Genomic DNA, 72089 nt, shown 5'->3' on the forward strand with positions numbered 1-72089 from the left:
GTGAGGTGGAAAGAGCAAACAAAAGCATCGTCGACGGCATAAAGAAAAGACTCTTGGAGCATAGATCCGGCTGGGTGGACGAAGTTCCACATGTCCTTTGGGCGAATATAACGCTAAAAAAGGCAAGCACAGGCGAAACCCCGTTCAGCCTCACCTATGGCACTGAAGCCATGGTCCCGGTCGAAATTGGCCTACCCTCACCAAGAGTCATAACTCAACCAGAAGACAATGATGCGGAAAGACGGTTAGACCTTATGCTAACCGAAGAACGCAGAGACTTAGCCGCAACGCATGAAGAGAACTACAAGCGACAAATGCAAAAGTACTACAACACGCGGGTAAAACTCTGCAACTTCAATGTCGGAGACTACATACTGCGTAACAACGAGGCTTCGAACCAAGATCGCCCAGGAAAGTTGGCCCCGGTCTGGGAAGGGCCATACATCATTAAAGAAGTTTTGGGAAAAGGCGCATACCGGCTCGAAAGGCTCGATGGCACCCCCATCCCAAGAACATGGAATGGAGCTCAATTACGCAAATGTTACATGTAGATCAATTCCAAACTTGTAAAGAAAAGGCCTAGAGCCACTTCTAATGGAAATGATTCTCCTTTCACACATTGTGTTGATAGCCTTACCTTTATACTTATGAACTGACCACACTGATATGCCGGTATTCACCGCATAAATAAGTGTGGGAGGAAGTAAGTCGTTGCGTGTGAAAAGCGGCACAACCCGCATAAACACAAAAACAGTAAATATTTATAAGGAGATGAGGAAAACCTTCACGCAGGTCAGATATAGGTAAAGTTTGATCATCATACTAAGTGAAAGTGACGGTTCTACCCGCACAATCATGATAGAGGAAACAGATTATTAACCTATTATCAAACACGCGTCGAAAGGTTAACTTATTCAAAACACTTAGAAAATTGCTAAGTTAAACTAAAATATGCATGAGCAAATCATATAATGTTTACAAGGCAAGGCGTTAACAAAATATTTATATTCACAATAAAAATTCAAACATTACAAGAAGGGCTAGGTATCTACCCGCCTACAAAAATACAAATCTATCCTAACGGTTGGAAGGGATCTCAAGGTTCAAGCTTCGGGACCACTCCCTCCAAACCCACTTGAACCCGCACCATCAGTTGGTTGTGGCGGTTCAAGGAAAGCTTTAAGAACAGCTAGCCCATCATCAGCAGCCGCAATTTCGTTCACCTTCTCCACAACCGGATGTGGGAAGGCAGCATACTGGTTCACAGCTTGGTCGTAGGCAGCTTCAGTGTCTGCATCGTGTAAAGGAAAGTTGGAAGGCGGGATGCCCTTCTCTGCAAATCCTAGACCAAGCAGGAAACCAGCCTTCTCCCCGTCCTCATGAGAAGCGTTGAGGGCTGCACTCATGGCATCGTCATAAGATGTGTTCGCAAAAATCCGATGCACAACCTACAAAAAAAAATATATATATAAAAAACTTTTCTAAGTATAAAGAAAAGCGTAAAGAAAAAAAAATTAATTAGGGAGCTATGCATACCTGAGGCAATGCTTCTCGCAGAAGCCACTCCTTATTTGTCAGAGCCTATTGAAGGGTAGCTTGAGCTTGATCGCGGGCGCGTTCGGCTTCATTCTTGTTTAGGTTGGCAAGCAACACATCCTTAGCAGCAGCCTCTTCAACGCCCTTAAGCTTGCGCTCAGTGCGATCAAGCATACCCTTCTGATCCAGGAGCTCTTGGAGCTTCTTGGCATCTTCTAAAGCCAAAGCATCATGAGCCTGCTGAAGCTTCTCTAGTTTGGCTTTGAGCTCTTCGTTCTCAGTGCGCAGAGGCTCAGCAACGGCTTCAGCTTTGGTGGTGTAACACCCCGTAACCGCAGCGGAAAAGTAAACGGGATGCAACAGACACCTCTGATATCAACCACATTGTTTATAAAGAAAACTGAATACATTAATATACTTCAAATTACATTATCTCATATTTCATTATCGTCTAGGTGATACACACATCATACAATACGATACATAATTCTATTTATTATAATGTAACCTAACATCCCGCACGCAAATCTTACACACATCAAGCACTTAGCACGTAAGCAATCACTTCATCTTAATTGTACCTGAAAAGCCGGGGTGATAACGGATGTCACAGTCATAATCTCTTAACAACTCGACCCATCTTCGATTAATATGAGACTGCGGTCTCTTATCATTTATAAAATTTGTACATTTGCGTCGTACAAAGGATTATGAGTTGGGTAATGCTAAAAATTCTTTAATAAACCGCTAATAGTCTCCGGTTAGTTCTAAAAATTGGCGCATTTCCTTTGGCGCCTTGGGTGACTGCCAATTTTAATGGTTTCTATCTTATTTGGATCTATGTGAAATCCTTGTTGCTTTACAACATGACCAAGGGATTATGCTTTCTGTATTCAAAAATCACATTTCGAAAACTTCGCGTACAACTCCTCTTGCTTTAACACTTCCATAATTTTCCTTAAACTTCGTTCGTGCTCTTCTTTACGTTGCAAATATATCAAAATATCATCAATGAATGCTATGACAAATTTGTCAAAGTAAGGTTTACAGACTCGGTTCATGAGTTCCATGAATACTGCCTGCACATTTGTTAACCCGAACGGTATGAATAAGAATTCATAATGGCCGTAGCGAGTCCGAAACGCTGTTGTTGCAACGTCCTCCTCTTGGATTTTTCATTTGGTGATAACTATATCTAAGATCAATTTTCTAAAAATAAATCGCCCCTTGCAGTTGGTTAAACAGATCATTTACTTCGAAGAAGTGAATATCTATTCTTGATCGTCACTTTATTCAATTCTCCCTAATCAATACATATCCTAACACTTCCGTCCTTCATTTCCCAAATAACACTGGTGCACCCCATGGTGACTAACTAGGTCGTATAAAACATTATCCAATAATTCTTGCATTTCAGTTGGTGTAAGTCGGTAGGGTGCTTTAGCAACAGGGTCAGCTTGAGGCATTATATCGATTCTGAATTCGACCCGTCGGGTCGGCGGTAACCCAGGAAGTTCTTCTGGGAAAAATTCTGGATATTTTCGTATCACCGAAACATCTTCTATATGTTTTCTTTTAAATACTTTTCTCTGTATCTAATCGCTTCATCGTCCGAAAGAGAGCTTCTAATCATCTTCTTTTCATATTTGATTTCAGTTTCATGTTGAGTTAGCCAATCCATGTTAACTATTACGTCAAAACTTCTTAACTTTACTGGTCGTAGGTCAATAAGGAAAGGTTAATCGTTCAGAATAATAGGACAATTCCGAACAATTTAGTTAACCATCAGGGATTTACCGTTAGCGATTCTACAGTATAGGGTTCTGTAGTTCCACTATTCGGTATCTTTCCAAATGATAGGAGGTTAACAGGAACTAACTTCTATCGACGTCCGTAAAAATATCACTGAAGCCTATTGATTTAAAACTACAACGTACTTAATACCACCTTTGAATCATGAGGTGCTTTATTCGAATTACTCACAAAAGCACGGCTCCTTGCTTGATCAGAGGTTGATGCTTGTCATGAGGTTCGTCTTCCAACGACACTTTGGTTCAACTTTGGGCAATTTCTCTTGAAACGTTCTGTACTGCCACCTTCATAGCAAGTACAACTGTTTGGCATAATTTGATTTCTTTGGATGGATGGTTATTGAAGCTGTTGGGTTCGGAGTGGTTGTACACGAATGGGTTGGGGTTGCCGGTTCCCATGGCTTCAATTGGTTCTACAATTAGGGCATTACGTCCATCTTTACCACACCTGTGGCCTACTATCACTTGACATTCTTCTTCCTGCCGATAACCATATTTTCCACATTTAGGGGAGGACCCTTCATGCGGTTCATGTTTTCACACCAGAACTAGTCTTAGTATAATTCTGGGTTGTAGGACTTACCTACTTATTCAAAGGCCTATCTTGCACTATATCTTTATCATTTCTCTTCTTTAACACTCGACGTCTCATCTAACGTCCTTCCAGTCCGCTTCCCATAGCGTCAGATATATTAATGCTGGCTTGTGACACAACCCTTCCAAAGGTTGTGTATTTTACAGGATTGACTATACTCCTTATCGATGGAGTTAGTCCCCAATATAGTGCTCACTTCGCTTAGTTTCAGGAGTAATTAGCCATGTTACCAGACATGACAATTCCTTTAAACGATTAGCGCGTTCTAAGTGATCAGCACACAACATTTCTATCTTCCATAGCTCAATTTCCAGTCTCTAAACTTAATTATTCGAATAAAAGTGCTCTAGCACAAGAATTTTAAATTCTGACCATATCATCTGAGTAATAATTTTTCTAACTATAATTTTGTACCATCGTGTTCCATCACGATACAACATAATCTACCAACATATCTGTAGCATATTTCACTACACAATGTTCTAGACTCTTACCAATATCCTTAACCATTTCGATCTTTTCTATCCACTCACTAATCTATCCCTCCCTTTACCATCAGTAACTATTAATAATTTCCTGAACACAACCAACAAACATATCCTTCATATCGGATCTAATTCATTACGACTACTATTCATGTTTAGTTTATAACTAATACTTGTAGTCATAATAGTATTCGGTGGGACATTATCACTCTTAGTAATACCACTAAGAATTGAAATATTCATATTCATGTGATTGCTCGATCTATAAATTATGCGATCACATTTGCATCAACACTAGCAGTGATCTGTGATACGACATTCGGTATCATCATCTGCTATCTTTGAGCAATCAACTAAATCATATCAATCTCCATCATTGGAGTTACTCTTTTTATGTCATTCTGCCGTACTTATCCCGTACGCAGTAATCAATATTAATTTCACCGTTTAACTCGTTACCAGCTCAATCATAACAACAGGTACACATACACACCAAATATTATCATACATATTACACATACCAGTATCTAGTATATATATGTCCCACAAATATAATATCACATGGACTTAACCTGACGTCGGTTAACGTTCAAATATGTTTCATAATCCTTGTCACCAACTGACATATAGATCTTTCTCAACAAAGATTAATGTTTAATATGCTTGATTTCAATATCCTTCTGCATGTCAGTATAACCGATACATGCTCACCGTGAGCACCAAACGATTACGTACCACGGAGTTACAATATCCGTGTCTATTTGTATATCCGGCATACACGGTATACCACCTACGAACGAACAACCAACCATGCTATAATGATTCCAACACCTCTTTGTGTATGGGTAATCTAGCTATTCGAGTATACATGGGTATAGGCATCTAACGGATGTAAGGATAACATAGGGAGTTGCACGGTTCAAGGTAATCGCGCAACATGGGTTGCCTTCAAATATTATCAATTACTATTATGGGAAACTCTATCGCTTGCTCAGTCAATGTCCTCCGGCGTTCTAGGTTCGCTAAAATCGGTAATTCTCGATCTGGATGTGATATGTCTCATATGTTTGAGAGTGAGAAATACACATATATATTTTTACATATTATTTTTATCTGCTCATTTATTAAATTTTTTTTTTTAACGGAATAAGAATGGGTTCACGTACAGGTCCGTCCGTACGTGAGGGTCGGCGGTTCTGGTGATCATAGGGGGTTATTAAGATATACGGTACCGGTGTTGGTAGGGTAAGGGATTTATTAATTCCGGTTGGGAGTGACGGTTACTAGATATTTCTGGTTAATGTCAAACGGGAGATCTAACTTGGTACTATCATAACCATGGCCCGATAAGTCAGACTTATCATCAACCGATGCTCTAGAAATTTCAGCATCCTCGGTACTTTTTATTATTTCATCCCCCGGTTCCTTATCCGGGTCCTATTTCTCAGTACATGTACCCACAAGATATGTACACATATATATACACATTAGCACGTATAAATAATATTATATACTTTACACATATGTTGCCATTTTTACCTATTAATGTACCCAGTGACTTCCCCTGAATTCCCTCGTGCGGACAAGTCTGTTATTATGTTCCGGACCATAATAACTCACTTGTCAATCCAAGTTCATCCAGATCCCGTCACTATATATTATTAGTTGATATTCAGATCCAATAATACTTGAGCTACTGGTTATATTTTAGGTATCTTTTAAAGACATCCTAAATCTTTATAACCAATGGCTCTGATACCAACTTCTGTAACACCCCGTAACCGCAGCGGAAACGTAAACGGGATGCAACAGACACCTCTGATATCAACCACATTGTTTATAAAGAAAACTGAATACACTAATATACTTCAAATTACATTATCTCATATTTCATTATCGTCTAGGTGATACACACATCATACAATACGATACATAATTCTATTTATTATAATGTAACCTAACATCCCGCACGCAAATCTTACACACATCAAGCACTTAGCACGTAAGCAATCACTTCATCTTAATTGTACCTGAAAAGCATGTGAGAAAACGGGTCAACTACGAATAGTTGGTGAGTTTCACAATTCGGGTAAACCATGATAAATCATTATCAAAATATAATATTATCGATGTAATTATGCTGAGCCCACAAGTGAAACCTCTGACTATCACACACAACCCCCGTGGCATATCCCCCGCCCACGGACCTGCCCCAAACCGCCATGTCTAACATTACATAGCAAAATAAATAACAACAAAATAGACATGTGCAACTGGCTGGGAAACATCAGCAAATCCATGCCGGACCAGTTGGGTTTGTCAGACCAATAGTACTATCCACACTCTACCGGCTTTCAGTTAATCACTCGTGTTCCGGGGCCTTAGAATGTTAGCAACTCAGACAATTACCATCTTAGTACATTTCCGTACGATTCCCGTACAATAAAATATATATATAAATCCACGCAAATCCATGCGTTCAGTATGTACTTAAACATTTCAGTAGTAACATGCTTCCGCCCCGAGAAAATATTTAAAAACAATTCAGAAAAAAGGGCTCGTGAAACTCACCTTAGCACATGCAAGCAGGTACAACAGTCATTATTAGTTAACACGTCCAATCTGTAATATGATCCATACGATCGTTATTATACAATTATAGTTTATATAATCTTTAACCGTATCAACCGGTACATCTGGGAACACTGATAACCCAGTACTGTACCCATTCCGGGGGCAATGTTAACCCAGAAACACTTCTAGGGACATCTGGGGACACTGTTAACCCAGTACTGTACCCATTCCGGGGGCAATGTTAACCCAGAAACACTTCTAGGGACATCTGGGGACACTGTTAACCCAGTACTGTACCCATTCCGGGGGCAATGTTAACCCAGAAACACTTCTACGGACTCAGATTGTGATATCGTTTAGAGTTCTATAGTCAATTTACTATTAGTTTGTTTTCCCCGTTTTGCGTGCCTACCAGGGTTATCCGTTTTTACGTTTCAAAAATGAGTTTGGTCACACACGTCCCGAAAATAGTGGTTGACTGATAATTTAATTAAAGATGTGAAATTAGAGCTCGGTTTAGTCGCCCCGATTGGCCGCGGGACCCGTTTCCGTCTTTAGTGCACCGGAAACTGTTTTATTGGATAAAATTACTCAAATCATCCGAATTATTTTCGGATGATTTATTTTTACTTGTTTAACTTAATTATATGAAAATAGTCCATTTTCAGGGTTTTTATACACCAGTCAGCTCGCTTAGGCGAACTTTACCGGTTTACGCGTTTTAAGCTTTAAAAGTTTGTTTTTGCACAAATAATTATCCGTTTAATCTCGGATCTTGAAATTTTGAACAAATCACTTTTTGACAGTGGGGAATTTTATAAAAATATTTCCAGAATTAATTTTTATATTTAAAATTTATTTATCTATTTTTAAACACCATTTAAACACTAAATATGTCGTAAATACCAAACGACCTTATAAAAATCCCAAATTTTTCCTGGATGTCCCCTGCCATCCACATAGTCCCCTGTAATTTTTCCAAAACCAAAATATCTCTTTACATGCCATTTTCACTAAAACCGAGCTAGAAAACACTAGAACTCGTTTAACCGAAAAGCCTACTTAGACTTCTCCAACTGACCTAAAATTTTGTGTGTAACTTATAAATGTTATAAAAAGCTTATCTGGAATTTTACAGAATTTTTCATGATATTTAACTATTTTTCACCATTTTTAGCCAAAACCGAGCATTAAATTCACCAAATATTCATCCTTTGTCCAAAAATTACCAAAAATTCACAGAACTCATATTTTCATGTATTTAACACCTCTGTAAAATTTCATGACCTAACTCTAAACCATCAACAATCTGTCCAAAAACTCCAAAACCGAACATAAACCGAATATACCTTTTGTTTTCCGCCACTACAAGCTACACACTCGTCTTTCCGCCTTATTTACCACTAAATACAGAACCTACAACCAACATACCACAATACCAAGCAAGTTACACTCACGATCAAGCCTCTTACACTATAGTTTCGGTTATTGTTTCAAAACTAAAGTTTTAACCGTAAAAATTCGTTTTTGCTTCGTTTAACTCCCTTCTTGGACCAAGATCACTTGTATAACCCGTATACATCACTTGATCATGCAAGAATCGGTTTTCATCTTTGAAACCTCATTTTCTTGCAAATAAACTCAAGAAACGAAGATGGAAACGTAAATAACTCGATTTTTACCTCGGTTTTCTTGCTAAAAACTCGGGTTTTTAGATCATGGAGTGGAAGAGAAGGAGGATTGTTGAGTTGTTTGTGTAAAAAAATAAGAAAGCAATGGGGTAACACCCCCTTAATTCCGATCGGACTCCAAGGGGGTGGGGTGGGACCCACCTCTCCATTCTTAGCCACATGTTTGGATTCTCGAAATCCGGATAATGTTTTAGATAATCTGGTTCAGTTCGTTTTTCGGTTAAATGTTTAATTCGGCTTAAAACGAGGCCAAAACGGTCGTTTTCGGCCTAAAAAATGAAATTTATATAAAACCGATTTAAAACTTTAAAAACTTAAACCATGACATTTATTAACTTAAAACATCATATTATTAATAATTGCGCATCTTTTTCGGCTTGATCGATCGTCTCTTGCTTGGTTTGGTATTAAAGGTTTCGTTTAATGTACCGACGTACCATTAAATCGAAAATTCTTTTTCTGAGCTTTAATTCACTTATCCCGAAGCTTTAATACTTCGTAAACATCACTAAATATCATATATATTGTCTATAATTGAACCCTCGATTCGTTCGGGTTTCAATAACTATCGATCGATTGATCGCATATTCAATACGATGAATTATATATTCACGTACAATCAATACAGTGAACCATGTATTCTCGTATAATTACTATGGTAATTCATGTATCCGACATTAAATATGACGTAACTATTGTCTACCGGTTAGGGTATACCGGGTTTCGTCGGAATCGTTACATTCTCCCCCCGTTAAGAAATTTCATCCTCGAAATTTTATACGCCCACTATCCCCTTTCGAGAGAAAGGTGGGGGTTTTTCCTTCATAATTCACCCTCGCGTTACCAGGTATAATCTGGTCCTCGCTGTGAATTCCACTTAATCTTTATCAATAAAGCTTGGTGTGTCCAAACTGTCTAGTTTTCCCGTCTACTATCTCTACGGAATAATTTATGATACTAGGCATGTCTTCTATGAGTACCTCCATTACTGGTACTTTCGTTGCCTCGTCGCTTAGGTACTTTTCAATCCGTATACATGACAAAACATCATGTATAGTACTTAGCCCCTGGAGTACTTTAATCGATAAACTAAATGACCAATCATGGAGATAGCCTCATGAGGTCCAATATATTAAGGAGCTACTTTCGGTTTTGCCAAACCTCATATCACCTCTCTAAAGTGATGCCTTAAAAATACCTTGTCACCTCTTTCCAGCGACAATGGTTTCCTTTGAATGTTGGCATAAATCCTTTGCCAATCTCGCGCTGCTTTCAACTTATCTTAAATATTATAAATCCGATTGGTTGTTTCTCGAATCAATTCAAATCTTATGGCTTGCTTGACGCCCATTTTCAATTTAACAAATTGGTGATAATTACTTCACCCATAGAAAGCTTCAAGCTCTCGATGCTTCCTTCCCCGCCTTCCAATAATGGAAGTAGGATGACTATTTCGATCTGAGATAATTGAAAATGGTACTCCACGACGAGATACCCTTTCACCATCATGAATTTGGGCGAGAATTCATTGTGGTAATCGTCATGGATTGGGATGAAATGCGAGGATTGGTTAATCGATCCGCGATTACCCAATTTACATCATGCCTTTGATATATCTTGGGAATTTGCCTCCCGAAATCCATTGTAATTTATTCCCACTATCATTGGCGAATTTTTCTGTCGTTGTGGCGTTTCCCAGGGTTTTCGGTGTGCAGCCTTATCTCTTGCATAACTTACATATTCACCAACATACGTAACCATATCTTTCTCCAAACTCGGCCATTAATAAAATCCTTTCAGATATTCGTATCATCAATAGTCTATTCTGATCCCGGATGTATGGAATATTTCGATCTATGCGCTTCGCCCATGATTAATTCACGAAGGTCATGGAGGGTCGGGATCCAAACCCGATTTTTGAAATAGAGAATTACGTCCACGCGCTGTTCGAAATTCTTCTCATCGCCGCAAAGTCCCTCCTTTCCAATTATTCCTCTTTCAACGCTTCACGTTGAGCGACTCGAATCAGGTCCGAAAGGTTCGACTGGACTATCATCCCCAGCGCTCGCACTCGCAATGGCTTAACCCGATCTTTCCTACTCAAGGCATCGGCTATGACGTTAGCCTTGCCGGGGTGATAACGGATGTCACAGTCATAATCTCTTAACAACTCGACCCATCTTCGATTAATATGAGACTGCGGTCTCTTATCATTTATAAAATTTGTACATTTGCGTCGTACAAAGGATTATGAGTTGGGTAATGCTAAAAATTCTTTAATAAACCGCTAATAGTCTCCGGTTAGTTCTAAAAATTGGCGCATTTCCCTTGGCGCCTTGGGTGACTGCCAATTTTAATGGTTTCTATCTTATTTGGATCTATGTGAAATCCTTGTTGCTTTACAACATGACCAAGGGATTATGCTTTCTGTATTCAAAAATCACATTTCGAAAACTTCGCGTACAACTCCTCTTGCTTTAACACTTCCATAATTTTCCTTAAACTTCGTTCGTGCTCTTCTTTACGTTGCAAATATATCAAAATATCATCAATGAATGCTATGACAAATTTGTCAAAGTAAGGTTTACAGACTCGGTTCATGAGTTCCATGAATACTGCCTGCACATTTGTTAACCCGAACGGTATGAATAAGAATTCATAATGGCCGTAGCGAGTCCGAAACGCTGTTGTTGCAACGTCCTCCTCTTGGATTTTTCATTTGGTGATAACTATATCTAAGATCAATTTTCTAAAAATAAATCGCCCCTTGCAGTTGGTTAAACAGATCATTTACTTCGAAGAAGTGAATATCTATTCTTGATCGTCACTTTATTCAATTCTCCCTAATCAATACATATCCTAACACTTCCGTCCTTCATTTCCCAAATAACACTGGTGCACCCCATGGTGACTAACTAGGTCGTATAAAACATTATCCAATAATTCTTGCATTTCAGTTGGTGTAAGTCGGTAGGGTGCTTTAGCAACAGGGTCAGCTTGAGGCATTATATCGATTCTGAATTCGACCCGTCGGGTCGGCGGTAACCCAGGAAGTTCTTCTGGGAAAAATTCTGGATATTTTCGTATCACCGAAACATCTTCTATATGTTTTCTTTTAAATACTTTTCTCTGTATCTAATCGCTTCATCGTCCGAAAGAGAGCTTCTAATCATCTTCTTTTCATATTTGATTTCAGTTTCATGTTGAGTTAGCCAATCCATGTTAACTATTACGTCAAAACTTCTTAACTTTACTGGTCGTAGGTCAATAAGGAAAGGTTAATCGTTCAGAATAATAGGACAATTCCGAACAATTTAGTTAACCATCAGGGATTTACCGTTAGCGATTCTACAGTATAGGGTTCTGTAGTTCCACTATTCGGTATCTTTCCAAATGATAGGAGGTTAACAGGAACTAACTTCTATCGACGACCGTAAAAATATCACTGAAGCCTATTGATTTAAAACTACAACGTACTTAATACCACCTTTGAATCATGAGGTGCTTTATTCGAATTACTCACAAAAGCACGGCTCCTTGCTTGATCAGAGGTTGATGCTTGTCATGAGGTTCGTCTTCCAACGACACTTTGGTTCAACTTTGGGCAATTTCTCTTGAAACGTTCTGTACTGCCACCTTCATAGCAAGTACAACTGTTTGGCATAATTTGATTTCTTTGGATGGATGGTTATTGAAGCTGTTGGGTTCGGAGTGGTTGTACACGAATGGGTTGGGGTTGCCGGTTCCCATGGCTTCAATTGGTTCTACAATTAGGGCATTACGTCCATCTTTACCACACCTGTGGCCTACTATCACTTGACATTCTTCTTCCTGCCGATAACCATATTTTCCACATTTAGGGGAGGACCCTTCATGCGGTTCATGTTTTCACACCAGAACTAGTCTTAGTATAATTCTGGGTTGTAGGACTTACCTACTTATTCAAAGGCCTATCTTGCACTATATCTTTATCATTTCTCTTCTTTAACACTCGACGTCTCATCTAACGTCCTTCCAGTCCGCTTCCCATAGCGTCAGATATATTAATGCTGGCTTGTGACACAACCCTTCCAAAGGTTGTGTATTTTACAGGATTGACTATACTCCTTATCGATGGAGTTAGTCCCCAATATAGTGCTCACTTCGCTTAGTTTCAGGAGTAATTAGCCATGTTACCAGACATGACAATTCCTTTAAACGATTAGCGCGTTCTAAGTGATCAGCACACAACATTTCTATCTTCCATAGCTCAATTTCCAGTCTCTAAACTTAATTATTCGAATAAAAGTGCTCTAGCACAAGAATTTTAAATTCTGACCATATCATCTGAGTAATAATTTTTCTAACTATAATTTTGTACCATCGTGTTCCATCACGATACAACATAATCTACCAACATATCTGTAGCATATTTCACTACACAATGTTCTAGACTCTTACCAATATCCTTAACCATTTCGATCTTTTCTATCCACTCACTAATCTATCCCTCCCTTTACCATCAGTAACTATTAATAATTTCCTGAACACAACCAACAAACATATCCTTCATATCGGATCTAATTCATTACGACTACTATTCATGTTTAGTTTATAACTAATACTTGTAGTCATAATAGTATTCGGTGGGACATTATCACTCTTAGTAATACCACTAAGAATTGAAATATTCATATTCATGTGATTGCTCGATCTATAAATTATGCGATCACATTTGCATCAACACTAGCAGTGATCTGTGATACGACATTCGGTATCATCATCTGCTATCTTTGAGCAATCAACTAAATCATATCAATCTCCATCATTGGAGTTACTCTTTTTATGTCATTCTGCCGTACTTATCCCGTACGCAGTAATCAATATTAATTTCACCGTTTAACTCGTTACCAGCTCAATCATAACAACAGGTACACATACACACCAAATATTATCATACATATTACACATACCAGTATCTAGTATATATATGTCCCACAAATATAATATCACATGGACTTAACCTGACGTCGGTTAACGTTCAAATATGTTTCATAATCCTTGTCACCAACTGACATATAGATCTTTCTCAACAAAGATTAATGTTTAATATGCTTGATTTCAATATCCTTCTGCATGTCAGTATAACCGATACATGCTCACCGTGAGCACCAAACGATTACGTACCACGGAGTTACAATATCCGTGTCTATTTGTATATCCGGCATACACGGTATACCACCTACGAACGAACAACCAACCATGCTATAATGATTCCAACACCTCTTTGTGTATGGGTAATCTAGCTATTCGAGTATACATGGGTATAGGCATCTAACGGATGTAAGGATAACATAGGGAGTTGCACGGTTCAAGGTAATCGCGCAACATGGGTTGCCTTCAAATATTATCAATTACTATTATGGGAAACTCTATCGCTTGCTCAGTCAATGTCCTCCGGCGTTCTAGGTTCGCTAAAATCGGTAATTCTCGATCTGGAGGTGATATGTCTCATATGTTTGAGAGTGAGAAATACACATATATATTTTTACATATTATTTTTATCTGCTCATTTGTTAAATTTTTTTTTTTAACGGAATAAGAATGGGTTCACGTACAGGTCCGTCCGTACGTGAGGGTCGGCGGTTCTGGTGATCATAGGGGGTTATTAAGATATACGGTACCGGTGTTGGTAGGGTAAGGGATTTATTAATTCCGGTTGGGAGTGACGGTTACTAGATATTTCTGGTTAATGTCAAACGGGAGATCTAACTTGGTACTATCATAACCATGGCCCGATAAGTCAGACTTATCATCAACCGATGCTCTAGAAATTTCAGCATCCTCGGTACTTTTTATTATTTCATCCCCCGGTTCCTTATCCGGGTCCTATTTCTCAGTACATGTACCCACAAGATATGTACACATATATATACACATTAGCACGTATAAATAATATTATATACTTTACACATATGTTGCCATTTTTACCTATTAATGTACCCAGTGACTTCCCCTGAATTCCCTCGTGCGGACAAGTCTGTTATTATGTTCCGGACCATAATAACTCACTTGTCAATCCAAGTTCATCCAGATCCCGTCACTATATATTATTAGTTGATATTCAGATCCAATAATACTTGAGCTACTGGTTATATTTTAGGTATCTTTTAAAGACATCCTAAATCTTTATAACCAATGGCTCTGATACCAACTTCTGTAACACCCCGTAACCGCAGCGGAAACGTAAACGGGATGCAACAGACACCTCTGATATCAACCACATTGTTTATAAAGAAAACTGAATACACTAATATACTTCAAATTACATTATCTCATATTTCATTATCGTCTAGGTGATACACACATCATACAATACGATACATAATTCTATTTATTATAATGTAACCTAACATCCCGCACGCAAATCTTACACACATCAAGCACTTAGCACGTAAGCAATCACTTCATCTTAATTGTACCTGAAAAGCATGTGAGAAAACGGGTCAACTACGAATAGTTGGTGAGTTTCACAATTCGGGTAAACCATGATAAATCATTATCAAAATATAATATTATCGATGTAATTATGCTGAGCCCACAAGTGAAACCTCTGACTATCACACACAACCCCCGTGGCATATCCCCCGCCCACGGACCTGCCCCAAACCGCCATGTCTAACATTACATAGCAAAATAAATAACAACAAAATAGACATGTGCAACTGGCTGGGAAACATCAGCAAATCCATGCCGGACCAGTTGGGTTTGTCAGACCAATAGTACTATCCACACTCTACCGGCTTTCAGTTAATCACTCGTGTTCCGGGGCCTTAGAATGTTAGCAACTCAGACAATTACCATCTTAGTACATTTCCGTACGATTCCCGTACAATAAAATATATATATAAATCCACGCAAATCCATGCGTTCAGTATGTACTTAAACATTTCAGTAGTAACATGCTTCCGCCCCGAGAAAATATTTAAAAACAATTCAGAAAAAAGGGCTCGTGAAACTCACCTTAGCACATGCAAGCAGGTACAACAGTCATTATTAGTTAACACGTCCAATCTGTAATATGATCCATACGATCGTTATTATACAATTATAGTTTATATAATCTTTAACCGTATCAACCGGTACATCTGGGAACACTGATAACCCAGTACTGTACCCATTCCGGGGGCAATGTTAACCCAGAAACACTTCTAGGGACATCTGGGGACACTGTTAACCCAGTACTGTACCCATTCCGGGGGCAATGTTAACCCAGAAACACTTCTAGGGACATCTGGGGACACTGTTAACCCAGTACTGTACCCATTCCGGGGGCAATGTTAACCCAGAAACACTTCTACGGACTCAGATTGTGATATCGTTTAGAGTTCTATAGTCAATTTACTATTAGTTTGTTTTCCCCGTTTTGCGTGCCTACCAGGGTTATCCGTTTTTACGTTTCAAAAATGAGTTTGGTCACACACGTCCCGAAAATAGTGGTTGACTGATAATTTAATTAAAGATGTGAAATTAGAGCTCGGTTTAGTCGCCCCGATTGGCCGCGGGACCCGTTTCCGTCTTTAGTGCACCGGAAACTGTTTTATTGGATAAAATTACTCAAATCATCCGAATTATTTTCGGATGATTTATTTTTACTTGTTTAACTTAATTATATGAAAATAGTCCATTTTCAGGGTTTTTATACACCAGTCAGCTCGCTTAGGCGAACTTTACCGGTTTACGCGTTTTAAGCTTTAAAAGTTTGTTTTTGCACAAATAATTATCCGTTTAATCTCGGATCTTGAAATTTTGAACAAATCACTTTTTGACAGTGGGGAATTTTATAAAAATATTTCCAGAATTAATTTTTATATTTAAAATTTATTTATCTATTTTTAAACACCATTTAAACACTAAATATGTCGTAAATACCAAACGACCTTATAAAAATCCCAAATTTTTCCTGGATGTCCCCTGCCATCCACATAGTCCCCTGTAATTTTTCCAAAACCAAAATATCTCTTTACATGCCATTTTCACTAAAACCGAGCTAGAAAACACTAGAACTCGTTTAACCGAAAAGCCTACTTAGACTTCTCCAACTGACCTAAAATTTTGTGTGTAACTTATAAATGTTATAAAAAGCTTATCTGGAATTTTACAGAATTTTTCATGATATTTAACTATTTTTCACCATTTTTAGCCAAAACCGAGCATTAAATTCACCAAATATTCATCCTTTGTCCAAAAATTACCAAAAATTCACAGAACTCATATTTTCATGTATTTAACACCTCTGTAAAATTTCATGACCTAACTCTAAACCATCAACAATCTGTCCAAAAACTCCAAAACCGAACATAAACCGAATATACCTTTTGTTTTCCGCCACTACAAGCTACACACTCGTCTTTCCGCCTTATTCACCACTAAATACAGAACCTACAACCAACATACCACAATACCAAGCAAGTTACACTCACGATCAAGCCTCTTACACTATAGTTTCGGTTATTGTTTCAAAACTAAAGTTTTAACCGTAAAAATTCGTTTTTGCTTCGTTTAACTCCCTTCTTGGACCAAGATCACTTGTATAACCCGTATACATCACTTGATCATGCAAGAATCGGTTTTCATCTTTGAAACCTCATTTTCTTGCAAATAAACTCAAGAAACGAAGATGGAAACGTAAATAACTCGATTTTTACCTCGGTTTTCTTGCTAAAAACTCGGGTTTTTAGATCATGGAGTGGAAGAGAAGGAGGATTGTTGAGTTGTTTGTGTAAAAAAAATAAGAAAGCAATGGGGTAACACCCCCTTAATTCCGATCGGACTCCAAGGGGGTGGGGTGGGACCCACCTCTCCATTCTTAGCCACATGTTTGGATTCTCGAAATCCGGATAATGTTTTAGATAATCTGGTTCAGTTCGTTTTTCGGTTAAATGTTTAATTCGGCTTAAAACGAGGCCAAAACGGTCGTTTTCGGCCTAAAAAATGAAATTTATATAAAACCGATTTAAAACTTTAAAAACTTAAACCATGACATTTATTAACTTAAAACATCATATTATTAATAATTGCGCATCTTTTTCGGCTTGATCGATCGTCTCTTGCTTGGTTTGGTATTAAAGGTTTCGTTTAATGTACCGACGTACCATTAAATCGAAAATTCTTTTTCTGAGCTTTAATTCACTTATCCCGAAGCTTTAATACTTCGTAAACATCACTAAATATCATATATATTGTCTATAATTGAACCCTCGATTCGTTCGGGTTTCAATAACTATCGATCGATTGATCGCATATTCAATACGATGAATTATATATTCACGTACAATCAATACAGTGAACCATGTATTCTCGTATAATTACTATGGTAATTCATGTATCCGACATTAAATATGACGTAACTATTGTCTACCGGTTAGGGTATACCGGGTTTCGTCGGAATCGTTACATTCTCCCCCCGTTAAGAAATTTCGTCCTCGAAATTTTATACGCCCACTATCCCCTTTCGAGAGAAAGGTGGGGGTTTTTCCTTCATAATTCACCCTCGCGTTACCAGGTATAATCTGGTCCTCGCTGTGAATTCCACTTAATCTTTATCAATAAAGCTTGGTGTGTCCAAACTGTCTAGTTTTCCCGTCTACTATCTCTACGGAATAATTTATGATACTAGGCATGTCTTCTATGAGTACCTCCATTACTGGTACTTTCGTTGCCTCGTCGCTTAGGTACTTTTCAATCCGTATACATGACAAAACATCATGTATAGTACTTAGCCCCTGGAGTACTTTAATCGATAAACTAAATGACCAATCATGGAGATAGCCTCATGAGGTCCAATATATTAAGGAGCTACTTTCGGTTTTGCCAAACCTCATATCACCTCTCTAAAGTGATGCCTTAAAAATACCTTGTCACCTCTTTCCAGCGACAATGGTTTCCTTTGAATGTTGGCATAAATCCTTTGCCAATCTCGCGCTGCTTTCAACTTATCTTAAATATTATAAATCCGATTGGTTGTTTCTCGAATCAATTCAAATCTTATGGCTTGCTTGACGCCCATTTTCAATTTAACAAATTGGTGATAATTACTTCACCCATAGAAAGCTTCAAGCTCTCGATGCTTCCTTCCCCGCCTTCCAATAATGGAAGTAGGATGACTATTTCGATCTGAGATAATTGAAAATGGTACTCCACGACGAGATACCCTTTCACCATCATGAATTTGGGCGAGAATTCATTGTGGTAATCGTCATGGATTGGGATGAAATGCGAGGATTGGTTAATCGATCCGCGATTACCCAATTTACATCATGCCTTTGATATATCTTGGGAATTTGCCTCCCGAAATCCATTGTAATTTATTCCCACTATCATTGGCGAATTTTTCTGTCGTTGTGGCGTTTCCCAGGGTTTTCGGTGTGCAGCCTTATCTCTTGCATAACTTACATATTCACCAACATACGTAACCATATCTTTCTCCAAACTCGGCCATTAATAAAATCCTTTCAGATATTCGTATCATCAATAGTCTATTCTGATCCCGGATGTATGGAATATTTCGATCTATGCGCTTCGCCCATGATTAATTCACGAAGGTCATGGAGGGTCGGGATCCAAACCCGATTTTTGAAATAGAGAATTACGTCCACGCGCTGTTCGAAATTCTTCTCATCGCCGCAAAGTCCCTCCTTTCCAATTATTCCTCTTTCAACGCTTCACGTTGAGCGACTCGAATCAGGTCCGAAAGGTTCGACTGGACTATCATCCCCAGCGCTCGCACTCGCAATGGCTTAACCCGATCTTTCCTACTCAAGGCATCGGCTATGACGTTAGCCTTGCCGGGGTGATAACGGATGTCACAGTCATAATCTCTTAACAACTCGACCCATCTTCGATTAATATGAGACTGCGGTCTCTTATCATTTATAAAATTTGTACATTTGCGTCAGTTCGTTTTTCGGATTCTCGAAATCCGGATAATGTTTTGGATAATCTGGTTCAGTTCGTTTTTCGGTTAAATGTTTAATTCGGCTTAAAACGAGGCCAAAACGGTCGTTTTCGGCCTAAAAAATGAAATTTATATAAAACCGATTTAAAACTTTAAAAACTTAAACCATGACATTTATTAACTTAAAACATCATATTATTAATAATTGCGCATCTTTTTCGGCTTGATCGATCGTCTCTTGCTTGGTTTGGTATTAAAGGTTTCGTTTAATGTACCGACGTACCATTAAATCGAAAATTCTTTTTCTGAGCTTTAATTCACTTATCCCGAAGCTTTAATACTTCGTAAACATCACTAAATATTATATATATCGTCTATAATTGAACCCTCGATTCGTTCGGGTTTCAATAACTATCGATCGATTGATCGCATATTCAATACGATGAATTATATATTCACGTACAATCAATACAGTGAACCATGTATTCTCGTATAATTACTATGGTAATTCATGTATCCGACATTAAATATGACGTAACTATTGTCTACCGGTTAGGGTATACCGGGTTTCGTCGGAATCGTTACAGGTGGCCCTCCCGGTCGCATTACGCGCAGTTTCCTTGGCCAACCTAAGCTGTTCGTTAACAGCTTGGGTAGCCTTGGAACGGGCCTCATGCCTGGCCTGAATCTCGACCTCAAGGTCCTTGAAGGCCTTCTCTTTCTCCGCAGCAATGGCGGCGAGCCTCTTGTTATCCTCCCGCAGCGAACGCGCCTGAGCCACCTTCAGGCTACGCGCCGTCTTTAACTTGTCGTTTTCACGACAAAGCAACTCGACGCGCGGCTGCATCCGGGCAAGAAGGATTCGTAGCTCATTGGACAGCCTACCCTCCTGGTAGCTAGCCATTGCCTCCCCCAACGCACCGCTTGGAGCAGCATGGCGCGCCCAGTCGACACAATCCGCAGCCGTCCTTAGGGTTGTTCCTCGGCGGATATTCCACCTTGGAGAATACATCTCATTGGAATACGAAACTGCAAAAAACAAACAGTTAGGAAAAAATGATAAGAATAAATAATATGCCAAAGTAACCCCACGCACCTGTAGGGTCTATATCAGGCCGGTAGCCGCCAAACCCCTCACCCAAACCTAAGGGATATCCATCCAAGAGGTCAAGGAGATGGGAAGGAGGCAAAGATTGGCTAGAGTTCCCAACCCCAAACATACCTGAAGAACCGGCCATGGACGAGGTAGTCGCTGACACCGGAGGGGGCATAGTAGAAGCCACCGTGGTAGAGACCATCGGAGGTGAACTCATTGGAGATGAACTCACAACCGTGGTCGCCGCTGCGGATGAGCTCGCAGGAAAAGTCACCGCCGGTCCAGTGAAAGATGTAGTAAAGATAGCACTGACAACCGGCGGAGATGACATCATAACTGGAACACTTGCTTCAACAGTGTGAGCAACTGAACCAGCACTAGAAACAGGCGCAGCCGCCTGGGTCATCGCCTCGGATAGGTTGACCAAACCTACCGTCGTGGGTACTGAACTGCTCCCTCCCGCACCGCTCTCAAAAGCGGATAAGTCCACTCCTGCATGAAGAGAAGATATTAAAACAAAGACGGAAGGAAATGCGGAAAAGATGAACAAAAAATTATACTTACGGGTTTTCTTAATCTTGAAAGACCTGACAGGCGGAGACGAACCCGATGGAACTGGCCTCTTCACGCCAGTCACCGTCGCAACGCTTGGTTGCTCGAAGGTGACAGCCGTCTCAACCTCCGAAACAATGGTCTCGCCACCACCAAGGTTCCCCGCCGCCTCCTCACTTTCAGTCTCGCAATCAGACTGATATCCCAGGTCGACGACGGAAGTAACCTTCGCCTTGCCCTTCCCGCCAGCAGCCTTCTTCTTCCTCACAAAGAAAGGCCCATCTGCGGATTCCTCATCAGAAGATGACAAAATCAGAGGAATTCCAGCAGAAGTTTGAGCATGAAGAGGACGAGGATTAAAAAACTCCTTACCTGGCCGGGTGGCACTCAAAATTTCGTGGCCGGTGGGTAGACTTCTACGAATCTATCCGCCGTTTGCTCCAGAATGGGCAACTCGTTCTCATCGAGATCACGAGTACCCAACCGTTCGGGACCACTAGTCTCTCGCGGATGCAAGAGCGATTTGCAGGTCGTTCCCCTCTGAAATAAAAAAAGACAACGTTAGAAGAAAAACCCTAAACCAACACAAAAAATAGAGCATACCGTAAGGAATAGAGCTCAAACCGTATTCAAGGACGATGGGTATTTGCGGCGTCCCGGACCCGGCATCCTTCCATACGCGGCTCATCCCGAGCATCACCATCCCAGACTCCGCGAAGCGATAAACCGGAGTCTGGATCTGGGAGATCTTAGCGAACCATTCCATCTCCTGGTAATTGGAGGCGTGAAGATTGGGGAGTGCCCTCCCGTTCTTGAACGTCATCGCGATGGGGACGACGCGAGCGGAGATATAGAAAAACTCCCGCTTCCAAGAACGAAGACTGCGCTCAGTAGCGCAGATCTTCAACCCCTTGATCCGAGTAACCAAGGTATACCAGCCCTGGATGCACCTCCAGGAGTAGAAGGTCATCAGGCGGTCGACGCGGGGCTCGATGCCCGGAATGCAGCACACCCATTCAAAATGGCGAACCTTAGCAATCGCCATCGGGTGCACCTCCGTCAAGTGTACACCGTGTTTCTCCAAAACACGGTATACGAACTTCGTTAATGGGAATCTGAGATTCCCATATATGAAGAACGAGGCGTAAACCCCTATCTTGCCCTTAGAGGTATCATACACCGTCTGGTGGGGCTCCGGAAACTCAGGCTCATAAGGCTCGAGCATGAACTTCTTGACGATATAGTGGTATAAATCGACAGAAAGAGTACACTGGCACTCGCCAGCAGTACTCTTATCGTCCTTATCAGACGTGGACGTCGGGTTCTCGAGGTATACATCGGACTCCTCGACGTTTACCTCGGGATCATGAGTAGAAGAAGACATTGTGTAAGTGTTAAAGAAAGCGGTTTCAGAAGAATGCTCGCCGGAAAAGATGAGTATTCGCCGGAAATCGCTTAAAAGGGAAAGAAGAGTGAAGTGAAGGTATGGGATGAGATGCACCATCTACCCCCTTATAAACTCATCGCAATGAATGCGATGAATTTAATGCGGAGGAGAGAGAGAGCGCAGGTGCAATGAAACGGCGACACGTGTGGATAAAGCAAGCTGGCAACAGGTGTCAGAATGGCGCGTGACATGATACTCGCGCCCACGCGCCTGAAAAAGTGTCCTGATTGACCACATGCTGTCACGTCGTCATAACTTCCTGCACGTCCTGAAACCGTCAGAAGACGCCAACGTCCCTTCAGCCGTTTGGACTGTCCTTATCCTTTCATCAACTCTTCGAATTTCAGATATTCAAAAAGATTCAAAAATAAGAGGGAATATACCCCCTTACCTTGGAGAACAACAAACCATAAGACAAGTGCGGGTACAGTGTCAAGGCGAAACCCTTCACATACTTAGAACTTGTAGGGAATTGAAGCCAAGATACCTTGGAAAACAAGGAACCGTAAGACAAGTGCGGGTACAGTGTCAAGGCGAAACCCTTCACATACTCAGCACTTGCAGGGAATTGAACCCAAGAAGGATCTTATGGGCCATGCTTGCGGAAAGAGAAATAACACCTCCGCAGGGCGGGAACGTTGAGAACTAGATTGTTTGAAGCTTCAAGGTGGAATTGGTGGTTTAACATAACTGATCACCATGTCCAAAACTACCAAAATCTCGTGAAGAATCTATACAAGTGAAACTCAACGCTCCCGACTTGCGAAGAGGTTAAACACCTACCCGCATCATAACCAAAGATCAGGCAGAAAAGTCGGGAATTTCTTCAAGTGACATTAGGAAAACTGCAGGAAGAATCCCCGCGGAAAACCTTAAAAAACAAAAACCCCTCTTTAAAACCCCTTGCTTAAAGTCCAAAAGTTCACCTCATTAACAATTCATGAGAAGAACAATGGACTGGGGGAACTTGAAGAGGTAGGTCCCCGCAAAGCCCAGTTGGACCCGCAAGACACACCTTAAAGAGGTACGTCTGCGCAAAGATCAAATGGTTCCGCAGGACCCACTAGGCTCAGAGAAGACCTTACACGCAGTAAGCCAGCTGTTCCCGCAGGAAAGCCTCCCTTGGTACAGTACCCTGCCTGTTCCCGCAGCTGTGGGTACAAACCAAGAAGGAAGGCTACCCGCACTAACAGTAAAGCTACACGCATAAGGCACTAACTCTTATACTTCAGCAATGTCACCTGAAGGAATGAGCAGGGCGGGAATATTCCCGCCCAAAAGAGCCAGTCCGTACGCTTCCAGAAGATCTTTTGTACTATACCTACCAAGGTATGGACAAAAAAACAAGGTCTGGTAAAAGCGACCCATGAACCAATCACAGGGTGACAGCTCACCGACAATAGTACGAGGAGGAGCACGCTCCAGTACAAAACGTCGCCATCAGCCGCTGCCTACCCACCAACTCTTATCGTGGCACGAACAAAGCCCGTAGTTGGTGGAAAATGAATATTATACAGCTGGCCGTACCTGCTTGGAAACCTACCTTCGGCTATAAATACTCCAACACCTTGGAACGGTATGATCATCTCATATTATCTTATCTTCTCTAGCTACGTCTCTCAATATACACTTATATTCAGAGCAATCTAGTCTGATTCTCACGCCGGAGGGTGGTCACAAGGAGGAACCCCCCCATTCTCAGTGACGAGCTCACGGTGTCTGTTTTGCAGGTCGAGAAGAACAACCATCTTTGCCGGACCTAACCCTCGTGGGAAACATTTACTTAACCCTAAGATTATCCTTAATCTGCCGGAGACTTTTAGTGTTTCTTCAGCCGGCCAACTATTTTTGAACGGGGTTCTATTCTAAATTTTATTGGACTTAGTTTTTATGTGTGTGCATATGTAGTATTTGTTTTTTTTTTAGTTTAGTTGGCGGTTGCATAACTGCTTACTTGCTTACCAAGTCATTCTGGCAAGTTTCTGTAGTTCGATTATGATTCTTAAAGGAGAATCCTTGGACCAGCCCCATCATCTGTTTCACTTTGCAAAACATGTCCAGACTTGTATATGCTAAACAAAGAGTAAACTATCAATATATAATAATATGATGGATTACGTCTATGGTTTTAATAAAAATTAGTCCAAACGGGTTTCACTTGAACAATCTTGTTTGGATTTCGGTTGATAACAAAACAATGGTAAATAATCAACACATTCATGTAAGAGGAAAAAAGATAACTACATTGTTTTGATCACAAATTGAGTAGGCTGAGAACAACCTTCCAATGTCTAAATAAAATTTGGTTTTAATTGGTTTGAGCCTGGCTCTTAGGCTTGGAGTTTTGAAGGGTGACATTTGGAGTTAAACAAGAAGATTAGGGTATAAATACATTAAAAATATAAGCGGAAGTTGGACTGGACAGTGGACCTTGGCCCTATTTAGGGGGTGTTTGGCCTAGCCTTTTTTTTAAGCTTATGTTTATATATAAAATTAGCTTGTAGCTTTTTTTCTAATATTTGATAAGTTTTTTTTAAGTGTTTGAATTAGCTTATATTTTACAAGTTAATTATGTGCCTTAATAAATTGTTAAATCTAACATTCTTTAATTTGCTAGAGTAATAATTACTAATCCACCACCATTTGAGAACAAATGAGTAATTTACACCCTTAAACAAATAAGCTTCTATCGAATAAGCTAAAAAAACCATCTTCATATAAGCTTATTTAAATGAGCTTATATAAGCTAATAAGTATAAGCTTAAAAAGGCTAAGCCAAACACCAAGTTAAGCTTATTTTGTAAAAAAAAAGCTAAAATAACTATAAGCTTGGTTAAAAAAGCTAGGCCAAACACCCCCTTAATAGGTTAAATCCTCCTACGTTAAAATGTGATATGCTAATTTGAATCTTCCAATTCTAGAATAGAAGGGAGACAAGTTAATAATATTGAGTAACTAATTATCATCATACATGTTCAATACGTTTTTTGAAGCTGAAATAACTATTAGAATTACATATTCGAAAAACTTAGTACAACTTGATGTCTTGATATAACGCCGAGCAGGACCGTCTCTAAACTTTGAAGTAGACATCATCTACACTATATAATTTTAAGTGGCCTAATCTTTTTATTTTTTATTTTTTATGTTTTAGTTGTGTCGTCATTTATATTTCAATGTAATAGAAGTTGATTATAAAATATAACTATATCGTTTCTATATAAAATGAAGTCAAATATGCTGCAAGGATGTAAAATATACCATTTAGAATCAGGCTTTCTTGAACATAGTTACCTAGATGGGCTAACAATGGTAAGTGGGCTTTTCGTTTGAATTGCATGGCAATTGGCTACATGTATACTCTATACTTGCCGGTTTAGGCTCATACAGTCAGCAGTCAAAATTTAGTGGTGTACAAAGAAAACCGGTTTGGAAATCCAAACCAGTTCGCAACTCGACCTGATGTTGTTTTTAAATCGCTTTGCGCCAACCCGACTCAAACTGCCAATTTGTATACATGTTCTTCCTCTCTTCATCAACACCTGTTTGTAACCCAGCTTAATTCTCTTCAAACTGGTTTCGAGCTACATTATTTATTAAGCAACATATATGAAACTACAAATAATAAAATAATTGAGCCAATACCCTACTTAGGGGCTGTTTGACAAGTGTTTAACCATTATGTACTGAACCATTAAGAGGTTTGTCTGGTTATGTGACTCTGAGCTAGTTGTGCTGAACCAGTAAGTGTTGTTTGGTTGGACCTCTGAATAACTTTATGCTGAATAAACTGAATTTTGACGAAATAAAATCAAAACCGATAATAACCCAACATATGCCCTAAAGAGTGGAAAATATCTATAAAGTAAAAATACATCTAAAAAGCTAACTGGATATTATCAATAACCAAAAAAAAATTCACATCAGCAATACTTTTAAACTAAAATATGATCAAGACTAACAAAAAGAAAGCAAAACAGTGCCCCCATCAAACATATTATATATATTTCCAATCCAAAAAGAATTCCCTTGATCAACTATAGAGCTGCAATAATCGCACTTCACTGCCATGCTCGCCTGATCAAGCTTTCATAGAGCTACATTTAATATCACCTTAGCTTGGAAGTAAGTATAATTGCAAAAATTTCCCTACATTACATCTGTGATCAAAATTATCACATAACCAAAACCAAACTGGACCAAAACCGATTGATGGGTAAAATCATACATGTGAACCGGACAATTAGTGATGGATCAATTCCGGGTCTAGACGGGTTAGATAGAAGCATATAGCATGTTGTGCCGTTTAGCAATTTCCACGGTTTAACTCAATGAAAGAAATGACATGCACATTGTTAAAAATTTACTTACTATGTGTTATACATTGATGTAAACACAACAGATCGGAAAACACCCACACATATCAACATATACATAAACCAAACACAATAGCCCACTAATAAAGAATTAAGTTATTTGGGTCATTTTAATTTTTAAACATTTTAGCCCAAAATACCACCATTTTATTTTTTAATTTTAGAAACAATTTACAATTAAATAAACCTAATAAAAATTAATATATTTTAACATCCAATCTTTCGATTTGGCCAATTCCTGCTTAATTTTGACTCCAGTTCCGCCATTTCCAACTCAATTCAGGTTTGTGGTTTTTTTTTTGTTTTTTTTTAGTTTAACACTAAATTTAACTTTAACATGTCAACAAAAAGATTATGAGTTTCCATTAAGAACGATTGGTCCTGAATTAGGTAGTTTTAGTTTTAATTGATTAAAAGTTATGTGAATCGGGTAGCAACAAAGAAACGCCTATTCATTTACATTGGTGTACCATTTATTAAATTTAACCATTGTTTAACCAGTTTCAACAATTAACCACTAGAAGTCTAGAATGACTGATTCCATTACCGGTGTGATATTGAAACATTAGTTACTAACGGTACCAGAATCGTAATTTTGGATTGCATGCATCACTTAACCATGAGATTGTTCCTTGAGTATTTTAAACACACATATATTTAACAACTTGCATTTTTGGAGAGAGAATGCAACAGAACTAACAATCGTAAATATTGCATTCAATTATAGTAACAATAATAATAAAGTAACCATCCAATTATCTTTTATTCGGTTTATTTTTGTGGATTCCTATATTTAATAATTAAAAAAGAAATAATTATATCTCTATGAATTTTTTTAACGACCAACTAAGTAACGCCGGGTACTTCGTACGCGGCCCCCATTGGCCAAAGGTAGCCCGAGCCGGCCACTATTCCGGACGGACGAAGCCCTTAGCGGTCCACCCTATTGAGGGATTCACCGGATAAAACCCGACCCCCACACCCGCCTAATGGCACGACAGCGAGGAGCCGGTAAAACCGGGTGAGATCAGAACTCGAACCCTGGCAAGCCAGGATCATCCCTCATATCTCCCATATAAATTGGTGGTAGTGAGGTTTGAACCCTCTATCTCTCACTAGTAAAGTGAGTGCTCTACCATTAAGCCACATAATAAAAACTAAAAAATGAGGAATTATTTCTTATATGAGCTGGAATAAATATTAATTAGTGAAGGAAATGTTGACAACATATCTACACCTATGTACAAGATAACATTTAGAATTGAGCATTTGAGTTGGACCAAGACCCACATCAACTCCCAACAAAAATAATTAATTTCGTGTCTTTAATCATAAATTATCCAGCGAATATTTTATTACTCTTTTATGATAAATAAAACATGAAACTTGTGTATATTCAAATGAACCATTCATAATGTTTTACATTATTAAGTATGGAATGAAATTGCTATAAAAACATAGGAATTTAAAATACACGTGGTTGGAATATGTTTCGATGTCAGAAAAATTTAAAGCAAGCATTCGCTTAGTATATCAATGTGAGACTTATTTAATCAATTATTTTCATCCTTTTAAAAAAATGCTAAATTTTAGTATTTAGTATCAATATTCTCTATGACATCACAATAATGGTGAGATTTGACGTTTTAGGGGCTAGCGCAATCGATACGATCATCTAAATGTTTTAAGCTATACAAAATAAACTTTATAACAATAAAAAGCATTCTTAATTTTGTATTTTAAAACGACTGATTATATAAAAAGTACTCGGCTAGTAAGAAACTAGCCAGAGCAAAACCAACCATAAACATTTAACTCTTTTTATTGTGAAATGCACACTTAATCATCATAATGTTTCTTGAGAATTTTAAACACACATATTTAGAGCAAGACACGTAGTACTACATACCAATTAATTTGAAATCGTGCTTGACCGTTATTGGGAAGATTCCTAAAATCTCCCTTTTAAAGAGAGAGACCTGAGAATTTGTCCCCATAATGAAGGAATTCAAGGACTATCCCATCCAAACTCATCCCTGACAATGTGTATTTTAGACGACACCACGACCTTTGTTTTTGTCTAGCAAGAAGAGAACATCGATCACCAAGTAGCTGACCCAAAGTGTTTGCCAAATATTTGATCGACTTGCATAAATTTTTATTCTCATATTTGGTTGGGACATAGATTTTTTATATTTTTGGTCAGGATGCATAGATTTTTCAAACTTTAGGTTGAGATAAAGATTTTTCAAACTTCAAGTCAATATGCATAAAGTTTTCGATTTTTGTTTGTTGCACATAGATTTAGGCCGGGTCGCCGTGTTTTTGATGACATGTGTCATCTTCTTGTTGAACAAAAAAACTTGTTATGACAACTAAATGACACGTCTCCGACAACATGTTAGAAGGGGACAATACTATAATTCGATTTTTAAAGAGTTAAAACAAGAATCACTTCCAAAAATAATTTTTTTGAAAATTTTCATGTTGTTTATTTAGACAAATACTCAACAATTGTATATACTAACAAATTGGCGTACTATTTTTTTTAAACATTATACATTTGACCCCCAATATTCACTTTACGCCACGCCAACTTCCCTTTCGTCATAGGAACAAGTCCTTTAGATTTGGCACATAGGAGATCGAGAAACTTAATGTTTTTTCCAATAAAATTTTATAGATATATGAAAAATGATAATGCGAATAAAATATGTTGATGATCCCCGACCGAAGTGGTTGAGGTGAGGCACCAAAATACTTCAATTTAAAAAGAGGGAGAGTTTAAGTTCAAATCTTACACATGACAAAAAAAAAGGAATATTTGATTTTAATAATCCCTATTAAATGATATTGGCCGATAATAATCCCTATTCGTTTTATCGCCACTGGCGGTCCCAAATTCAAAAAAGTTGGCCTCCAATGATCCTCCGTTAAAAATGACTTAACGGCGTTATAGTTTTTTCAGAATTTTGAACCAATGTTTTAGGGCTTTTGATCGTTAAGAGGATACGAGTCGATCGATGTAAAACTTAGTTCGAAACAATGATCCAAACGACTTGATTTTGGTTAATTTTAAATTCAAACACCCGAATTGAAGCATTGTTTCGTCATTTTGAAGCACTATTTCAAACTAAATTTTACACCAATCGACTCGTATTCTCCTAACGATCAAATGCCTTAAAACATTGGTTCGAAATTCTGAAAAAACTATAACGCCGTTAAGTCATTTTTAACGGGGGGCCATTGGAGGCCAACTTTTTTGAGTTTGGAACCGCCAGTGGCGATAAAACGAATAAGGATTACTATCGGCCAATACCATTTAATAGAGATTATTAAAATCCAATATTCCAAAAAACAAAGGGTTTTAAGTTAGTACATAAGGTTTTCTCACATATGCCGAAGTTCCTTTTTGGACCTCTCGTTGTGGGGGATTAAGGAAAGTAGCAAAATGATATGGCAAGGCTTTAAAGCCCCAACATCGTGTTTTGCCAGCAATGGATGGGCGGTAAGGGAGGGCTTCAAGGCATCAATGCGCAACAAAGGAAGAAGTGTTAGACAAATGATGAGCCCAAATCTAAAATTGTGGGGCTTTAAATCATAACGGGGCTTACCCCACTGTCTATGTAGTAGTGATATGACGCTTTAAGATGTACTTTCAAAACCCTCAAAAACACATAGCGTTATAATGGAATGAAGATGATTAAGTGATCACAAGCTAGTCACGTAAGCCGTTCAAATAAAAAGTAAAAAATAAAAAAATAGGAATACAATATGACAAACCAAAATGCAATGACAGGGTGTTTCACTGTCCAAATGCTCCAACCCTCACAAGTCATAATAATAATAATAATAATACCAAGAATAATAATAATAATATCTCCGCCCAAACTCCATCACCACCACCGCCATCTCTCACTATGGCGAGCCTGTGGCGCGCCGTGATGGGCGACTCACCACCCAACCCGGACGACTACGACGGCATCGAGTACTGGTCCAACCCGGAACGCACCGGCTGGCTCACCAAACAAGGCGAATACATCAAAACCTGGCGCCGCCGCTGGTTCGTTTTGAAACAAGGCAAACTCTTCTGGTTCAAGGACGCCGTCGTCACTCGCGGATCACGTCCACGTGGCGTCGTACCAGTGGCCACGTGCCTGACCGTCAAAGGCGCCGAAGATGTTATTAATAAAGAGTTTGCGTTTGAGCTGTCCACTCTGGCGGATACCATGTACTTTATTGCGGATTCGGAGAAGGAGAAGGAGGATTGGATAAACTCGATTGGAAGGTCGATTGTGCAGCACTCGAGGTCGGTTACGGTTAATGAGATTGTGGATTATGATCATAGCAATCGATAATATTAAGTGTTTTTGATGCTTTGTTTGTTTAATACTTTTAATTGTTAATTATTCCATCTGTTGTTCGTCTGGTTTGGTGATCGTGAGTGTATTATTTCTAGGGTCTTGTTAGTGATTTGAGATCTAGAATTTGGTGAGTGAGTTAGGTAAATTATGATTTTTTTAGACAAACGAAAAAAGTCCGGCTACTGTCAGGTAACCCAATGGCAAAAAATAACCTCACACGCTCGCGACTGCGGTTAACGCTGGATAGCCCAAACATATCATCTTGTTCTGTGTAAGTAATTATGTATATTTATAATACTCATGAGGCATTTGTATCATTTTTCAAAAATTTAACCGTGTAAGAAAAGTTTTGAAAAAAGAGCTAACTTGTTCATCCAAATTAACCCGTTTAGACCGGTCTGGTAAGTGAACAACCCTAACGGATTGGCTTTTCGTTTTCTTGAAGTCGTAGTTAGCGTTTGACATAGAACTTTTATCAAAACTAGCCCGGAGCATGAGCGCCCATAGAAAAATTGAAAAGTCCATGCCAACCGGGCACCGGTTGTTTTAATGCACATTTCAACAAAAGCCAAGGGTTCCGTTTACAATAGCCTGTAAAGTAGCTATCGGAGCAGCAATAGCTTGAAATTCGCCTAGCAACCTGTAAAGTAGCTATGGGAGCAGTAGCAGCCTGGTTACTTGTTTTATTTACTTGTATGTTCTGGCTTCTTGTTTCTGGCTAGTTGTCTGTTTTCTTTTTATATATTATCGGCCTTTCAGAAAAACGAAACATTTCTATCGTTTTTATCATTCTAAAAATTTTATACAAAATAACGATTTCGAAATAATCAATAAACTTTCAGACCGTCCAACCAGACAAGTTTGGTTTGCTGTTTTCCAGAATTGTAGTTAGTCATTCGCCCTTATATTCATTAAGACCGGTCGAACAGGATCGTAAAAACCCTCGTTAAGTTCTTACACAAATTGCCAGTATTCTTAAAACTTATAAAACAGTAAACTACACCTTTGATTTTACACTAGCAACATAATTTCATTTCCAACAACAAAACACCAGTCACCTATTACAACTCTTAACCTATTATGATAGTGATGCTAACTCACTCACAAAAAGCCGACTCAGCCAGATCAATGGCTCGAGCCAAGCCAGCTACTTTGTGTTCGCACTCTTGTTGCTCGTCATCCGGAACACTATCGGCTACAATACCGGCTCCAGCTTGAAGGTAAGCCACCCATTGCTTTTTTTTGCTATCTTTTTTGTATAAACACACCGTGTCAAAACGGGCCTGGGTCGGGAACACCATGGTCCTTGAAGAAAGGGCCATATCCATATCTCCAGAAAACGAAATCGACCCGAACCCACCACTGTAGGGCCCGCGCCTTGTTACTTCCAGTTTATCAATTAGCTCCATTGCCTTCACCTGTATAAGAATAATACTTTCATCAAATTTGAACGGGCCCGTTATGGTTATGATTTATTTCTAACGGGTCAAACCTTTGGAGCACCACTAACTGTCCCGACAGGAAGTTTAGCACGAAGGGCCTCCCAACAAGTCATATGATCGAGCAACTCACCTGTTACCTTTAAAAACAAAAAGAAGAATGTAATTATTGTTAACGGGCCATTGTCTAAATAAGCGAGTCGGTCCAGGTTGGGTTGACCAACATATACTGACTTACTGTGGAACTGATGTGCATCACATGGGAGTATCGTTCAATGGTCATAAGCTTATCTACTTTAACCGAACCAGGTTTTGTGACCTACATACGCGCATTAACAAAGTCAACATTTTGACAAAAAAAATATTTGTTGACCTAAAAAAGTCAAAATAACCTTTCCAACATCATTCCGTCCCAAGTCAACCAGCATGATGTGTTCCGCGCGTTGTTTCTCATCTTTTAATAACATCTTTTCTAACTGTTTATCCTCATCAGGAGTTTTTCCTCTTCTTATAGTTCCGGCTAAAGGTCGGTTAATAACCGTATTCTGTCAATAGATACATAGCATTAATGGTTTTTGTATATTTTTTCAATAATAGGAATATTTGTAAAGTTATAAAAAAACTAACATTTTTCACACGAGTGAGAATTTCTGGGCTTGAACCAACCAAGATACACCCTCGAGCCTGACAATTTGAAAAGTTTAGTTAGAATGACGAATGCATATAATGAATATGAGATAACTAAACAAATAATATTATTTTTATAAATAATGCACCTGTAAATAAGTCATGTAGGGACTTGGATTCACAACTCTTAAAGCTCTGTAAATCTGAAAAGGATCCGCAAGCGTTCGGCGTTCAAAGCGTTGACTTAAAACAATTTGGAAAATATCACCTGCAAGAATGTGTTCTTTTGCTTGCAAGACTGCTGCCTTGTATTCTTCTCGGGTCATGTTTGACCGGGTCAAAGGATTCCCGAATTGGTGGGTGCTTAATTGCACCGAGCCCGCAAGTAACTTGGGCTAATGAGTAAAAACTAAGTAAAGATAAATAATGCGAAAGTGACATAATAACGAAAGGTCAGTAACTTACGGGTCAACATCATGTACTTTAGACACTAATTTTTTCAACCGCTTGATTCCATCTTTATAAGCTTCTTCGGTAGATGAATACTGATCAAGTCTCACCCAATGAATTATGTATGCTTTCTGAAGATCAAAGTTATTACGATAAAGTTTTATAGAATTATGTTAAAAAGGGTATACAATTATGGTATTGAGTACCTTTGCACGTGATCAAACACGATCACGTCTTCATATAATCCAAGATGGATGTCTGGTAGATTCCTGTCATCTTGCGGTGCATCTATAAACAACAGTTTTTTCTTCTCTACATAACGGACCGCGTCATATGAAAAGTAACCAACCCAACCACCTGTTTATCCTTGAAATTTAGAAATTGATGACATACTCATGTTTTAGTTAAAAAACATTATGTGAAATCTTTAATGCTAAATTGTTATGGATGATACATAATTTTGTCCTTCCTCAAACATTCAATGTCAAATAAGTCAGTTTATTTGAAAAGCAACTAATGTTTCACCAACCAATGATGATATTCAATACAATGATTTAATGTTCATCTATAAAATGTATCAACTGTTTTTGTCTGGCCAAAAGCATTGCAACATGATATGCAAGAAGACAGTTGCCAAAAAATGGATGCCATTAAGGTTCTCTGTTGTGGGCTAACTAGGGGCGCCAACATGGTGCCACATGGGCACTTTAAGACTCTACACACCCTGCCGTGAAAGGGGGCGGTAGCCCCTTAACGCCTTTGAGGGTATTTTGAGGTGGGGTCCACCCCATTTCAACCTATCACATTTCTTTTGTTTTTTTTATACTGTTTAAAATGCAACACGTTTGTTAAATTGTGAGTTATTTAAAGCCTACTGCATACGTGGTAGTGACGTGGTTTTTTTAAACTAGCCTTTTCTAGTTAGCCTTATCCCACAACACGTAGCCTAAAACCCAGATTTCGTTAATCATTAAGCACTATATCTCTTTCAACTACCTCCATCTCTACATGAACAGCTGTATTTATGAGCAGCATTTAAGGACCACACTAGCCATAGTAAGTTGTGGGCAATAATTACAAATACAACTTCTACAAATTGAGATTCAACTGTTAGCAATACAACTATCATATGTAGAAAGAACATATCAATAATTAGAAAGAACCATACTACTATTGTATACTAGCAATAGTAAATATTTATGAAGTTTCTGTTAGCAGTTGAATTATCAGATATAGAAAGAACATATCAATAAATGTTTCAGCAGACAAACATTTATTTCACATTGACATTAGACCAAGGCCATACCACAAAATGTATCAGGAAGGCCATCAACAAGTTGAGGTTTCCAACCATCAGATAGACTTTTCGGTATTTCCAAAGGATCGTCAACGACTTTATGAATCAAGCTTCCTTTGTTATGATCCATAATGGTGACATTGTTTTCTTTAGCAATAACTTCAATCGTTGGATCAGATCCAACCACACTGTATCGTCCCTACAAATTAATATCGATACATTTAAATCATTCGGTCAAAACAATGAGATTAAATAGGGGTACGCATGAAATCAAAAAAACACACCGAAACAAAAACCGATGGTTTGGTTTTATGTTTCCGTAGAAACCGAACTTTAGGTTCGGTCTTGGTTTTGCTGCAATAAAACCCAAAAAAATGAACCAAACCGATTTTATATATTTTCATTTTCTATTTTGAACTTGAAGTAGTTTATAAAAAAAATAATAAATACTCAAAGCCAAATAGTTTAGGCCAAAATTTATTATCTTCGAGCCAAATTTTTTTTTTTCGGCCCAAAATTTATTATCTTTGAGCCAAAAAATTTTTCGGCCCAAAAGTTTGAAGCACCGATGGCAAAATGGAAACAACCGAAACCGAACCAAACCCAAACCAAAAAGGCCAAAACTTAAAAAATCGAAACCCTACAGTCTTCAAAAACTCAAAAAACAAATATTCGGTTTTCGGTTTGGTTTGGTTTGGTTTGGTTTGGTTTGGTTTTAGCCCAAAACCGACCCAAACTAAACTGAAAACGCCCCTACTATAAAACAATTAGGTTACTATTCTAGTTCTTTGCCCCAATGTTAAATGAGATTATATTTGTTACTATATGATTATTATTACTACTATTTTTGACATCCAGGAAATTTGGAATATATAAGAATGAATGATACAACTGCAAATCATCTCACAACTTGTGAAGTTCGGACCCCAGGCTCAACAGACTCAAACAGAAAGCAAGGAACCTCTCGGTCGTCTTCCTTAACCAGACAACGGTAAGCTAACACTGGCGTTAAGTGATCTGCGAATATGCATCTATGAAGCGGTATTAAGTTTCCTCTCCTTGAAGCTTTAAGGAACCCCGCTTCCTCGGCACCTAGACATGAACCACTCAACATCAGTTCACAAAAAACTACATGAACCTGGTCCGTCAAGTTCAGTCTGATATACCGACTGAACTCGACGGACCAATGCATATATAAAGATTACAAATCTACTACACAACAAGAGCGAAATGAGTACAACTAATGCATGCGAAAGGAGATAACCTATAGAAGGCGACTGAAGAACACATCGAATGGGAAACGAAAGCGAAGCACGGCTGTTTCTGCTTCGACCGGAGGAGATTGCGGGTGGAAAAAGGGCGTGAAACGAAGGTGGTGACCGGAGATTAAGAGCTACGAATTGCATGATTCTTGGAGATGAAAGTTCCGAATGGAAGATTCCTTTGCATACATACATGTGTTATGTGTAATGTGTGTTTATTATATAGGCAACAAGAAGTTAATGCAGGTTTGGGAGCTGAGACTGGGACTTGTGACCGCTATTACAATTTACCACATTAACCTTATTTCTTGCAACTTGTACATCTTCACTGAAATCTATACTCTTTTCTTTTATTCTTTTTAGCTTTTTCAATGATCTATATCACCATAAGATATGAATTATTATTACTCATGTATTTGTGTTTTTATCATATATAGTGAGCTTCTTCAATAGACGATTTTCAATTTCAAAGGATGATATACTTTGTTGTTGATCAGTTCTTCATGTAAGCAATTGAAAATATGATAAATATTAAATCTATGAACCTGTTACAGCATTGAGAGTAGTAACCGCAACAAAGAATGATGTAGACGACATGGTTGTCAGCTTGGTCTAGTTCCCCTTTAGGATGTATAGTTAAGGATGGTGTTAGGGCTATTGAGAGGAATCCGGTTTTTAGGAGAGAGGAGACTCGTAAATTGTTATGTGTGTGATTAGGTTATAATGTTAATATTTATCTCTTTATATACATTCAAGAGGAAACCCTTTATTTGTTAAGCAAAGGTAATATGACACATCAACAATTACTAAACTAATATATAATAAGGTATAATTAATATTTTGATCTAATATTATATAAATGATAATGATGGGCATATAAATAAATATATATATTCATTATATTTATTCTTACATTCTCCCACTTGGCCGAATAATCATTTATTATGAGTATTAGATTAGTCTGATCATAAGTTAATACTCATTTTAGCTTTAAACTCAAATTGGAGTAGAGAATACAGTCATTGAATTAGACATCAACTCAAGACCCCCATTAATTATACTGTAGTCCTTATTTAAAACCGAAGTAGTTATGATCAAAGTTTTCAAATAAGTCCTTCAAACACTTGATTTGTATAATAATTTGTCTACGTCATAATGCATGTAGAACATATTAGGAGACATACAAAATCAAAAGTGATGAGGAAAATTAATAGTTAATCATTCATAGTATGATATGCAGTTGTACACGGTCATCAATAAACCCCTCATGATCATAAGCGCTTTCATAATACTTATGGGTAATTGACCTTTAGTTATATGATCCTTAAGCATAATAAATGTATTCGATATGAAAATTTAGATTCCTCAATTCGTTTATAAACGAATAATTAATTTCATATCAAAATTTACTGCAGCACCTCTCAAACTGTTACCGTTTGAGAAAACATGGTAACTGACTTTATCTCAATAAGTCTTCAATATACAATTTATATGGAGTTTAATAAAACTTATGAGTCCACTAATAAATTTTCAACAACATTTATTGACAACATCGTTGTAATTAATCAACTTATTATGTCGTTATGACTTAGGTTGTTGTTATCAGTTCATTATGACTACTCATGAGATAGATTTATCTACTGACTACTGTCATAAGAATATATCCCTAAAATTACATTTTCTTATCCCTGAATATGACAAAATTTAGAGTAATCTACCGGTTTGAATTCTCACTCCTTCTTTTAAATTATAGTCTTTCGTTTCTTTTAAAGATATTTTAATACTATTTTAAGCGCTTCACATTAATCTAGACATATCTAGTATGTTGCAATTTTGAGTAATATCTAAACAAGTATGGACTTGAACCTACATAAGGTTACTACTTAATGAAGCATAAAGTAATAATCTCAATGATTCTATTATCCTCTAAAATAGAGCAATATTGTTTGTTACATGTGTAAGGACCCATTTAAGGTAAAACTTATAGAACAAAGCTAACGTCCTTTGGGTCTATCTCAGAATGTTACGATATCTATTAGGTAAGGGATATCTCCGAGATCTATCATATCAAAGTATGTACGCACAATGCTTTGACTTATGTAACATATATTTGTCAGAAGAATGTCATCTATATAACGAAAAATTTGTTTTTAGTTGTTCCCACTCATCTTAAGGTAGGTACATTAATCCACTTGGTTTTTGATGAAAATAATTGTATAAAGATTTCATTATATTTTGATGCTTTTATTAACCCATATATGGATTTTATTGACTTACAGACTAAATGTTCTTTGACCTTCAGTTTATAACTTTTAGGTTTGTTTTATGAACATATAAATATGTCAGCCAGTTGAAAGTTTGTTTTAATGTTCATATAACGTAACTTTTAACTATTATAAGCTACTAGAACAATAATGATCCTTAAAGAAATCTTTTGTAATATAGGTAAGAATTATCTTTGATAATTAGTTTCTCCTTGAATATAACCTTTAACAATCAGTCGTGCTTCTTAGTGTCTTAACTTTTTTTTATTGGGATTTAGTTTAGTTATGAGCACCATGGGCGGATCTAGTTCATTAGGTGTGGGTTCATGGGAACCCACTGAGTTTCGGATTTTATATAGAATGCGTACATAAAATACGAGAGTGAACCCACATATAAATCATGAGTGAACACATAAGCAAAGTTGAACCATGGTCTGATGGTATACACCTTGCTTTATTACTATGAGAACCCAGGTTCAATTTCCACCTGTAGCAGTTTTTTTAATTTTTTTTATATTACTTAATCATTGGTGTGTATCTTACTATCTTATGCTTGGCCCAACAACTTAGCTAGCATGCAAATATGATTGCTATGTATTACATAGAAAGGAAGATAGACTTAGCCTTTCAAAATAATTTTTTGGTCATTATTTTGAGGAAACAAAGATGATCTTTAGTAAAATCTATTCTTGGTACACTGAATCAACCCGAAACCGTCGAACTGAACCGAACCATCGAAGTGATCCGAACAGTCGGAACGACCCGAACCGTAAGACCGACCCGAACAGTAAACCCATTGAAAACAATTCCTAGATCCGCCACTGATGAGCACTCTTAGGTGATTCAACCAAATCTCAAATGTTATTCTGACTTATGGAGTCAATTTTGCTAATAATAGCTTTTTTCCATTTAGAAGATTGATTGATATTAATAGTTTAATTATAAGAGGAATGATCGGTAAACATTCCAACATCCTTATAAACTTTGTTAAGGAGGTAACATAATCATCAAAGTTTGTTGGTTATAAAACATAGATGACCTCCTGAGTTGATTATTGAGTTTATTAGAAGTTTCCGTTTTATGAATTAGCTCTTGGTTAGGTTGCTATCATTTTCAAGATTCTAAGTGTGTAAGAGTTGGTGCTGTATGGTGTACAAGAGATGTAATTGGAGTTAAATTTGGAGTAAAGTTTAATGACTCTCTCCCTCTTGTACTTATAACAAGTCATTATAAGGACTTTTAATGTTTCCACTGACCTTAGAAACCCTTAGGAAATTAGCATGCTTAGGGTCAATATTTAAATACCAATAGATTTTAATAGAGAAACAAGTTAATGATGTAATTCATCGTAGTTTCTCTTGTGAGGATTATTTTAGTAAGAAATCGGAGTATGCCCGCATTTAAGAAACAATGAAACTTTTGTAAGAATAGTAATAAATTCTAAAGAGATAAGTTTTGATGGAATAGTGTTGTGATGGAGCAGTGTCTTGTACAAGATGTGTAATTGAGATAATATCAAGTTTTCACTCCCCCGCCTCTTGCAAATCTTCTAGGTTATAATTGAGACACTTAAGGCTCCCACTAATCATTAATATCTCTAGGAAAAATACAAGAGAAGTTTCAATGATGTACATGACGTGGGAATCTATCATATATATGTTAGACTTGATTTGATTCCATTAATGTCCAGATCTCATAATAAACTTAAATGACACATTTAGAAGAAATCGTAATAAGTATATATGAACGGATCTCCATAAGACCGGGGACCATAGAAGACATATTAGATACAAGTAAATAGCCTTTTAAATGATAAAAGAATTATATCTGAATATTCCGTTTAAATAATTTCCACGAATGTAAGTGAAATATACCTTCTGGTAGACCCATACTTATTTCTTATGCCAAGTAATGTTTAGGGCATCTAACACATGATTTAAAATCACTAAAATGACATTGTATGAAAAATCATCCTCATCAACCACGTCATGATTTCTCATGAAATTTGGTTTTAATGAATGAATTTATAGGTCTCATTTATCTTTTGTTAAATTGTTATTTGCATGATAACAAAAGTTGTGAAAGTATATAGTATCATCTAGTTCTATTTTATAAATATTTCAATCCAGATATTGATAACAAATCAAATGAGAGTTTAAAGTAAGAGTGACTTTATGTTAGCTGTGCAAACCTCATAACTGTCAATGTAGCTTAAGTATTGATACTAAATTCAGATTAATCTCCAGAATATTTAAGGTATCATAAAGCGTAATTAAAAGACAGTTTATCATGGTCCTAATAACCTTAACATGTAAATTTGTCACTGACACTCGTGTTAGTTGTTTGTTGATTTCGGGTAAACATATAGAACTAGACTCGACCAATCATGTGTTGATGAGAATATTAGGATTAACATACTTAAATATCATTATACAACTATTAGTTTTAGCCAGTTGTTCTTTTGAATTATGATTAGTCTTGTAATGCCTATGCCTAATCTAATGACATATATTTGCAATGAGACTTCTCCCTAGAGAACTTAAAGCTGGAAGTAATACTTTTATTTTGTCTATGAACCTTAGAATTATCCTCTTTTAGGTTTTAGTGGTGTGAGTTGAATAACATCTTATTTCCGATACCAGACATTTCTTTTCTTGTACATATGTTGCTGATCAACACACTCATTTTCCTTTGGTACTTCTGAGTGTTATAGTTGATTCTTAAGGCACCAAATTGTACTATTGAAAATTTTAGTATGTAATGTACTATAAAATTGAACTTATTTTCATGTGTGAACCCTTAATTTTACGGGTCATAGTATTGTACATTATGATGTATTCAGGAATACCGTTTAACCTTATAGTTAGAATTTAGAAGGAATGCGTGCATCTTATGAGTTATTTTGATTAGTCTTAGGAAAAACTAAATCAAGAATAACTCTAGTGATAACATTTATTTAAATAAGTTCTTGATTATCATTATCATAAGAGACATTATGATTGACTCATCCCGTTTGTTATGTTCTATTTTTCAATAGAATGATTGTTATTAGAAAGAGCAGTAGGATAATCATATCATGCCTTAATGGATAATTAAAACTGAGAAGAGCTAAATGTTATTAAAACTCTTTATGAGACAAAATTCAATTCTGTTTTGAGATTAGAGATGATGATTTGGATGAGATCGTTATTTATAGAAGAAAGTTATAGTGAGTAATTGTAACATCACGAAAATTTCGGATAAAAAATGCCAAGTAATTAAAGTACAAGGACTAATTTTGAAAAATTTGTTTTCTTGAACCATCGCTATACGCGATGCCCTAACCACAACGTCATCGCGTATCGTGATGACGTTGTCTGACAGACGATGACATGTGTCCCCACGTTGCACCGGGTGTCCAGCCACGTGGCAAGCCTACTAGGTTACGCGGCAAGCCTAGTCGCGATACGCGATGTCCTCTGAATAGGACCGTCGCGTATCGCTATCCATTAAAATATAATAAAAGGATCTGTTAACACATCGCTATACGCAATGGATCCTTGGCAAGACCCATCGCGTATCGCGATGGGTCATCTTATCAGGCCTATATATAGGGCCTCAAGCCCTCTCATTTCTTCATGACAATCATACTCTCTAGAAATATTTCTCTCACTACCTCGAAAAACATGCCACCGACCCGACGTTCAAACCTCGTAATCCTTGACCAATCCCGACGTCACCTCGAAGTGAGTGCTAACGAAGTCCGACGATCGAAGAGCCTCATTTAGCGTGCAAGAAGTGTTGATCAAGATCTTCAATAAGTGTGCAAGCATTGGGGTGCTGCTCGAGTCTAGAAAATATAAGCCAACCAAGGTAGGGGTAATGCCCAAATAATATATTAATATAATATTAAAAAGCTTAGACCCTAGTCGAGAGTATACTCGATACCTCGAGAATAAACAAAAGAAATTATAAATAAGAAATAATGATGTAAAGTAAATTTTTGTTATTAATATTAAGTTTCTTAAATAATAAGTATAGAAATGAAGTATATGTTTCTTCTAGAATAAGAAACGTAGTGTTTAGAAAAGTAAACAAGTAAAACTAAATGTTTAAACTTGTTAAATAAAGAAAAGATATTTTGAACTAAAGGTTCAAATAGAAAATATAATCGAGGTAAAGATTATTCAAAATAGACTAAAGGTCTAAAGCTAGATTATTAATCTAGTTATAACAAAAAGTTATACTCGTACTATAGGTCCGAGATAACAAGAAAGACAACTCGATCAGTGAAGTGAAGCTGGTAATTTGAAAAGGTGAATACACCCCAAACTTTTATAACTTGTTTAATTAAATCAAAATAAACTAATTACATGAGATTACTTATCTCTAAAACATTATGAACAAAAGTAATCGCTGGCGCTTAGGCTGTCGTGTACGTTTGTTTGGATCCTTACATATGTGGTTAGACGGTGGGCACACCGCACCACACCTGGTTATATGCCTCCATTACGATGGGCCGAACCTACGTTATGTCCGAGAGAGGGTAATCATGTGTATACTGATGGTAGCTAAGTAATCTCGAACACTGCGGTGTTTGCTGAGAGGTTCGAGTTGAGCTTAAGTTTATAACTGTGTTTAAGTTTAACTTGATTATTCCTAAGCCACGATGGGCCGAGACCTAAGTTATGTCTCAAGGGGTAATAAAGTAAATAAAATATTTTATGCGTCAGCTTATTCACCAGCATGTATTGCTGACATATTTTTAAACTATTTTACAGGTAATGAAGATTAGACGCTTGGGAAGTTCGCACTAGGCAATCTGATGGCTTAGATCATTTTGTTAAAACATATGTAAATGGTGGTTTTATAAGCAAGTAATCTTTTGTAACATTAAACGGATATTTTATAATCCCGTGTTTTATGTAAATATTAATATTTTAATCCACATTAACCCGTAACTCTGATTTATTTACAAAAACGGTACCAGCTGATGCTCACACGCCCAGGCCTAAGATGGGGGTGTGACAGGTTGGTATCAGAGCCATCGATCTTAGCGAATTAGGTATTAACTAATAATACATAAGCTTCGATCCAAGTGAATAAGAATTATTATTATTACTTGTTTATTTAAATAGGGATAAGATAGGCTGGTAACCTTTTTCTATTCCTCCTCAATCTAAACAACCCATAGATGTCATTCAAGAGAATAATAGACGGCTTCATGCGCGACGCAAGGAGAGCTGAATGCCTCGAACCAATTCCAAAAGACAACTTGAGTGAAGACTACTATGAAGATTTCTTTAACCAAGATCACCCTATTGACCAACCCACACCGATATAATTTCCCGGCACTGAACAACTACCAATCAATCTACCAAGCGATCCACCGATGCGAGAGTACAATCCCAAAAATATCCCAAGTTACCACCCGTCAAACATCCAGGAGTATCATCCATCCGACATTCCGATGTATCATCCATCTGACATTCCGATGTATCACCCATTCAATGTCCCGACGTACCACCCATCCAACGAATAGCTAACCAACAAACAAATCAAAGTCTAACCTGAGTCCGACTCTTCCGATTGGATGCAATGCCACTCCAATCAAAGGCGATGGCAACTGGAACATCTGCTTACAACTCCATCAATTCTCAGCCTAACACCTATATTGGACCTTCTCAAAGACCAAAGATGAGAGTCATTCAACCTTACCAAAGTTATCACCTGGACCCTTTAGTAATGGATACAACAAAGGACATGTAAGAGGAGGAAGACCCGGAAGAAGAGGAAGACCCAGAAGAGGAAGAAGATCCAGATGAGAAAATCTCTGAAGAAGTGAGTACACCAAGAGAAGAACCTTCAATTGACTCAAAATGTGATTGTCCTCCCGATAAAGGTTGTACACATCTTTTCTATCATAGGAGCCCATGTTATGATTCGGAAGACCCATTCTTACAATCTATTTAAGTGAGAAAGATCAGATTTCCACCCCATTTTCCGCCCTTCCAAGAAGTGATCTCCAAACAAGCAAATGAAATCCAATAACAACAGGAAGCAACCTCGTCACCATATCTGAAGAATCACTATGACATTGTGATGATGGGTTAACTTGACGCATCACCACAATATGGATAACCAACCATCATGCCACAATCTCAAGAGGAACATCTCGATCGAGCACTGCATGAGACGGACGAACTAAGAAAGAAGGTTGCTGAAGAATGAAGTAAAAAGAAGAAGATGGGAGATAAGATTCTTCACAAATGTAACAAGATGAAGAATATGGTCAAGAAATTCATGAAGGATTAGGAACTACGATGGTGTGGTCAAGTGTCTGTTGTTTGTATAAAAATGCTGTGTAAAAATAAGAACGATAATCGTTCTATGTAAGGATAAGAATATATATATATATATATATATATATATATATATATATATATATATATATATATATATAGATAAATGATCCAATACAATAATCCCTAATCATACATTACGTACGCGACTCGTATTCCCGTCGATTTCAAATAACACACGCCTGACAATACTGTAAATTTCATCAAATCTGATTCGCTGCTCCCATTGATTCCGTCCACCTTCACCATGACCGTTCAACAATCCGTCACCATCCAATGATTTTGTCCACCGTCCACCATCCAATGATTCCATCCACCGTACACCATCTTCCTCTGTCACGACTTGTTCACAGGTCAGTTGATAAAATTGACCAATTGAAATTGAAATTGTTGAGCTAACTGATCAATTAAACTTTGAAATTGGTCTAATTAATCATCAATTTGAAGTTTCAATTGATCAATTTTGAGTTTTGAGTGATGGTTTTTAACTGAACGTTTGAAGTTTTAAGCGCCATTTGCAGAAACCCAGTTGCAGACGTTCCATATTTTGTTCATATGATCGAATTGATGATCAAATTGACGGTCGATTGAAAATTGTTTGATGATTATGAGATTATATAACGTGATTTTAGTGTTCAATTTCATGTTACAGGTATTTATTTTTTTTGTTAGTTTTGAAGTTCTAAACTTTTAAACCTTTTTGAACACTTAGAACTTCTTTGAACGTGTTAGAACGTTTAAAGATGTTCATTTTTTTTTTGTAAAAAGACGTTTAAAGATGTTCATTTTAAATATTACAAAATACCAAAATTTGTTTTTATTTTCATTTTACATATTATTTATTTATTTATTTTTAAAAATTAAGAGTTTCAAAACGTGAAATGTTTCGAAGATATTTGACTATCAAGATATGGGGATCTTGGTAATCCTTTTTAAGTTACATTGGCTATTTATTTAATTCTTTCATTTTTTTATTTAATTAATTAATTATTTAATTGATTAATTAAATATATATTTTTTTTATTTAAATAATTTATGAGAAATTCGTTAATTATGAATAACGAATTAGGTCATTCTAACGAATTACATCTTAGTTCGTTACCCTAATTCGCTTCCGCACTCTGTAACGAATGTCTTTAATTCGTTATGCATATGTTAACGAATTAGACAATAATTAAAATCTGATTCGTCATGACACGTGTTATTTTAATCTAACGAATCATCTGATTCGTTAATTTAAAATTCAAACGAATCATCTGATTCGTTACATTGGGAATTGTGCTGTCAGTATATATGATGGTGTGCATACGAACCACCCTACTATTCATTTTCTTCTTCTTCACTTTATACTGTTACTCTGCCGAAATTTTTCATAATTTTCAACCATTGAATTTCTGCATTTTGATTACACTTTTGAGATATGAAGGTATACACGATCATATCTTCGTGATTTTCGTCAAATATAATGATGATTTGATTGGTTAATTATGATGTTTTGTTATCGGGTGTTTGAGGTTTATTTGAGCCTTAATCTATAAGCTGTATTACAAGTAATGGACCATAAATCTGTTACCATTATCATCGGAATGTATTTCCGAGATCCATAGTGATCCTTGATCATGTTTTGATTAATGATTGCTGGGTTAATTATTAACTTTTACTCTTGGGTTTTATGATTCGTTTAAACCCCTACCTTAAGAGACTTATATTATATTTTGGAACCCCAAATCGATACCACTTTAATCGCAATGAGTTTCCGAGATCCTTGTGGTCAATTATTTGGATATTCATCGACGATTATGGAGTAATTGATATCAGAATTGCGATTTTGACTTTTAGTGTTCTTGGTAATTTTGACCTTGACCAGTTAAGTCAAAGATTAAGTCGTTTTGGCCATTCGTTATGCTTAGCGAATTGGAACTAATTCGTGTCCAATTCGTTAAGTAAATCAAACGAACTAGAATAGCGAATCCAATTCTTTAACGAACCAGATGTGTATTCGTTAAATTATAACGAACTAGTTGATTAATTCGTTATCTTTCAATAGTAATTCGCTACTTCTTATTCGTTATTTATTTACTTGATAGCGAATCAGATGATTCGTTATAATAGTATAACGAATCAGACTATTTCTTTAACGAATGACATTTCAAATGTAATTATTTAATATTGTAAATTGATAAGTGTTCAAATTTACAACATTATGTTTGTATATAATTTTAAATATTACTGATTTTCAATATTATTTATTTAGACATATGGCTGATAATATGGAGCAAGATCCACCAGTTTCTGAGCAACAACAGCAACAAAATTTGCCTTTGCTACCTTATGACAAGAAACACATTATTTGTGCCTTTGTTGGTACAAATTTTGCAGATGAAAACAACTTTGGAGGGTTATTGGAGTTCGTTCGTCGTTCACGTATTCACTATGCAATCACTGCTAATCCTGACGTTCGCTTCAGTATAGTTCGTTAATTTTGGAGTACAGCAAGATATATTGAAGATGAGAGCCATATTACAGCCAAAATCAATCAAACGCCTATTACTGTTGATATTAGTGTGATTCAACGAGTACTTCATTTTGGTGACACTGATGATTATCCGTGTGAATTTGATAAAGAGTTGATCAAAGGTTTGTTTCATCGTGTATTTTATGGTGGTGACATCGGAGAGTCTATGTATAACAAGAATGGGTTATGTCATACTTACAAGTATCTATTGCATGTGTTGATACATTGCTTGGGAGGATGTAAAGGCGGATTTGATGAATGCCGTATCATGTTGCAGTCAGATTTTGTGGCACTTGTTCTTAACAAGCAGTTTAATTTTTTAGAGATGATCTTCTACCATCTTAAATAACAGTGTCTGCAAACGGTTCAGAAGAAGAAATTCTTGATGTATCCACGTTTTCTTCAGTTAATTATTCAAGACTTGATTCCAAATTTGGTAATCGATCAAACATTGGTAGAGGATGTGATGGAATTAGATCACATGACGGCTGACACGGTACGAAGAATGAAGATCTATCAAAAGGAGAGACCTAGGACTAAACGTTTGATTGGTCATATTGTGAATCCTAATAATGTATGTCCTGACAATGATCGCTGGATCCATGACGATTCGGATTCTGAGCGTGAGGAGGGACCATGTGGGAACAATGGTGATGATGGTGGTAATGATGGTGGTGACGGTGTTAATGGTGGTGATGGTGATGCAGCTATTCTAGAACAACAAGCTGCGGTTGAAGCGGCGTTGGCTGCTACAATTGCAGCTCAACGAAAGAGAAAGGGTAAAGAGTTGGCTTCTGAAAGCTCTTCTAAGCGTCGAGAGTCGGCTGGTGCTAGCATCTCGTTTGGAGTTCAGCCTTGAAGGTCGTCCACTCATCAACGCCCGAAAGTGCCACTTACTACTAGCACTCCGGAGCTTACTTTGACGACCACGCTTACTTCAGTTCCTAGGCTCGACATGATTCCACAATCAGTCCTATCTACATTGCCAATGCCTTCTACTGCAACTTCGGTGGTTTCTCCAACACTGATGATGTTGCCTCCACCACCAATGGATATCTCGTTCTTGAGATTGAGTCATCCACAGGGTCCTGTGCAACCTATTCCTGCTTGCTTTCATGCTATGCCTCCAAATCAGTAGACAAATATGTTGTTAAGTCTTCTACATTTATATGAAAATCAAATGTCTGCAGACCGTCTGAATCGAGAACGGTTAATGGAGAATCAGAAGAAATTAATGGGCTATGTCTCTTATTTTCAAAAGGAAACGAAAGCTCTTCGTGATATTGTCACGTCTCAGGGGGTGAAGCTGAAAGAACAAGAGGATCTCATTTTGCAACTCACGTGTAAAGACGATGCTTTGTAAAAGTTGAAAAATGATGATGAGGATCTTGATGCTTCAGGTGTTGGAGGAAATGAGCCGAAACAATCTCACGGTTCATCCTCAGGTGCTGGTACTAGTGGAGTTGGTGACTCGGACAAGCAGATTATTGTTTATCAAGATTACACAGCTGCTAAACTGATTGAGATGATCGAAGCCGACACTGTAATATTTTTTGATGGATCGGGGGTGGTCAGAAGTGTGGTGAATAGAAACGAGATTGAGGTCGGGCAGTTTGTGAAAAAGTCCCTAACACGAGAGCAGATTTCGTTACTGCTTGGGCTGAATGATGATCAATTGACCGTGTTAGAAGCTGAGCCCGATGTCGAGGTGGAGAATGATGAAGAGATCTTAAATGATCCCAAATATTCAGATGAACACAGATTTTATTTATGAAGATGAGGAGGTCGAGGTTGAAGATGTCACAGCTGAGGAGTATCCTGACCTGTTTCAACACACCAATGTTGATCAGGGTGCTCCAATATTTAATGAGGAAACGTTTAAAGCCGCTAAGGATAATCTGGATAAGGTATCTAAGGGTAAAAATGTGGTTGATACGAGATTCAATTCGATTGAAAACCCGAATGATGCTGATATTGCAAGATGGTTTGGGTATCGAAGCAAGAAAAACCGTAAGATTATTGAGGCTTATAGATATGTAGATCAGGAGCAGAAAGATGAAGCTACTGCTCGTGCTAAAGCCAATCAGATGACCTCATTCAAGACGGTGTCAAAGGTTCAAGGTGATATAATTTCATGGTTATTTGATTCTGAGTTGAAAGTTTGTATTGTTAAGTGGGAAAAAGGCGTACAGTATTATGCAAAGATGACGAACGTTCTTTCTTTACCAAGATGGGATGTGAGGACGTTAGCTTGTCGCCCTTTCATGAATCGTGGGAAAAGTCGATATGCAGAATGGTTTCATCAACATCTGCTGTTCGAGGTCAACCATGGTTTTAAGTTTTTCAAACCGCAGGTTCCAACCCGAAAACGTTATAGATGAAATTGATCCAAGGACGGGTTGGAGAAAGTTGATCCTCAAAGTTAAACCGCCAAAGACCATGAAGCGGGTACCAGTGAAAACGTTGAATCAACACATACATCTATCTTTCAACCGCTGGTATTACGATAACCGAACTGGCGAGGCCATCATTGTCCTGGGCAAAGGTTTGAAGACCGAGTTAATCAAGATCATTGATCCAATGTGGCTTGTTAACTTAACCGAGACTGAAAACGACGTGCTACACAAGAATAAGATATTGTTCGAGCGCAATGAAGACTATGATCTGGCTATGCAGTTCCAACGCATCGTGCGTGTATGTTATGAGAATGGGATTCATAGTTGCAGAGATTGGCAGTCCAAGCGCTTCAATTAAAGTCAAAGACAAAGAGCTCAAGACGAGGGGGTGTCTGTTAGTACACGGTTTTGTGTCTCGAGTCTTTGTATCTATCGTTTATGTATTTGTCGTTTTATTTACGTAATAAAGTATTAAGTTATTATTGTAGTTCGTTAAAGTATAGTCTAGTTTGTTATGGATGTTTAATGATCTAGATCTAATTTAATATCCCACCTAATTCGTTAAGGATGTTTAACGAATCAGGGGGTGATTCGTTAAGTTATTTATATTTTGTGTATGTAACGAAGTGGATGCTAGTTCGTTATGGAATGTGTAACGAACTTGATCCATCTTCTATATATAGTGGCTTCAGTCCACTTTTTATTTAAGATTTTGAGATACGTTATCGAACCCCTGCCCAAATACTCTCTCAAGCTTCAGGACTAATCTTATAATACACATACATACAATTAATATACATATATAACGTATAACTTACAATCAAGTGCAATTACGAACTAGATCCGTATTAGGTTAATTATATATACATATATATATCAGATCTGTGATCTGAGTCTTAGATTAACACGTTCAAACAGTATATATATATATATAAGTGTGTTTTAAGAAAAGAATGTAAATATTTCAGAATGTCGAACCAAGGACCAAATAATGCGGAAGCTTCTCGAAAAGGGGAAGACAACCGCACTAAAAATTAACAAGCTCAACAAATACCCGAGCAATACATGAAACAAATACAAGAAATGATAAACGAAGCCGTAAGAGCCGAATCGCATCTTAGAACCAAATCTTCGCAATCTCATCACACCGATCAATCCCCGAAATCCATAAAATCTGAATCACGTCATAACCCGTCTCACCCTGAAGAAAGTGTACATGAATCAAATGCTGGGGGTGAATTTAATCAAAAATACAAGAAACTTAAAATCGAAAGCTGTTCTTTTAAAGACTTTAAGAAGTTCGACCCTAAAGAATTTTATGGAGACAAGGGCGCCATTGCGACACTTAGGTGGCTAGAAGAGATGGAATCAATAGTGGTCATCAGCAAGTGTGCCGAACAAGAAAAGATCCATTATACAACGCAAATGTTCAAAGGAGAAGCTTTGGAATGGTGGAACACTTTAATCATGAGCAATGGGAGACAAATGTTGTATCAACTTATGTGGGAAGAATTTAAAGACATGGTGTTGAAAAAATTCTCCCCAATGCATGAAACTGACCAAATTCAATCTAAGTTCCTTAACCACAAGGTGGATGGAACAAATCTTTATGAGCACTACAACAAATTTCACGAAACTGTAGACTCGTACCCCAGCTGGTGACGCCTGAATCCAGCAAAGGAACCCGATACATATGCGGACTTTCGCGAGAAATTTGCGATATGGTAAGGTCTCACTTACCCCAAACCATTGATTCCGCCATGGAATTGGTTGTTTATCTGATGAACGGTCTAATTCGCAACAAAGAGGAAGACAAGAAGGTGGCGCCATCAAATGACCACAAGAAGGTTGGAAGCGCCCGATTTAAGGGCAAGAGTGTAGAGCAACGGAAATTTTGATCCAATTCCAACTACACTCATTGCAAGATCTGCAAAAATTACCACAAAGGCCGATGCCACTTTGCTCCATCTGCAACTGTCTGCGACTCATGTCACAAACCAGGTCACGCAACGGCCCACTGCTGGAATAAATAGATGACGTGCTACAATTGTAAGGAAATGGGACACCTCAGTTTTGAGTGCCCCAAGAACAGACCCGCTGCTGGAGGTGCGGGTGGAAGTGGTCAAATGATAGAGCCAATGAGGGAAACGCCCGAGTTTTCGTCCTAGATACAAAGAATGCGTTTGACATGCCGGAAACCATCACCAGTACGGTCTTAGTTAACGACACATATGCTAGAGTTTTTTCCGATTCAGGTGCCAATTTAAGTTTTACAAATTATAGCTTTTGTAGTATATTAAACGAACCTATAAAGAAATTAAATAAAACTTTAAGCGTCGAGACCGCTAGTGGTGAAGTAGTTAAAATCTCCGAAGCCTTTGAAAAAAGAAAAAAAATTGTTAGCTAATTACGTCTAACCTATCCAACTGTTACCCATGACTCTTGTTGGTTTTGATATAGTACTTGGTATGGACTGGTTATCCGATAATCATGTCCATATCATTTTCAATAGCAAAACTATAGAACTTTGAGCACTGGACAAACGAATCATTCGAATCGAAGGGGACAAGGACGTTGGGCAAGTTAGAATAATCTCCATGATTAGAGTTAACAAGTGTTTAAACCAAGGATGCTTAGCATTCATGGCCTACGTCACCAAAGAATCAAAACCAAAGGAGCTAAAGGACGTGCCTATTGTCTCTGAATTTTCCGACGTCTTTCCCAACTAGCTGTCAGGTATTCCACCCGATCGAGAAGTCGAGTTTAAAATAGACCTCATTCCCGGAACTGCTCCAATCGCCAGAGCCCCATATCTTCTAGCTCCAACCGAAATGAAGGAACTAAAGAAACAATTGGACGAGCTACCAAAAAAGGTTTTATCCGTCCAAATTCATCACCGTGGGGGGCACCAATTCTCTTTGTCAAGAAGAAGGATGGATCAATGCGAATGTATATCGACTACCGAGCCTTAAACAAAGTAACCATCAAGAACTGATACCCAATACCCCGAATTGACGATCTGTTCGACCAATGGCAAGGAACAAGCTACTTCTCTAAGATATATCTGCGTTCTGGCTATCACCAATTGAAAGTCCGAACCGAAGATATCCCGAAAACCGCATTTCGAATAAGGTTTGGTCATTATGAGTTCACGGTCATGCCGTTTGTTCTCACTAATGCCCCAGCCGCGTTCATGGACATGATGAACCGACTCTTTAAACCTTACTTAGATTTTGTTATCGTATTCATCGAAGACATACTTATTTATTCTAAGTCAAAGGAAGATCATGAAACGCATCTCAGAGTCTTGCTTGAGTTACCTAGAAATGAGAAGTTGTACGCCAAGTTCTCGAAATGCGAATTTTGGCTTCATTAAGTACAATTTCTCGGTCACATCATAAACGTGAATGGAATTCAGTGGACCTCGTAAAGAATGAAGCTATCTCAAAGTGGGAGATTCCAAAGTTTCCAACCTAGATCCGAAGTTTCTTAGGTTTAGCCGGATACTATCGTAGATTCATTGAAAATTTCTCCCGAATTGCTGTTCCTCTAACCTCATTAACCCGTAAGAATATCAAGTATGAATGGGGAACCAAATAACTAGAAGCGTTCAATTTGCTTAAACAAAAACTCACCAATGCACCTAAACTGGCCTTGCCAAAAAGTACCAAAAATTTTGTTGTCTTTAGCGACGCGTACCATTCTGGGTTGGGATGCGTACTAATGCAACGAAAGAAAGTAATCTTACGCTTCTCGACAACTCAAAGTACACGAAAATAACTACACGACTCTCGATCTAGAGTTAGGCGCCATAATCTTTGCTTTGAAGCTATGGAGTGATACAATGGACCAAAACCTTAAACCGAACTACTGGTGGAACGGAATGAAAAAGGACATCGCTTTGCATGTTGCAAAATGTTTAACGTGTTTAAAAGTCAAGGCCGAGCATCAAAAGCCCTCGGGATTTCTTCAGCAACCCGAACTTCCCGTTTGGAAGTGGGAAATGATAACTAATGTGCTAAAAACAATTGATTAAATATCAACTAATTTAAACAAGTAATAAAAACTAGACCTAAGACTCAACTACACAAAACACCGGTAAGTGAACCGATCAATTGTATTAAAGCTAAGTAAGTCCTGATATCGAACCCATAGGACTCTATATATTACGTTAATTAGCTAATTAGACTTGACTTACGACACGACTATTTATTATTAATGTTTTAAGGGGGTTTTAAAACTAGTATTAAACTAAGAAATTAAACAAACAAGTAAACTAGAAACAAGCAATCAAACACAAGATCGAAATCAATAAGAGAAGGAATCTACCTAGGTAAGAATCCCATGCATCAACAATCATCAAGCAATGGACATTAACATGATATGAAAATTGATTGCTAAACATATTCATCTAACAAACCCAAAAGGACCCTTGACCGAATCAAACGACATCCCAAAGAATAATTATTAGATTATTAAGCAATCAGTTATGTTGATTTCCTCACAGTTATCAAATAGGGTTAATTAATAGTATCCAAAGCAAGCAATCTCACGAAACACTAAACCCTAGATAACTTGATAAGCTTAAACACGACATCATGAACAAGGATTAACACAATAGCAAGAATATTGTCACTAATCTATCCTAGCATGCAATTGACCAAGACACATGAACAACTCCTCACCTTACAGCTTTTGAAATCTAGCAGAACATTTAAAACCCTAACCAACTATCAACAAGCTTCTATGATCTAATGGGCCCATTCAATCACAATAATCAAAACACCAAGTAATGATTAAACATAAACCCTAAATCTAAAGAACAAAATCAAGAGATAAAAGATCTAGGTGAAGCAATAGTTAACAATCAATCAAGATAACAAATACTCATACGCATCATGAAAACAAAACCAAGTCTTTTACTATTAATAAAACGAAACCATAATCAAAACATTAGTCCAAAGCAAGAATCAAGCATCAAACATGTTCATCAAACCTAGGTAGACATGAAGTCTAGCCTAGCATAGTCATTATCAAAGACAAATAACTAGAACAAAAAGCAAAGAGTAAAATCATGGAAGATGATGAACAAGACAATGAAAAAGAACGAAAGAACCCGTCTTAATCGACCCTTGAAAACTCGTATGAAAGCATGATGATCCTCTTTGATTCCTAGCTTCAAAACTCCTCCAAACCCCTGGTTTTCTTCTCAAAATCGGCTGCCCAAAGTTCTCCATTCGTTTAAGTTTGCATCCACATATATATATATATATATATATAATGAGTTGGGCCTTAAAAAAATGCAAAATTATGCTGAAAATATAATAATGTTTGTTTTATAAACTGGATATCGTCTTCATAAGCTGAAAATTACTTACCAATCATATATATCACAGTAGATAAAGGTCATTTAACGTCTGTAAACTGCTAAAATAATTGGTGGTGGTGTACGAACTATGGAAGTGAGTGGTGGTGTACAAACTATGGAAGTGGGTGGTGGTAGACCTTGTGGTAGGCGGTGAACGGTGGTGGTGGACAGTGGGTGGTGGTGATTGATCGTTTTGGTGGTGTTGGACGGTGGCAGTGGACGGTGATGGTTGCTGATGGTGGGCCGTGGTGGTGAGGAATGGTTGTGTTGGGTGGTGGTGGGTGGTGGTGGCGAGTGGTGGTGGTGGCGACGGATGATGGCTGGTGGTGGTGGATGGTGGTGGCGGCGGATGGTGGTTAGTGGACGGTGGTTGTGGCCGATGGTGGTGGTGGTGGTGGTTGACGGTTGTGGTGGATGGTGGGTGGTGGTGGTGGATGGTGGTGGCGGACAATGGGCGGTGGTGGTGAGGAACATTTGTGTTGTGTGGTTGATAGTGGTGGTGGGTAGTGGCGGTGATCGATGGTGAGGGTGGTGGCGGCGGACGATGGGTTGTGGTGGTGGATGGTGGTGACGGCGGACGGTGGGTGGTGGTGGGTGGTGGTAGTGGACGGTGGTTGTGGCCGACGGTGGTGGTGGTGGTGGGTGGTTGACGGTGGTGGCGGCGGATGGTGGTGGTGGATGGTGGGTGGTGGCGGACGGTGGGTGGTGGGGGTGGTGGTGGACGGTGGTGGCGGCGGACGGTGGGTGGTGGTGTTGAACATTGGGTGTTGGTAGGATGTTAAGAAGTGTGAAGAAATTTGAAGTGGGAAGATGATTGTAGCTTATTATTTAAGACCATAAAAGCAGTTTTCAGATCTTTTATTTTTTAAAACAAATTGTCTACAGAGGCTTATGTCTGCGCGCCCGCAGACATATGCCTCTTGCAGATGTTGAAGCAAAAAGAAACACAACCTTTGTGTAAGGCCCCGGTCCCGGTACCCTACTTGGACGGTGGATTTACTCATAAACACAGTTCTAAATATCATAGTTAATTAAACTTTTCGCGGAATAGATAAATGTCAACCATTCATTACATAAGCCATAAAATTTAAACAATAATAAACATGTCTTTGAGTTTAAACATCATAAAATAAGTCTTCAGATGCCAGCTTCTTGATTCCTTTGCCATGTGTCCCTCTTCAAGCCAGCTGTCTCATCCTACTCACCCGCGTGCATACTAAAAGTCAGCTACGCTGAGTCAGTTCTAGTTAATTAGGCAACATACATTTATACACATACTTTCATATACGCATCCGAAGATACATATCATATACTTTACCTGTTACCTTTCTTTCATACATTCATACATACATTCTTTCATACCATCACATTTTAATACTTTCATACTTTCATGCTACGTACATAACTATCTTTACCATCTCATATATTAGTAGGGTCTTAATGTGCGAAAAAGTGTCTATGAAAACTACGACTCACAACTAAGCTTTAAATTAAAACGGAATATCCTAACTTAAGTTCACACAACCGACAAGTATACCGATCGTATGTAGTAAAGACTAAGGAAGTCCGAGTATCGAACACAAAGATACGTGAGGTGGCTAAGATTACTAACCCTACTCAAGTCTTGCCTAAATAATATATTTGTTGAAATTATATATCTAAACTAACTTATATTAACTAACAGTGAAACTTAACAAAACTAATTGGAAACTTAACGGGATTTAACGATAATGAGAAAACGAATCACCTAGGTAAGATGACTTAACGGGTATAGGATGGCTCAGGTGCTAACAAGAGTTTGAAACCGGCTTCTTCAGACGAACTAAGATAAATGGAATCAAGGCAACTGGGTCCCTACGGTCAGTTTTACCAGAAAACCCTAACAACGTCTATTTAGCTTTTAATTTACGATTGTTTATTTACGTACCCTAATGATTTATTACTTGGTCGGTATCAAAATCACAATCCTCACTAAGGCTCTAGCTAATTACAAACCTAGGAAGAGAGGGGTAATTCAATAATAAGGATAAAATAACTCAACTTACAAACTAACCTAGCTGATAGCTAGAAAACTGCACGTGGTCTCGCAACGGGTAACTAAATCAACTAAAGCAGAGAGATAAGCTAGCCCCTAAGGTTTTGGTCCAACTCAAAGGTGATGATCCTACTGACCTAAATGATTCAAGAAACACAAACCCTAATGGCACGCGTCTACCACAATCAATTTACCACACTCAGTATTAACCAAACTAGAAATTAACGACTACACGAAACAAATTCATGCAATAATCAACTACTCGGGGCTCATGCAACCTAAAATACATCTAATGACAGCAAGGTTCATGGAAAAAAAATCACAAATTATGAACTTTACAATAACTAAACAATCAAACACGAAATTAGCACCCGAAAAGTGATAAATCAACCGTTAAACATCAAACCTAGGTGATTCTAACCAATCTAGCCAATCATAATCAATGAACAGTAGAAAATATATATAAAAGTGATGAAAATGTTCATATAAATCTGATTACAAAAGGTTTGAATATTTATAACTCAAAAACGAACTTAAAATCGTTAAAACACTCAAAACCGACAACCGAAGGATAAAAGATAGAACCGTAAGCTTGTCCTCCTTGGTTTCTCCCTTAGAGCAGGTGTGAGATGGCTGGAAACTTGAATAAAAATTGTTCATAGGGTTTTAGGGTTTATATATATATATATATATATATAGATAGATAAAAGATCCAATACAATAATCCCTAATCGTACATTACGTACGCGAGTTCCTACACTGTTGATTTCAAAATCATGCGATAGCAATATTGTAAATTTCATCAACTATGATCCACTGCTCCCATCGATTTCGTCCTCCTTCACTATCACCGTTCATCAATTCGTCACCGTCCAACGATTGTATTCTCCGTCGCGACCATCGACGTTACCGTTGTGAACACCATCTTCCTCCATCACGAGTTGTTCAAGGTTAGTTTATCAAATTGATCAATTGAAATTGAAATTGATGAACTAATTGATCAATTAAACTTTAAAATTGATCTAATTAATCATCAATTTGAAGTTTCAGTTATCAATTTTGAGTTTGAGTTCTGGGTTTTAACATTGAACGTATTAACATTAACCTAAAACGTATAAACAGAACGTATAAACTTTTTGTACTGAACTTTTAAAGTTTAATTGATTTTTGTTTTGAACGTTAAATTAGAACGTATAATACGTTTAAACAGAACGTATAAAGTTTTTGTATAGAACTTCTAAAGTTTTTTTGTATAGAACTTCTAAACCTTTTGTTAGAACTTCTAAAGTTTTGGTACAGATGATCTAAACTTGAACGTTTAAATGTGTTCGTTTTGGTCAGAACGTTTAAATTTGTAGTTTTTATCAGAACGTATTAGTTAAACGTATAAACTTTTTGTTCATTTTTGGTCAGAACGTTTAAACTTTTTCTTCATTTTGGTCTAAACTTTTTACTTTAGAAGTTGTAGACAAAAAATTTAGAAGTTCTATACAAAAAGTTTAGAAGTTCTGTACAAAAAGTCCAGAACGTTTAAAGTTTTTGTGCAGAACGTTTAAACATGAACACTAATCATAGCTCAATTAAGTGTATTATTATGCAATTTCATAACCGATTGATGATTCTAAAGCCTCCTACACATCAATTCTATTGATTAAATCAACAATTTTTGATCAATTTGAAGATTATTAAACTATAGCGATAATGGGTTTATCGATTTTGATTATGCTTTAGTTTTGTGGATGATTTGATTATGGTTGAAGGCTTGCAGCAAATGACGATCTATTGTGCGAGAAGTATTTTTTTGATTTAATTACAGTTATGCCACCGCGTAGTTTTAATTGCAATTAGGATCTGGTGGTGCAGGGTCTCGCGTACCTAATGTATGATAACCTATTATTGTACGTTTACCCTCCTCTCTCTCTCTCTCTCTATATATATATATATATAAACACCTCCTTCCTAATATAAAATAGGTCAAAACAAGCCCACAAGGCTCACTAGAAGACAAAATAGACAAGGTAGCTGATTCTTGAACATTCTTGGCAGCCTTGAGGACATGTGGGACATCGCATACCGTGGGTATGGATGCCTCACCTGGTCGCGTAGTGCGGCCAATCTTTGATTAACGAATAGATATTTAAATAAACTGTCTATATTATTATTATACATTCTATTTACAATTTGATAATAGAAGGAAATTAAACTAAATGTGAAAAGAATTAATTATTTTATCTTGCATTTTAACTTATGAGAACATTTAACAAAAGTTTTGTTTCTCTTTTGTTTTGTGTGGCAGGGAATGAACGAATGGGCCAGCCATTTACATTGAAGCCATGTTCACATTGCACAAGCCCACGTGATAGTGAAACAATCATGCGTAATAGGCCGGCCACTAGGATATACTTGGAAGACACGCATGATTGGAGTCTATATATATTTATATAAACAAACCCTACACACAAGTCTTTGGGGTGTGCCGCTACTGTTGAGGGAGAATATACACGAGGGTTCGACATATTTTTGGCTATTGTGCACGAATTGGAGACCTATTTTTGTGGCGGCTATTGGGAATAATTTGCAAGAAGAAAAAGAAAGCAGAATTGTGTCACGTGCAATCATTGGAGACATAATTGTATAAGAAGGTGACGCAAAGTTCAAGATCTCATCAAGTTGGGTAATTGTTTGTTTGAATTTTATTTTATTTCTTGTCATGAAATCATATATTATTTTTGTTTCAGACTTTTATATGAGTATCTAAACATTTATACTACCTAGGTTTTGGTTGAACACTATGTTAGATTAATGGTTTGACGAACTACTATTGATTTTTGGTTGATTTGGTATTATGGTAAAGTTTTTAATTGGTTTGTTCACAATATTGTTGAGTGATTAAATCTAGTTTATTACTTTAATATTTATTCCACTTGTGTTTAATAGTTTTTGTGATTGTTAGACGCATGATTAGGTTGTTTACTTTGTGTTTTCAACTTGTTTGCGGTTTATGGTCGAAATAACCGTAGGAATAATTATTGAAAGTTTATTAGATTTTTATTGTTCTTTCACTAGAGAGACCGGGAGGTGATTTAGTGTTGTGTTATCTTTGTCTTTTGCGGGTTTGGGTAATAATTGCACGGGAGTGAGTTATCCTAGGTCCCTAAGATTATTGTGATACAAGTTGTGTTCAAGTTAATTAAAAATACCCCCTTTATATTAATATATATTGTATTCAAAGAGACCGGGAGGTGATTTGGGTTTTGGGGGTACCATAATATCATTAGGTAAGGTGAGACCGGGAGGTGATCCAAACCTTTAACTATTGAGCTTCACATGTCATTAGAGTTCTAGGGTGTCGTTTGTGAGGCCGGGAGGCGATCTAGCGTACTTTGGTGGTCTTTAGTGTCATATTTTTTAAGATATTTTTTTTCAACCAAGTCAAGTTCGTTAACTATTAAATTTAACTAGTGGGATTCCCTTACCTAGGTAGTCGTTTCTCATATTTGTTTTAAAACCCAATTTTTATAAAGTTATATTTTTAGTTTATTTATTAATTAGTTAAGTTTTATTAGTTTTATTAATATAAAAAAACATAAAAAAATCAAAAGAAAGTTTAGGTTAGTAATCATAAGGTTTAATAATTAGAGTTTACCCATAGTGTCCTAGATTCGATATCCCTTCTTACTTTCTAGCTACACTGCGTCCGGTACACTTGTCGATTGTGTGTGGTTTTTTTGGTAAATTCGGTAAAACTTGGTTTTTAATATTATATACGTTTTTCACACATCAAGTTTTTGGCGCCGTTGCCGGGGACACTGAGAAATTCTTTGTTTAAACCGAGTTGATTATCTGATCTGTTTACTTGTTTGTTAGTTGTTATTTTTCCTTTAGGTGCATTTACTTACGATTTGTGCCTTTAGGTTTTCTAAAAAAAAAGAAAAAAATTAATTAAATTAAATAAATTTTGTTTTAGTTCATGCATAATACCCGCTCTCAAGGCCCACCTTTATTCACTGCATCAAAAGGCCCGAGAGAGAGTTTCAGGAGCGACTTAAGGAGACTACAGATAGCGAGAGCGATTCACCCGACATCCAGGTTAGCGTCTCTACTCCTATAATAGATATGGGCGACACCGTTCAACCACCGAGACAAACCGTTCATGCTAGAGCCAACGATGGCATCGTGGGAGCCCGATCTGCAATTGTCCGATCTGCTGCGACTAATACCCAAAACTGGCAAATTCCCTCTCACGTCATGAATTGTATCACCAATTCTGCTTAGTATCACGGCTTGGATGACGAAGATGCTCCGGGAAACCTGTCCAGATTCCTGCGGATCTGCGAAACATTTAATATAAATAATATCTCGTCCGACGTCATTCATCTTAAGTTATTCCCATTCTCACTTTCCGGTCGTGCTGTTACATGGTTTGACTCTCTTCCGAACGCCTCAATCGCCACATGGGCCGACTTGCAGTCGAAGTTCCTTAGGAAGTATTTCCCTCAATCGAAGGTCGAGTGTCTACGCGAGCAAATCCGTTCTTTTCATATGGACCCCGATGAGTCCTACTATTCCGCGTGGGAGCGTTTCCAAACTCTTATAAGCCGTTGTCTTCAGCATGGCCTAAACGATTGGGCTGTGGTTGAAAAATTCTATAACGGTCTTACTCCCGAAACCCAACAGCGGTTCAATACCGCCGCCGGAGGAAACATGCTCGATAAACTCACCATAGAGGAGGCTGAAGAAATGTTCGAGAGCATTGCATTAGGGGATCAGCATACACCGAGTAGAAGGTCCGTCTCGGCTGCCAAGGCCGCAGCCATCTCAGCGTCACGTGGAGTGCATGATGTTGATCAGAATACGAGTGTGTCGGCAGATGTGGAGGCACTGAAGAGGGAAGTCAGAGAGCTTAGGTTGCAAGCTCGTAGGTGTGAGATATGTCGTGGAAATCACGAGACAGCCGATTGTACCGTTGATTCTCAGGAGGAGGTAGATTTTCTTTCTAATCAAAACCGTACCTTCAATTCTGGGTGGTAAAACAATAAATCTAACTCTAATTGGCAGGCAGGTAACACCGGTTAACAGCAACGCCAGAATCTGTTCCAAGAACCCGCCCCTGAACCTACTCTTGTACCAAATAGTACTTCTAAGATCGAGGAGATGTTGGCTAACCAATCTCAATTGTTAAATCAGCTCTTACAAAATGATGCCAACACCAAATCCACTCTTATGCAGCATGAGACGTTTATGAAGGGACAACAGGTCGCATTTCAGAATCTCGAGGCTAAGTTTGGTGAGTTGTCAGCAAAGATTGATCAACGACCCTCGGGGAGTCTTCCAAGTAACACCGTCCCTAATCCCGGTCCTACCTATTCTAAACCATTTCAAAATGCTCAGGACAAGGCAGTGACCACCCGAAGGGGCGAGGTGTCGTTTGAGATACACGAAGTGAGGAGGAGGAAGTTAATGAGGAGATGGAGATGGAGACACCGCCTGATAAGGTGAACCAGAGGCGAGGCCCAGCAAGTACCACACGGTCAGGCGCCAGTTGAGAAGGAGAAGGAGGTTGAGCAGGAACTGGTGCGCGTCTATAAGACAAAACCGCCATATCCCGGTCGTCTAGTAAAGAAGAATGATTCGGAGCAGTACTCTAGGTTTCTCGACATGCTTAAGAAGCTCCATGGAACATTCCGTTTTTTGAAGCTCTCGCGAACATGCCAAAACACGCCAAGTTTCTTAAAGATTTGCTCACAAATAAGAAGAAACTTGAGAAGCTTCCTACTGTTACTCTTAGTGAGGAGTGTTCTGCCGCCGTACAGAACAAGCTTCCTAGGAAGATGACAGATCCGGGCAGCTTTATCATTCCTTGCTTGATTGGTAATCTTCATGTTAACAATGCTTTGGCCGACATTGGTGCAAGCATTAACCTCATGCCCTATTCTGTGTTTGCCAAACTTGACGTGGGAGAGCTGCTTCCCACCCGAACCAGTATCCAGCTGGCAGACCGATCTGTGAAGTTCCCAAGGGGCATTGTGGAGAACATGTTGGTGCAGGTGGACAAATTCATCTTTCCGGTCGACTTTGTCATTCTCGATATGGATAAGGACTCGATTGTTCCGCTCATCCTCGGTCGTCCATTCTTAGACACCGCACGCGCTCTCATTGATGTTGCCGATGGCAAATTGACTCTTCGAGTTCATGATGACACGGTCACATTCGACGTGCAGAAATCCATGAGGCATACTCAGCAGCAGGATGACACTCTCTACTTCATCGACACTTTCATGATGCATGTAGGCGACTTTCTTACGAAGGTCTGCCAGAGAGACACGTCCGACACCCAGATCATCGATGTGGAGAATCAGTCAATCGAGATGACAGAATTTGATTTTGAGTTGCAGGAGAAGGAGGAGCAACAGTTACTTGAGACAGGAGGACACGAGCCAATCATAAGTTCCCAAATCTTTTCTAATGTCCTTGCGATTGAAGAGAGAGAATTTTCGATTGAAAAACCATCAGTTGAGAACCCCCCATCTTTAGAGCTAAAAGATTTACCATCTCACCTCGAGTATGCATTTTTAGGGGAGGGGTCTCAACTTCCCGTCATCATCTCTTCGAGTTTGGAGACGGAGGAGAATGAGAAGTTGATGGTTGTTCTGAAATCTCATAAGCATGCCATCGTATGGAAGCTTATGGATATAAAAGGTATAAACCCGTAATTTTGCACACAGAAAATCTTTATGGAGGACGAGTTTAAACCTGTGTTTCAGCTGCAGAGGAGGCTTAACCCGAACATGCAGGAGGTTGTTAAGAAAGAGGTTATTAAGTTGCTCGATGCTGGTTTGATTTTTCCGATCTCCGATTCTGCGTGGGTTAGTCCAGTCCAGGTGGTCCCTAAAAAGGGCGGTATGACAGTAATCACGAATGAAAAGAATGAGCTCATACCGACACAGACTGTAACAGGGTGACGAGTTTGCATCGACTACCGCAGACTTAACGAGGCCACACGAAAGGACCACTTCCCGCTTCCAGTCATTAACCAGATGCTTGAGCGTTTGTCAGGACAACAGTTCTACTTTTTCCTTGATGGCTTTTCTGGTTATTTCCAGATCCCCATCGCCCCGGGTGATCAGGAGAAGACCACATTTACATGTCCCTTTGGAACATTCACGTACCGACGCATGCCATTTGGATTGTGTAACGCTCCAGCCACATTTCAGCGGTGCATGGTGGCCATTTTTCATGAGTTAATCGAGGATTCCATGGAAGTCTTTATGGATGATTTTTCTGTCTTTGGGAATTCCTTCGATGATTGTTTGCGTAACTTAGATCGAGTGCTCTCTAGATGTGAAGAGACGAACCTTATGCTTAATTGGGAGAAATGTCACTTTATAGTTCTTGAGGGTATTGTTTTAGGTCATAAGATTTCTAGTGCGGGGATTGAGGTAGATAGAGCTAAGGTAGACACTATTTCCAAACTTCCACCACTTTTTTAGGTCATGCGGGATTCTAACGCCGATTTATAAAATATTTCTCGAAAATTTCCCGTCCGATGACCCAGCTTCTAGAGAAAGATAGGCCGTTTGATTTTAATGAGGAATGTTTAAGGGCCTTTGAGTTGATTAAGGAGAGGTTAGTGAGTGCTCCTATTCTTGTTGCTCCCGATTGGAATCTTCCGTTTGAGATCATGTGCGATGCGAGCGATTTTGCTGTTGGGGCCGTGTTAGGGCAGCGTCGAGAGAAACACTTTCATCCCATCTATTACGCTAGAAAGACCCTTAACGATGCTCAGTAAAATTACACCACGACAGAGAAGGAACTTCTTGCAGTTGTTTTCGCGTGCGATAAATTCCGTTCATATCTCGTGCATTCTAAGACTATCATTTTCTCCGATCATGCGGCTATGCGGTACTTGTTCGCTAAGAAAGATGCAAAGTCCCGACTCCTTCGTTGGATCCTTTTACTTCAGGAGTTCGATATAGAAATTAAAGATAAAAGAGGAGATGAGAATATCGCCGCCGACCACTTGTCACGACTAGAAAATCCCGACATGGTTGAAACCCGGGAACAGGGGATTGGTGATGATTTCCTGGGTGAGACTCTATTGTATGTAAAGGCGAGTGATGAGGGGTTTCCATGGTTTGCTGATCTTGCAAATTATCTATCCTCTTGTGAGTTAGTGCCTGGACTGACATATCAACAGAAGAAGAAGTTCTTTGCAGATGTCAAGTTCTACATTTGGGAGGATCCGTACTTATTCCGTATTGGCTCGGATCAGTTGATTCGGCGATGTGTTTTTGGAGATGAAGCTCGTAGTATTCTTCGACATTGTTATGAGGGCCCGACTGGTGGCCATTTTGGTGCGACTTATACCGCCAAACGCGTGTTTGATGCGGGATTCTATTGGCCGACTATTTTTCGTGATGCACATGAGTTTGTTCATTCGTGTAACGCGTGTCAGAGAGCCGGGTAACATCTCCTCCCGAAATGAGATGCCTCAAAACCCCATCCAAGTGGTTGAGATCTTCGATATATAGGGCATTGATTTTATGGGTCCGTTTCCTATGTCTAGAGGGAACATATATATACTCGTTGATGTCGATTACGTGTCCAAATGGGTGGAGGCTCAAGCCTTACCTAGAAATGACGCACGAGTTGTAGTGGGATTCCTTCGAAAACTCTTTGCTCGATTTAGTACTCCTAAGGCTCTGATCAGTGATCGGGGTACCCACTTTTGTAATGCTCAGATGGATAAGGTTTTGAAACGTTATGGGGTCACCCATCGACTTTCTACGGCCTACCATCCTCAGACTAGCGGTCAAGTGGAAAATACCAATCGTGGCATTAAGAGGATCTTAGAGAAAACAGTAGAGAACAGTCGCGGGGACTGGGCTGAAAAGCTAGATGATGCACTTTGGGCCTTTCGCACTACATTCAAAACGCCTATCGGGACCACCCCCTTTCGGCTAGTTTATGGAAAGGCGTTTCATCTCCCTGTTGAGTTAGAACATCGTGCGTATTAGGCTTTAAGAGCCGTAAATCTTGATTTATCTGCTGCGGGAAACAGTCGTTTTCTTCAAATTCATGAGGTTGAGGAGCTACGGAATGAGGCGTATGAAAGAAGTTGGGGGGTATAAGGAGCGGACAAAGGAACGCCATGATAAACATATCAAAGGGTCCAAAGAGTTTAAGTGTGGGGATAAGGTTCCTCTATATAATTCCCGGTTGAAGTTGTTTCCGGGTAAATTGAAATCCCGATGGACTGGTCCGTTTGTAGTGAAAGAGGCATTTCCGTATGGAACGGTTGAGATAGAGGCTGATGATGGACATTCTTGGAAAGTGAATGGGCATAGACTGAAGCATTATGTTGGAGGTCCACTTGATGATCGCGAGGAGGAGGCGTTCTACCTTGATCCGCCTAGAGAGTAGAGGAGGATAGCGCACTCGGGACTTTGCCCGAGTTGTAGAGTTTGTATAAAACTTTAGTTGCATTATTTTCATTTATTTTTATTCTGCTTTATTTTATTTTTCTTTGAGTCTTTTTAGTCCTTAGAGTCTGTTTGATTTTTGATTTGGGTTGTTTTGAGTTTTATTTTGCAGGATTGGATTTTCTCGTTCGTACTCAATCTCCATTCGGATGAGGATTTTATGAGCCTATCATATTGTAGAGGACACCCAGAAGCTGCGACCGCGAATGAAATGCTATACGGTCGCCTTGGAACAAGACTTGTGAAGATAACTGCATTATTACCAAGGGAGTCTGTTCCAATTCATTGTTTTATTTGTTTAAATTTTTTATTCTGCTTATTTTATGTCTTTTTCTATTCCTACATTGGGGACAATGTAGATTTTAAGTGTGGGGATGGGAATTGACGTTTTCTTTTGGTTAAAAAAAAGTTTAAAAAAATAAAAAAATAAAAAAAAAGTAAAAATAAAAAAATATCAAATTTTATTATAAAAAAATATTTATAAAATATAAAAAAAATGGTTAAAAAAGTTCAAAAAAAATGTCCCGAAATTTTATTGAAATTTTTTGCAAATAATGGAAAATGATAGAAAAATGTGAGATTGGTTTTTAAAACTACTATTATATATGAGATTAAATAAAAGATAACGCACTAAGCTTGGGATGTGTCGGTAGGCCCAACTAGCTTTGATAGTCCTCTTTATCAAGTTTTATATATCCAATAATTTAAAAAACGGTGAAACCGAATTTCGATGCCTAGGGAGGATTACGATAATCTAAAAACTTTGAGATGGTAAGACTTAGATGCACTCAAACCATCACACCACCACATGTCCATCATTTTACGAGCTTAGAAATAGTTATATACTTTAGGGTGATATAAAAAAAGAGAAAAAAATAAGAAAAAAGAAAAGAAAAAAAAAGAGAAAGAGAGAAGTATGTTTTGAAAGTTATGCGTATTATCAAAAGTTGGTCCGAAAAGCAAATGACCATGAGAAAGTTATGTAATGAAAAATGCCAAAGAAGCATTCTCAAAGTTAGTAAAAGAGTCCAAAGTTGCACATACTAGACGGGACTTAGAGTTTACGTGTTACCAAGGGGATAGTGACTCTAAGGATACACTATTGGGGCTCGAAGGTTCTTAGTCAATAAATATCAAATTAGGAATTTATAGGACAAAGTCCAATAATATTTAGAAATAGCTCGAACGACCTCCACATGACCATTCATCCATCATAAATTCACCTAGTGCATCTACTTAGTACCATCAACGAGTCCTTGGCTTATGGTGATTTGTTAAACCCGTTTGCTTTGACTCTAGGTTTTTCTAGCTCTCTTTGTCTGAGATGGAGTAGGTGTAGCCGTGGTTTTTGAACTTAAAACGCTTAATGCAAAAGGGGGCTTGATAGACTGGTGGCTGGGTTTAAGTGGACAACAATATCGACAATCGCGGTTTTTGCGTTTATCTGTGCTTAAAATATAACCTATTTGTTTTGAAAACTAGTCTTGAATTCTGATTCCATTGCAATATATATATTTTTCAGGGACGAAAAAAGTTTAAGTGTGGGGATATTTGATATAGTTTAAAATATACATAATATATATAAATATTTCCTATACTTTTGAGTAACCTTAGGGTTGTTTTTATTAAATAATTCCCCAAAACTGGTTCATATTTAGTTTTAACGGTTTAAAGAGACGAAAAGCTAATATGGAAAATCTATTGTAAATCTTTGATTAACGAATAGATATTTAAATAAACTGTCTATATTATTATTATACATTCTTTTTACAATTTGATAATAGAAGGAAATTAATAAATGTGAAAAGAATTAATTATTTTATCTTGCATTTTAACTTATGAGAACATTTAACAAAAGTTTTGTTTCTCTTTTGTTTTGTGTGGCAGGGAATGAACGAATGGGCCAGCCATTTACATTGAAGCCATGTTCACATTGCACAAGCCCACGTGATGGTGAAACAATCATGCGTAATAGGCCGGCCACTAGGATATACTTGGAAGACACGCATGATTGGAGTCTATATATATTTATATAAACAAACCCTACACACAAGTCTTTGGGGTGTGCCGCTACTGTTGAGGGAGAATATACACGAGGGTTCGACATATTTTTGGCTACTGTGCACGAATTGGAGACCTATTTTTGTGGCGGCTATTGGGAATAATTTGCAAGAAGAAAAAGAAAGCAAAATTGTGTCACGTGCAATCATTGGAGACATAATTGTATAAGAAGGTGACGCAAAGTTCAAGATCTCATCAAGTTGGGTAATTGTTTGTTTGAATTTTATTTTATTTCTTGTCATGAACTCATATATTATTTTTGTTCAGACTTTTATATGAGTATCTAAACATTTATACTACCTAGTTTTTGGTTGAACACTATGTTAGATTAATGGTTTGACGAACTACTATTGATTTTTGGTTGATTTGGTATTATGGTAAAGTTTTTAATTGGTTTGTTCACAATATTGTTGAGTGATTAAATCTAGTTTATTACTTTAATATTTATTCCACTTGTGTTTAATAGTTTTTGTGATTGTTAGACGCATGAGTAGGTTGTTTACTTTGTGGTTTCAACTTGTTTGCGGTTTATGGTCGAAATAACCGTAGGAATAATTATTGAAAGTTTATTAGATTTTTATTGTTCTTTCACTAGAGAGACCGGGAGGTGATTTAGTGTTGTGTTATCTTTGTCTTTTGCGGGTTCGGGTAATAATTGCATGGGAGTGAGTTATCCTAGGTCCCTAAGATTATTGTGATACAACTTGTGTTCAAGTTAATTAAAAATACCCCCTTTATATTAATATATATTGTATTCAAAGAGACCGGGAGGTGATTTGGGTTTTGGGGGTACCATAATATCATTAGGTAAGGTGAGACCGGGAGGTGATCCAAACCTTTAAAAATTGAGCTTCACATGTCATTAGAGTTCTAGGGTGTCGTTGGTGAGGCCGGGAGGCGATCTAGCGTACTTTGGTGGCCTTTAGTGCCATATTTTTTAAGATATTTTTTTTCAACCAAATCAAGTTCGTTAACTATTAATTTTAACTAGTGGGATTCCCTTACCTAAGTAGTCGTTTCTCATATTTGTTTTAAAACCTAATTTTTATAAAGTTTTATTTTTAGTTTATTTATTAGTTAGTTAAGTTTTATTAGTTTTATTAATATAAAAAAATATAAATAAAAATCAAAAGAAAGTTTAGGTTAGTAATCATAAGGTTTAATAATTAGAGTTTACCCATAGTGTCCTAGGTTCGATATCCGTTCTTACTTGCTAGCTACATTGCGTCCGGTACACTTGCCGATTGTGTGTGGTTTTTTTGGTAAATTCGGTAAAACTTGGTTTTTAATATTATATACGTTTTTCACACATCATTCTTTATATACACATTTCATTATATGCTTTCATACATACTTTTAACCTCTTACATATACCGTTCATACACATTCACTTATCATACACATTCAAATATCATACACATTCACATATCATGCACTTACCACTTAAGGTAAGTGTATTAACTATTCACATTGAGTATGCACACAACCCCTAAAACATAACAAGGAAAATGGGGCTAGAAACTCACCTGAACTCGGTTCCTTTCAGAGTTAATGGTAACTCATTTCTTTAACTGGGCACGGCTAACTGTATAACAATTACACGTATCAATTAACTATCACAACCCATATCAAATTTTCTAGTTTAAATTAACCCTCAACGAACGGGGTTCCGGGGGCAGTGCCCCTGGCAGTGGGGTGTAGGGGCGGTAGCCCCTAGAAGGGTCCAAGGGGCAGAGCCCCTGGCTGGGGTTAAGTTGCCAAGTCAGTTTGGAAATATTTTATTTTCATTAACTGCTAACACAAATTTCATTAGAATTCTTAAATTATTATTTTATTCGCTAACTCATTCGTTATGACGAATGGGTTCTGGCAAAGCATCATCCGTTATCACATTCGCTATGATGAATGACTTCATTCGTTATAATGAACGGCCTGATTCGTTATGATAGCTTCGTTCTGACTATGAATCATTCGTTATACCATCCGCTATGATTTCCTAACGAATGACCAACGATTCGTTCAATCATGACAAATGAGCATTGGTCTTATCCAAAACATTGACTCAAGGGTCAAGGTCAAAATCGTCAAGAACAGAAGTAGTCAACAGACATTGGATCTGCAATAATCCTCCAAATCGAGATGAAATAACACAATTTAGCTACCGTTCTACTCGCAAGCACCTCACCAACAAACCCCAATCATCCCAAACATCAAATCATCGCGTTTACATGGTGCGTTTGTTCAATACACACACACGTCTAAACACTTGATTAATTAACCCATTAAATGTTAACGAATTTCAACGAAAATCGTTGCGTTTGATTCATTTTTACCATTTGTATACATATCTAGTAATCCTAGATGAGCCGAACAAGTTTTCATTATGGAACGCACCTTAAACGAATCGGTTTATGAACACGATCAAGTCTTGCTGTCGGTTTTTGCTCGTCACGACGTTCTAGCACCAACGAGCTCGGATCTTTTCCTCAAGATCTTGGTTCGGGATATAGGAGGTGTTTGTGTGTGTTTTGAAGGTGTATGCTATGGTGTAGAGATGGATGAAAAATGAAAAGATTTTGGGTTTAAGGGGTATTTATACTCCCTTAAGCCCATGGACCTAAGACCCATTACCATCCCTTATTCCATCTTTTAAGTGTCCAAGCCCACTCTCAACAGTTTATTTATCTAAGATGATTAACAACCCGTTATTAACTAGACGAAATTTATTTTATTTATTCTTTTCAAAAGCAGGATGTTACAAGTCTTCCCTCCTTAAAGAGGTTTCATCCCCGAAACCTAACTGTTACTTAAATAATTCTGGGTAAAACTTGCGCATCTCTTCTTCAACTTCCCAAGTAGCATCCGATCCTTTACGATGCTTCCATATCACTTTCACTAATGGGATAACTTTATGACAGAGTTGTTTTTCTTTGCGGTAAACGATCTCGACAGGCTGTTCGATATAGTTTAACTGTTTATCAACTTCAATGTCTACTAATGGCAGATGTGATGTGTCATCAGCTAGACATTTTCTTAATGAGAAACATGAAAGGTAGAGTGAATCCCTTCTAACTCTTCAGAAAAATCCA

At 37.9% G+C, this 72089-nt stretch overlaps 3 pseudogenes across 1 annotated transcript; 1 reads left to right on the top strand and 2 right to left on the bottom strand.

Annotated features, from left to right (window-relative positions):
- Window positions 1–30926: 30926 nt before the first annotated feature.
- Window positions 30927–31476, top strand: LOC143554969 (pleckstrin homology domain-containing protein 1 pseudogene; annotated as a pseudogene).
- A 1084-nt stretch (window positions 31477–32560) lies between these two features.
- On the bottom strand, window positions 32561–32872 carry LOC143554978 (anthranilate synthase alpha subunit 2, chloroplastic pseudogene; annotated as a pseudogene).
- Window positions 32761–36792, bottom strand: LOC143554970 (anthranilate synthase alpha subunit 1, chloroplastic-like; annotated as a pseudogene). The gene is made up of 10 exons (XR_013139123.1): window positions 36541–36792; window positions 36184–36368; window positions 35286–35475; window positions 34187–34336; window positions 33991–34112; window positions 33679–33924; window positions 33530–33586; window positions 33295–33447; window positions 33141–33221; window positions 32761–33042 (listed from the first exon to the last, which is right to left on the bottom strand). The product of XR_013139123.1 is annotated as an anthranilate synthase alpha subunit 1, chloroplastic-like (transcript).
- Between the last annotated feature and the right edge of the window lie 35297 nt (window positions 36793–72089).

The sequence above is a fragment of the Bidens hawaiensis genome, unplaced genomic scaffold (genome assembly GCF_021521415.1).
Source record: "Bidens hawaiensis isolate Kalapana, Puna unplaced genomic scaffold, B.hawaiensis_p1.1 tig00017939_1, whole genome shotgun sequence".
Lineage (NCBI taxonomy): Eukaryota > Viridiplantae > Streptophyta > Magnoliopsida > Asterales > Asteraceae > Bidens > Bidens hawaiensis.